General features: G+C 36.0%; 1 protein-coding gene and 1 pseudogene across 2 annotated transcripts; both read left to right on the top strand.

The window, feature by feature from the left end:
• Positions 1–7,149: 7,149 nt before the first annotated feature.
• Positions 7,150–12,333, top strand: LOC139846784 (cation/H(+) antiporter 18-like). 2 transcript variants are annotated; one of them, XM_071836315.1, is made up of 5 exons: positions 7,150–7,320; positions 8,754–8,996; positions 9,482–10,483; positions 10,763–11,340; positions 11,429–12,333. In XM_071836315.1, the coding sequence occupies exons 2-5, from the start codon at positions 8,808–8,810 to the stop codon at positions 12,075–12,077; spliced, it is 2,418 nt and encodes an 805-aa protein (XP_071692416.1). In that variant the 5' UTR covers positions 7,150–7,320; positions 8,754–8,807; the 3' UTR covers positions 12,078–12,333. The 2 variants fall into 2 exon arrangements, with proteins under 2 accessions (XP_071692416.1, XP_071692417.1); XM_071836316.1 differs by lacking the exon at positions 8,754–8,996.
• Positions 12,334–23,076: 10,743 nt separating this feature from the next.
• On the top strand, positions 23,077–34,444 carry LOC139850141 (uncharacterized; annotated as a pseudogene).
• Positions 34,445–72,089: the final 37,645 nt, after the last annotated feature.

Here is a 72,089-nt window from a genome sequence, read left to right on the forward strand (position 1 = left end):
CGGATTTTTGGCAATAAAAATTGTTGTCCTGTTTTAAGCGTTTGATCTCACGATCCATAAATTTCTACAGGTTATTCTATGAAGTGCATTTTATTATCAATGTGGAGGTAATTCAAAGGGATAACATGAGTGTCATCAGACTAGGTTTCCTTAAAAGGGATTGTGATATTTTAGTCGTACAAGCATTTCGGTAAGTTGGACACCTGAAATGTGCAACGAACATTACTAAGTTTATTTGAAACCTTGAGCGTTTATGTCGCCATTAGGGCAGACAATCAGAGAGAAGTACTTGGAGGTCACAACCATGTAGTTTGATGCATGGCTTGTGTTTGTTAGAGATGGTACCGACTTCAAATTCCGAAAGATAACCATAGACATGATACCTTTGGTTTTCCAAGAAATATCTAATGTGAATAGACGAAACGACATTCCAACTGAGGAGTCACTAATCAGGCTTACATGCAAAGCATGCCATAATTACTAAAATGCCCTCAGAATGGTATGAAAGATTAACGAAAGATCATAATACATGCGAACTTACCCTTGAAAATAGTTTTTGAAAGCACATCTGCTATATGTTGAAACAGAGGTCGAAACTTGACTAGGATAACATCTATTTGTAACTAGTGAGGAAAAAATGTTTAGTGTAAACACATAAACACCATAATTGTTTAAGGTAACTCCTTTAGAGAGGATAGCAAGAATCATAAATTATATTTCTAATAGGAAATCGCAAGAAAGGTGTGATCTCTTAATGAGATAGACGTTCTCGCACAGATAGCGGGTCGATCTATCATTCACTTATGATTTTAAGTGCGGATGAAAAGAAATATAATCATTGGCTACAAAGAATAGTTTACACCGGGTGAGGAAATATCTGAAAAATGCTTTCTTGTGCCAAAAAGATATTAAATCATAGAATTGACGTTTTACGAGGTTGTTGTGGTTTAGCCGTGAGATATCAGAAGTAAAATCTTCTCAACGGTCAACCTTACAAAAGGGAAAAGTTACTGAGAACATAGAGTTTTGAATGATGAACTCAATGGTAAGTTTCAAAGAGCTAGAGGAATTGTGATTGCAAATAATACGAAAATTTTTATATAATCGAGTAATGAAAATTTTATAGAAGTTCGAGTCGTTTAAGGTGACAATTTAAAAAGGAAAACGAAGTTCTTAGTAAAACTAGAGTTACGTACAACATGTACTATTTTAAGTAAAATATCTTTTGAATAAAAGAATTGATTTGAAAAAGTGAAAGTATAATTTTATATGTACTAGTCAAAAATAAGTAAAGGTAAATTTTATTTATATAAACATATACGATTTATAAAATTTGCACGAATGGTAGTAAATAAATTTATAAAATTTCGAGAGGATCGCACGGTAAAATAGTGTATGTAAAATTTTGGTAACAGAATTTTCATATTTTGGAGGTTACTAGTTGAAAACAGATCAATGAAGATCGGGTGAAGGTATTTTGAAAATTTCAAGTTATTTTTAAGCAAAAATGTTGCGAGGTAATGAAATCTATTGCATTTAAATACGGTTGATGACTATTATTAGGACATATGTTCTTGGAATTCAAAATGTTCATGTGTGAAGCTGTTGCTGGCAAGTGATATATGAATGGTGGAGTATGAGAATGGGACAGTGAATGTGGTGTTTATAATATCTTCGTTTGAATATTCAAATGAAAATCTTGCGAGTGGTTGTCGCTTATCCTCGACGGGTTTCCTAATGGGTTTATGAAAATCTACACTAGGAGCGTAATTGCAGATAACAGGAGGCATGTTTTGAAGAAATTTCGGGGGTGTCGCCAGCGGGAATGTGATAATTAAGCGTCAAAGATAAAGAGATAAGTTGTTTAAGAAAGAAGGAATGCAAAGCTTTACAACTTTTATGTCATAGGAGAATTTGTTAATCTACTCATGGATATGAGATAGACAGTTTGGTTGAAAAACGAGCTCTTAGTATCTCTACAAATCAGATGATGATTACCCTTCATGTAATAACATTGAGATGTTTGAATGAATGGCTTGGAAATTTTTCTTTGATTCACTTTCTATTCCATATGTCATGATATTGGAATTTCTATATGAATTACTGTAATATAATCACGTCGGCCAAGCGTCATTATATTTCACTAATTCATACTTCCACTTCAATATCACCTCACGTGGTCAGGACATGTGATTAAAGTTGACGTTGGAATGTTGAGTCATGAGTGACATCCCTTCGCGTGAGTCAAAGAATACTTTGAATCACAATGGCGAAGTCAGGTCATAGGATATGTTTGGATATGATAGCAATCACATATTAGCTGATCCTTCAGAGTCGGGATCATGCAAGATGATAGGGATTTGGCTTGACATCCTTCGGAAGGGATACATAATTTCAGAAGAGGTAAAAGCATGTAGTAAGATGGATTGGCAGTATAAAGATTAAAGGAAAGCACTTAAAACTAAGGCAGGAAAGGTTATAGACCTAAAGATTGCTAAGGCACCCACATAAGGCACACATAGAATGCAATCCTGGTTCTCTATAACAAGCCTTGGCTCTCCTAAATTACATAATGAGATAGGTATGGTGGCATTCTATTGTTGGAATACAAGTAAGTTATGACCCTTGTTCTAAGAGTCAGACGTATATTTCCTATAGCAAAGTGTTTTCTAAAGATTTGAAGGGTATATAAATTCTAGGCATAACAAATATAAGTGAAGTTAATGCACGTAATCTAGAATGTAATGCAAATAATCAATGCAAATAAACAACTCGGTTATAGACTAGACTCACTAATGCATCCTAACTATTCATGTTAGTCACACTAATGTAACCTAGTTCCCTATAACCAGAGCTCTGATACCAACTGTAACACCCCGCCAAAATCGCCATTGACGCGGATGTTAACTCTGGTCCCAGGTCAGACTCGAATTTCGAGGCTACAACAGCTGTATAATATTATTTTATATATAAAATTTATATAAACTTCAATAATTCATAATTTGAGTTCTATACGTCCGTTTAATGCAAATCTTATATGTAAATTGCACTACTCTTTATAAGGATCACGTTGAGCAACTTAGTTTCATCACTGTTTCCGAAAATATTAAATATAGATCTGACCCAATTAATATTTATTAAAAGTTAAGTTTTTAACATGTTTTAATTATTCGAACACCATAAAATTTATCCACAAGCACTACAACTAATCATACAACTAAAATAACATTATAATAAGTAATAATTGAAAAAGATGAAGTTTAGGTCTACCTCAAATCAAGAAAAGAGACGGATAGAAACGTAGAACGGATCGAGAGGAACACAAGTATGCAATCTGTCTTGAGAGATGATGAAGAAATATGATGAAATTTCTAGTCGATAGTTTTTGGGGCATGTGAGTGTTATGTGGACAGCAAAAAGGAGTAGAGAACAATCGACGTATATTTTTTTTTCTAAATGATAAGTAATTAGATTATAGTAATTAAGGGATAATATCAAGTTGCAAAATTTACAAGATTTGGTGGGATTTTCCCTATTTCCTTGGCCGAGATTCACATACGGAGTATACATATATATATTTTTTATTTGATAAATGCATAAATAACTCTTAATAACATAAATAATTTAAAGAAAAATTTGAACCATTATTTGTACCCGATTGAGAATGGGGAGTGTTGACTATCATACTTTTTTTTTTTTGCCAACTAAAACATACGGAATAATATATTTTATATATGTATATATTTTTTTTCATAAATGCTAAATAGGATAATATCAAACTTAAAAAAGAAAAATGATTTGGTTGGGCTAAATTGTGGGGATGGCCGTTTGACTTAGGAGCATTATTTATTTAATAAATTTTTTTTTTAAACCTTAAACCTTATCCAATTTGACACATATAATTTAAATAAAAAGAAAAAGGAATAAACTAGTAAAACAACTTTAAAAAAATATATATAGATATGGTTAAATGGGAAAAAGCTACGGCCGACGAGAATATGGGTATGCAACTTTTAAATTTTTTTTTTTTCAATCTAGTCCATAATTATATTTACCTAATTAGTTAAATTAAGTTGTGGGCTAGAAAAATACGATTAAAAGAAAATGGATAACTCATGATCACCACATATGGGTCGACCAAATTGGGCTAGGAGAATGGGCCCAACATTAAAATTAAATTTCATGTATGGGTCCGAACGCTTAAACGAACGTGATCCGATAAATAAAACGTTACGCGATTTATAATACGCGAGATGAATAATAATTTATGAAATAAAATATAAGAATATTTTATTATTATGAATGACATAGGAATATCATATAAAAGAATTTAGATTTGGAAATCACGAATATATATAATCGTTGGTTTGGAAACCGAGGCGATTAATCGAAATATAACCGTTATTCGTAGAAATGTATTCACTCATTAATTTTAATACTTGTAATATTAACTAAGGTATATTATAAAAATAATATAAACTTTAATTAACAAAATGTGTCGACTAAAATTTAATGTTTTGTCAGCGTTGTATTAAAGTAGAGTAATTACTTATTAATTTCAATATTAATAAGCATGCAGAAACCCTAGGGGTAAAATAGTCATTTAAAGTATGAAAATTTGAGGGTTGTTATATTAATATTTTTATTAATACGATTAATTAGTTTAATGACATCATCATGGGGGTTTAGATTTTTTCTATTTATATTTGATTTTTTTTAAGCTTGAATAATCCTTATTTATAACATCGCCGTTTTAGAGATTTATATGATATAGATTTGAAGCATTATGTATGATTTTATGGTAAAACACTTCATAACCATATGTACAATATTTATAGCATTATGTACAATCTTATAATAAAACATTCCAATGACCATATGTACAAACTTAAAAAAAAATTGTACAATATTTTTTACAAAACACCGCATGAACACATCTAAAAACTTTAAATCATATTGTACAACCTTCATATAATAATAGTATTTTAATTTTTGAAAAAATTTCAAGAGGCATATGTTATTTCAAAAAAATATTACTAAATATATAAATAATCATTTTAAAGAAATTTTTATTATTATAATTATAATTATTATATTATTATTATTATTATTCAAATATGGGTTCTTTTATCGGGTCATTTTATTAGTTTAAATAATAAAATTATAATCACATTCTCTTTATTAACACGTGTTACAACACTAATTTTTTTATTAAGAAGTAAAAAAGGACACCATGACTAGAGATTCTTTTTATTACTCTACTAACTACTCCGTATTACTTTTCAAAGCTAGCTTGTATTATTAAAGCTAAACAATTTAGACTTGATCCCGTAATTAATTTAACGGGGAATTTTAATAACCAATATACGGAGTATTTTTTATCCTCTATCTACGCTGACCCAACATTTGTAATTATTATAAAATTATTGTAATCAAATTAAATCACATATTAAATAAATAAATATAATTGATGGGAGGTGATCCATCTATTTTATCCTCTATTTATTATTATCCTTACACACCAATTTTTGATTCATTTACACCTAATTTACCATTATATTATATCTATAATTATATTTAGAATAATAATACAAGTTAACTCCTTAAGAGTATAACTGTGAATTTATGAGACAAAAATATATATTAATAAAAAATGGTGTGTGAGAATATAATTAATATTAATACTACTAAATAATATAATAATAATAATAATAATAATAATAATAATAATAATAATAATTAATGCAAATGTACGGGAGTTTCTAAACTCTACTTTACCTTGCGTACTTGTCCTCCTAGTATATTTGAGGCGGCTCAACGCGCTTTCGATGGAGCCCTTCGATCTTCCTTGGAGCGTATTGTTACTGCTTCAGGGCCTGGGTTTGGTGATTGGCAGTGGCGGCTTGCCACCTTGCCATTTGCATTTGGAGGTCTTGGTGTTTATTCTGCGGGAGATGTTCGTCATTATGCTTTTCTGGCTTCTCGATTACAGTCTGCTGGGTTGCAGACCAAGCTCCTACGTCATGCGGGTATTGTTGGTCTTGGTCGTGCTTTTGAAGATGCATTGGGTCTGTTAAATAAAACGGTTGGGTTTGATATTTTAGGTAATCAGAGTGAGGTCGCTGCCCCCATACTCATGAAGAAATTGACAGATGTTTATTTCACAAAGGTTACCGCTTCTGCAGAATCCACTTTTTCATTATCTCCCCGACAATCGGCCTTATGGAAATCGCACCAGGGTGATCACACCTCTGCTTGGCTAAGGGCAGTCCCTATTTTGGGGTTGGGTCAGACGATGAACGCAAAGACTTACCGATGTGTGTTGTGCTACCGGTTGGGTGTTCCATTGTTCTCTATCTCGACGGCATGCTCTGCCTGTTCAAGGGTTTTTACTGGGGATATTTTCGGGGATCACGCGGTGTCTTGTGCTGGTATGGTGGGTATTAAGCATCGACATAATGTTGTTCGGGATTCCCTTGTTGATGTTTGTTATCGATCTGGGATTTCAGCGAGAAAGGAGGTTGACATTGGGTTGTCTGGAGGGAACGACAGGGCCCTCAGACCTGCAGATGTGTTACTTTATTCATGGGATTGTGGTCGCGATGTTTGTGTTGACTTGACAGGGTCTTCTCCTTTGACACAGTCTGGGCTTTCTGACTTTGTCCCTGGACGTGCTGTGGTTGATGCGGCTCGTCGGAAGCGGGTCAAGTACGAATCTAGCTGTCAGGCGATTGGTTATGGTTTCATTCCTTTCTCATTTTCTTCCCTTGGGGAATTAGAAAAGGATGCTGTTTCTTTGCTAAAGCGGGTTCAGAAGAGTTCGATGGCGCAAGATATTGGTGCCGGTGCTGCTGTTCATATTTTTACTAGAATAGGTTTTGCTATTGCTAGAGGTGTGGGGCCCAGATTGTCTCTAGGCTTCCCACTAATTTTTTGTAAGTTTTAATACTTTTAAGTTTATTATAATAATAATAATAATAATAATAATAATAATAATAATAATAATAATAATAATAATAATAATAATTAAAAAGGCACAAGTGTAGAGATGGATTAGATATTGATTAGAAAACAGATAAATTGATTTTGGTTTTATCTATAAATAGAGAAACCCAATGCCTATTTTTTCTTAAATCAAAACACACAGCCCAGCCACAAGGCACTTGTTTCTCATCACTCTCCACATTCTCTGGAACCCCAATTTATTTGCTTCGACTCTAAAATAAAAGTAAAAATTAACACACTAATTCAATAAAATTATTATGGTCCTTATGGAGTAAGTATCCCCTCTACAATATCTTCATCTTTCGTCGGTTTCAGGTAACTATTTACATTTTCTGTTCAAAATTCATTAAATTCAATGTGGGTGTACATCTACATGATGTTTTTCAACTTGAAAAAAATCACCTACAAAAAAAGTTCGAAGCTTGATCTTGATTTCATAGTCATCTGCGTGTTTATTTTCAAGATTCTTGAATCAATGTGTGTTTTGTGCGTATATATGTGCATGATTAGTGATCATATTGTAACTGATACCCAGATCAAAAGTTTGAATTTTGACCTTGATTTCATCTTAATGGAGGAGTTTAGCGTGGGTGGAAAATTTCTTAGGGTCGGTGTATGTGGAAATTTGGGGGTAGGGGTATAAAGGTAATTTCAGAATAGGAACCCTCAAATAGACTAATACGGAGTACATGCAAATTCAGTATTGGCTTTCACAACTGGGTTTTGCCGAATAATCGAGACACGTATCTTATTTTGGGTTGTTTCCAGATTGAAGATATTTTTGGGGTTTAAAAAACAGTGAATGCCAAAGAAAAAAATTTAATATTTTTCATTAAATTATCAAGAAACTATGTATACAGAATCTTGATCAAAGTTAGTCCAGAACAAATATTAAAAATTTATCTAAAATCAAGACTGCATGCGGCTTATCATCAATCTAAATGGATCAAATCTCAGTGGTTTATTTATTTGTTAAATTATTTTTTCTGTTATCAAGCATGTCTTGTTGTTGATCTTACTTGCATCAGCAAGTAACTGTGGTAGAATACTAGAATCACATGGGTTATTTCAATATTATACTATATTATTATAATTAATAATAAAATATAGATATAAATATAAATTAATAACATGAATGGAAATCTAAAGTTTTGTTTTTTTCTAGTTACCAAGAAATACCACCTGAAGAAAGTTATTTGTCCTTTTGTATCTGAATTAGTATTGCTTTGTTGTTGTTTGGTCTTTTTGGAGCATACCCAAGTTCAGTTTACAACCTAATTACCATCAAGTCTGATTCTTGCACAAGATCCAAGTTTGGTGACCTGTGTCAAGGGATATGAAACTGGTGGGCCCATGTTAGCTAGTAGTCGTGCAACTAGGCAACCATTACTATGAACAAGGGCCAATATTGGGGCGTGTAATATTTGTAGTCGTACAGGGTCCAATATCTGTAAGGGTCTAAAAAATCTAACCCGAGATTACAAATTTAGGTCCATTAATTTGATATTACGTTTTCTACAACCGTTAGTCCGAAACTCATGCATCATAATCTAATATTTGGATATAAAATCGGTTGAGTATCGTTCAAAATTACACCAAAACAAATACTTACTTGATCGAGTTCAACTGACCCATTGGAATTGGAACTGTATCTGGAGCTTCAAAATAACATATGTTCCCATAATTAATTTGTTTGTTTGGAATATGAATTTTATGTTTGATCAAGATCCTAAACTTTCTTGTTGCAGGTGAAGGTGGTGTGACTTAAAGTTTTCGATTTAAACCAATTATCGCATCCCAATATGGCCACCAATGTTACGTGTCCACCCCCTATGAAGGCTACTTCAGAAGGGGTGTTTCAAGGAAACAACCCACTCGATTACGCTCTCCCTCTCGTAATCGTACAAATATGTCTTGTTCTCGTTCTCACTCGCGTTCTTGCATACCTTTTGAAACCATTAAGGCAGCCCCGAGTCATTGCTGAAATCATTGTAAGTTTCTTTCCTAAAATGTATTCCAATTCCAACTAATAATCATTTTTGAATCCTTTGCTCTTCAATCATCACTACTTTTAATTAGTTCGTGCACACCTATTGGTTTTGACTTAGTATACTTTAATTAATCACATTCACAATTATTATGGCAAAATGTTATTTTAAAACAGAAACTTTTTGCTGACTTTTAACACGATCCCTTGATTAAAATAGATCAATAATGCAAGACAAATATAAATAAAATAAACAGACATTGACAGTGTTGTGTTTATTTTATTCCTAGTTAAATTATCAACACATGATCTATTGATACAATTATACTTCTTGAAAACGTAATTAGTACTGTACTTGAAAGGGACTTGTTTAAGAGTACTTTTTTTTTCTTCTTTTTTTTTTGTTTTGTGTGTAGTTGGTTTACAATACATTGATTAGTAGTATATTATATCTGATTCTAATCGAACCGGGTTTTATTTGTTTCGCAGGGAGGAGTTTTACTCGGGCCATCTGCTCTAGGCCGTAACACAAAGTACCTTCATGCTGTGTTCCCTAAAAGGAGTATGCCGGTGTTGGACACGTTGGCTAACCTCGGACTTTTGTTCTTTCTGTTCCTCGTTGGACTCGAGCTCGACTTAAAGTCGCTTCGCAGGACCGGGAAGAAAGCGTTGTCTATAGCCATGGCCGGAATCTCACTACCGTTCATTTTAGGAACCGGTGTTTCGTTTATCCTTCGTGGGACCGTCTCCAAAGGTGTCAACCAAGGCCCATTTATTGTCTTCATGGGTGTAGCGATGTCCATCACCGCTTTCCCTGTACTAGCGCGTATACTAGCGGAGCTCAAACTGTTGACTACCGATGTTGGTAAAATGGCCATGTCAGCAGCGGCTGTTAATGACGTGGCGGCGTGGGTTTTACTCGCTTTGGCTGTCGCACTCTCGGGTACTGGCCGGTCCCCACTTGTTGCGTTATGGGTTTTTTTGTGTGGTTCGGCTTTTATCATTTTGTGCTCGTTTGTTATTCCGCCGATTTTCAAATGGATGTCGAAACGGTGCCCCGAAGGTGAGCCGGTTGACGAGGTTTACGTTTGTGCGACTTTAGGTGTCGTGTTGGCGGCGGGTTTCGTGACGGATAGTATCGGGATTCACGCGCTTTTCGGGGCGTTTGTGGTCGGTGTTCTTATTCCTAAAGAAGGAGCGTTCGCAGGGGCGTTAGTGGAAAAAGTTGAAGATCTCGTCTCGGGACTATTTCTACCGCTTTATTTTGTATCGAGTGGTTTAAAGACCAACGTGGCATCGATCCAAGGGCTTCAATCATGGGGGTTGCTTGTTTTGGTCATTTGTACCGCGTGTTTAGGGAAGATCGCTGGTACCGTTGGTGTTTCGTTGTGGTGCAAAGTACCGTTTTCGGAGGCCCTTGCTCTCGGGCTATTAATGAACACTAAAGGGTTAGTCGAACTTATCGTCCTTAACATCGGAAAAGACCGTGGGGTATGTTCGTCTTTTTCATTACCGTTTTACAATTATGATATTATTATTTGGATTTTGCTGATGACAGCTTAAGGGCCGTCACTAACACGCATTAAATCATTGTACATCTTGATAAATTTTTTTGTTAAAAAGTATTGTAATTGATAACAGCTATGTACAATGATTTCATGCAAAGTTAATGAGTGTCCTTTGCAAAATCCTTATCATTATCTATGGTTGTTATTGAATTTAATGTTTTTTTTTCCTAATTTGTTATTGTAATTGTAATTGTAATTTCAGGTGTTGAATGATCAAACATTCGCGATATTGATTCTGATGGCACTTGTGACAACCTTCATCACGACGCCTTCGGTTATTGCAGTTTATAAACCAGCTAAAGCACCAACGAAATCAGAATACAAACATCGAACGATTTATAGGAAGGGATTCTCATCGAGTTCGTTCCGTATGTTCTTCACGTTCCATGGAATAAGAAACCTACCAACAATGATTAACCTAATTGAAATTTCACGTGGGACCGGAAAAAAGGAGACTCTTACAGTCCATGCTATGCACCTCATGGAGCTCACCGAACGGTCCTCTGCTATCCTTATGGTTCACAAGGCTCGAAAAAACGGGTCCCCGTTTTGGAAGAAAACTTCAAATACCGAATCTGACCAGATTGTTGTTGCGTTTGAGGCGTTTCAGCAGCTTAGTAAGGTGTCGATTCGACCCACGACTGCCATATCTGCGATATCTAGTATGCACGAAGATATTTGTAACGGGGCCGAGAGTAAAAAGGCGTCCATGATCGTTCTCCCGTTTCATAAGCATTTGCGTATCGACGGTCACCTCGAGACAACCCGAGCCGAATACAGGTATTAGAGAATATTCTAGAAAATATATATTATTTAGATCAGATTTATTATGTTTAGTATTTATCTATGATTTTTTATTTTCTATCAGGCACGTTAATCGCAAGGTTTTGGAGCATGCGCCATGTTCTGTTAGTATATTGGTGGACCGTGGTCTTGGCGGGAACTCGCACGTGTCAGCGAGTAACGTCGACTCACTCGTGGCGGTTCTGTTTTTTGGCGGTCACGATGACCACGAGGCGTTAGCATACGGTGCCCGAATGGCAGAGCACCCCGGGATCAACCTAGTTGTTGTTCGGTTCATTCTAGACCGTGACTTAACCAACTCGGGTTCAATTGGTGTTGACATCGATGAACCCAACACCATCGAAGCTCGATCAATGGACGATGAGGTGATTGATGAATTTAAGGAGAAGCTTTTGAAAGAGACGTCGAATAAGTACGACGAGAGAGTGGTTAAGAACACGCGTGAAGCAATCGAGGTGATTCGTGAACATAGTCGGTGCCACTTGATTTTGGTCGGGCGGATGCCCGAAGGTGAGCTGGCGGCGGCAATGAGACAAAGAAGCGAGTGCCCGGAGATGGGGCCCGTAGGGAACTTATTGATCTCGCCCGAGTTTTCGACCAATGCCTCAGTATTGGTGGTCCAACAGTACCATACACAGCTATCAATGCATTCATTAGCCTCTTTGAAAGAGGATGAAGTCACTACTGACCAAGGGGATTATGAGTCTAACTAATTGTGCTTTTCCCCTTAATCGGGCTGAGTTGGCCCGTTTCTGTTAAATTTGAGTTGGGACCGGCCCGGTCTGGTCTTTTACAGCAAGTGCGCGAATTGGGTTGGGTGTTGACTAGGATAGTTTAAATGAAAACGCGAATAAATTGTGACGAAAATGGATTACGGGTTACATATGTTGGGTTAACGTTTATGTAAATCTTTCAAATATACTGTAAATTAGCTTATAAAGTTAGATATCACTCATTTGTTCATCATAAATGTTCAACTGTTATCTTTAGAGATCTCATTATAAGTTTTATAACGTTATTATATCAACCAATTATAATTAAACGTTAACGAAAAATTAAATATTAGTTATCTCATTGTTCGATGATCTAGTTCGTAATGGTTGTATCTGTTTGTGTATGTTTGTATCAGTTAGTGTATGGATAATTGGATATATTGGTCAATGGTCACAGTCAATGGTTGTAGTTCAAGTACATAGTTGGATCTACTGTCAATGGTTATAGTTCAAGTAGATCTCTACTCAAACAGATAACTCGCATTTGTATCATTTGTATTTCTAGATCATCAAATCTGTTTTAATATAAACAATGTTTCCGTCAAAAAAAAAGGGGTAGTCTAGTGGATTGATAAATGAGACTCGGGTTCTATCCCCATTATACACTTTGAGGTCTTGCCATTCATTTAAAAAAAAAAGAAAAAAAAAGAAATTCACATTCAAGTTATATTTAGCGTAATAACTTATGATAGTCTAATCTTATTTTTTCATAAATCTTAAGCTAATAGTTTTATTTGGATAACAAAAATTCTAGAGCGTATGAAAAAAAATTGAGTTATTGAAAAAGAAGCTAGTCAAATTTGCTTATAAATAAACTCATAACTTATGAAGTTAAAAATTACATAATTACCCTTCATATATAATTATATATCATAAATTTTATATTCTTTTAGATACAGGTATAAGCTTCAAACTTGAGTTACTTTGTCAGATACTTGTAAAAAATTATTTTAACTTTCAAATTCAAAAATAAGTTTCAAATGAGTTAATTGCATCAAACACACTCATAACCAATCTTTTCATGATGAACGTCATTCGAAGACTTTTATCAAAAATTTAGTTTCATAATATAATATGCTTAACTATTTTAATGACATACTTGCAAACATTGGCATATTCCTCAAATTTAGGTGAATTATATATGGTCAATGAAAATAACATTAAAATGTGAATTATTTGATGAAAAGGGGAATATGCCAGTCATAGATTGGTTGAACGTTTGAAATATAAAACTTAAAAATATTATGATTAAAAACACGTTTGAAATATAAAACTTAAAAATATTATGATTAAAAACTAACTGTCGGTTGTAAAATAGATAATTTAACTTAGATATAGACACTAAAATTTAATTATTCTATAAGCATTGAAAAACATTTGTTTGACCACTCTATAGTTTTTTTTTTTTTTTTTTGGGACGGCGAATAGGATCACCCGATGGGGACTAAACCACCCGTTGCGATCACCTCCCGTTTCGACTATGCCGATGTAGCGATAATAACCCTCCCGCCATCGCTGCCCGGGAGGAAACTTGAAACCGATCCAAGGGCCATGATTTGCGGCTTTTATTTTACGCCATGATTTTCTACATTAAATGAGGATGTTAAAAAGGAAGGTTTTTTTTTTTTTTTTCTTTTTTTTTTTCCACTTTTTAGTTAACTATGTATTATTAATTTCAAATGGACTGTTCTACCCTTGTAAGTTATACATGCCATAAAATTACAATTACAATTTAATATTTACAATAATGACACGAAATTTTACCCCATTAATGTACAACGTCTGACTAAAAATGGTTCAATTGCAAGAATATATAATATTATATATAACGATATATTATATATAACGTATCCTTAAATCACAGGCTACTAAAATGATTATTATTATATTTGATTACTCTTTTCGTCCCAAAATAAAAACCATAATGTACATTTTAAGAGAAAGTGATGGTACATGTACTTATTGTTTATTTTCCAAATTTACCTCTTATTTTTTTTATCTATCTTTTCGTTTTTCATATTTAAACTAACAACACAAAAAAACTTTATCACATTATTCTTGTTGAGTCCCCAAAATAATTAAGGATTTAATTATGACAAAACAGAATTTATTTACACTAAAATGTAATGTGCAACCAGCACAAGTTTGTTCATGTATACAGCAGATTTTGCTATGTCGAGTGTTTAAGTGTGCTGCCTAGTCTACCAGCACAAGGTAGACAGTATTCTTCAATTAACACATGATGTGTACTCAGCAACTAGAGAATATCAAGTGACTCAGCAATGAAGAACCAGCATGGCAGGAATGCAGCTCATTACACAAGACAGCTATGCTCCATTACAAACATAGTGGTTTCCTGAGTGGTCTTCATCAAGTGTACTATTCAACAGAAGTCAAAGACAAAGTTGAACAGAAAAGGACACGCGTCGGTGGCTGACAAGTGACCTTACAAGACCATGTGGGAATGCAGAAGTTTAACGCATGTGCATACATATGTTATACTTTGTCAATGCCTAGGGAACACAACATTCTATTTGTTTAAACAAATAGTGGTGCTAAACCGAATTGGGGTGTTCCTGTAAATAGCTACCAAAGAGGAAAGAGGAGAGCACGCTCTCTAATGCAATTGTCCCCACAAGTACAGACATCCTATGTACCAATAGACAATAGAACAATTACACGAATAATAGGACTAGTATAAATTGATGTATCCACTATTGTAACAACTATTGGTGTGAGTTTTATTATTTAGAGTCCAAAACGTGTAATAGCTTTAAGTTTATCCTCATAGCTATAATCTAGGTAAATCTGTATCAACCAACTATCATTCCGCCAAGGATAGTTGTAATTCTTTGTGATTCAATCAATAAAGAATAAACCGTTAAAAATTACCTTTGACTCTATTTAATTTACTTATTTGAATACTGAACCGTGTTTAACTGTTAGGTTAATTAAAAGAATTGTATTCACCCCCCTCTACAATACTCCTGTTGTTTATCAAGGGACCAACAACTGGTATCAGAGTTTCAGTCTTGATAATTTAATATCTTGGATCTGAATTCTCTCATGACTGCATATTCAAATACAACTTACCTTGAAAATGACTCATCCAATAGACCACCCAAATTCGATGAAGATGAGTATGAAACTTGGAAGGCAAGGTTCATGCTTCACCTTGAGTCTATTGACCCACTCATGCCTCGTATTGCCACAGATGGTCCATTTGTCCCAACTGAGACTCTTGATAGTGTTCCAGCTACAACTGACACTCCTGCCATTCCTGGCAGAGAAGTTGTCCTCACTCCATCAAGATGGTATGCTCAGGATAAACGTCGTGTTGGACTTGACCCTAAGATCAGAACCTTGTTAGCTATAACATTACCTAACCACTTGTTTAAATTGATAAAGGGAAAGCTAAATGCTAAGCTTATGTTAGACTATCTAGATGTTACCTATGAGGGCATGGATGAGGTTAGGTAGAACAAGATCATTGCTTTGAAATGAGAATATGAAATGTTCTTTGCCTATAAGAGTGAGACCCTTAAGCAAACCTTCATTAGGTTTAACTCCTTAGTTGCTGACCTGATTACTTTAAAAATCACATATACTGATTTTGAACAAGTAAATAAATTCATTGACTCACTGCCTGCTAAATGAAAACTTGTTACTGACCCTTTGAGAACCACTCAGACTTTAAAAAACTTTAACATGTCTTCTCTCTATGGTACACTTTGAAATCATGAGAAGGCAGAAGCTAAACTTGAACTAAATTTAAAGGAAAATTTTAAGTCTGCCCCCCACCACTTCAAAATCCTCCAAAACAGATGATACTGTGTAACGACCCGACCAAAACCGTTATTGACGGCGCCGTTAACTTAGGTCCCGTTGCGTGGTCGTAGTCCCTATATGAGACTCGTTTGACCAAAATTATGTCGCGTTCATTTGAAAGGTACAAAGTTTAGTTTAACAAACGGATCGACAATAAGTTTAAGTTTACAAAGTTATAAAGTATGAATGAAATAACTTGCGACATAATTAGTTTGAAACCACAGTTGCTATAAATAGCGTAAGTAAGTAGACAAAAGTTTGAATCCAAAAATGCTATCCCTAGCGTATGCATGCATGGTAGACTCCAATCAAGTAATCAAAGAGTGCGGAAGCGTGTAACAAATAGCCATGTGAAAACCTGAGAAAACATAGAAGAATCTGTCAATGCAAAAACGTTGGTGAAATCATAGGTTTGAGTAAGTGAGTAAAAGTAAAGTAAGTCGAACCACAAGATTTGCAAAGTTGAAATAATAGTAGTACATTCTAAAAGTTAATATTCACGAGCACCCAATTATCAAAGCTTAACGTTCCGTCCGTTGAATACCCCATCAATTAGTGCTAGAACAACACTGTTTCCGAAAATATATTTCATTCGTAAACGGTAGCGAACCGTTTGAATGAGGGTTTGTCAAACCCATATGGCCATATAACATAAGTTCTCGCTTACACCATCTGATGTAACTAATGATAATCGGATTGAGGATTTTCGTTCTAAACTCGTATGTAGAATGTTTGTTTTCCCGTTCTTGTGTTCACTTAGTTCAAAAGAATCGTTTATGTTTTCTCATCCCAAAAGTAAGTTCAAAAGAGTAAAAGTGGGACTATGATCTCACCTCGAGTGCACGAGTATAAAGGTACTTCAACAAGTAAACGTGTGCATGAAAGTTGCTTAGCCTTGACCTAAACAAGTAAGTTATATCAATTAACCGGTTACGACACAAAGTCGGGTGAAATGTGTTCAATTAGTCCTATGGCTCGTTACGACTCGATTAAATATAGCATGTGAATCACGTTGTCAAGTTTCATACAAGAAACAAGTATAAAAGCATGTTAGAATGATTGTATAAAAGTTTGGTTAAGTTTGACTAAAAGTCAAACTTGGTCAAAGTCAACGAAAAGTCAACGCGTTCGGGTCGGGTCCCGAACTATTTTTCTATGCTAAATATTCATATACAAGTATATTAAAACAAGTTTCATGTGAATCGGAGGTCGGTAGCTAGTCAAACATTTCGCGTGAAATGCGCCAAACAAGGCAGAATCTGGCCAGGCCAATCCGCGCGCCGCGCGGGGATGGGGCGCGCCGCGCCACCATCTGGGCAGAGATTTCTGGTCAGTTTTTCAAAGTATGCACGAACCAAACATCAAACATTCACCATTTATGATCCGCAAACAACCAAAACATGTATCTTATATCGTCGAAAGGTATTTTGACGAGGAATACAACTAACCACATATCATCAATCAAAAACATCATTTACAATAACCGAAAACTCGTCAATTGATCAAGAAAGGTTTATTTTCAAAGTTTCAAGTTCGTAAAACGTATTTTATGATTCGGGAATCCAATTTACACATACGATATGCCGTTTTGAAGGTAATGAAGCATACATTACAACTAAACACTTACTAACAACATTAACAAGCATTCAACGCATCAAAAGTTCATTTCAAAGTCTATCAAACCCTAACCAAAATCCGCAAAAATCAATATTCATGTTTTTGAAGTTTCCTTAATCAACCTACGCATCAAAACGAAGCTAGTGATACTAGTAACACAATTAAAACATGAACTTTAACAATTTAACAACATTTACTCTTTCAAAATCAAGAATTAAGCACACCCATTTCAAAGTTCATATTAGTTACTCCAAATCGACAAATCGAGCAAACAAAACATATATTCATGTTATACACAAGCCATAGACACTAACTAACACAATTTCAAGTCAAGAACACGAATTTAAAGAAAATTAGTGATTTTAGAAAGTTACCCAAAATTGATGAAATCGGTACCAAATCGAAGAGGATGATGAGAGGATCACGAATATGTAATTTGTTTTGAAGTTTGCTTCCCGATCCGGATTTAGATGATGATTTATGTTTGTGTTCTTGAGAGAAAAAAAGAAAGAAAGAAAAAGAAATGGATGAATGAGTGGGTGGAGGTGGTGAGTGGTTGACTAGTCAACTACTAGCCACCTCTTTGGTCAAGTGGCGGAATTAGTCCCTCAAGTTTCAGAGCGGGTGCGGGAATTAACCAAACGAATATTTTTGAAACGCTCGAGTAAACGGGTGATGTCAAAATTGAATAGCGGAAATATTATGAACGTTAGTCAACGGAAACTGGGAATTTAAATAGCGAAAGATATTATTAAAAAAAAAAGACGGTGTTAAAAATAAATTTAACGGAAAAACGCGGGATGTTACATTATCCACACCTCAAAAGAAATTTCGTCCCGAAATTTAGTTGGAAGTAGTAGTTGTTGAATCTTACTCGAGATCTTGCGTTGTAAATTCTACGAATAAGTGGAGGTACGTCCTTGGATATTTCAACGAACTTTGACAGTCGGGATTTCACGTTGTCTTAGAGTTTGGGTTCACGATTCATGGTTTCGACCGGCCCTCCTAGGAATGAAGTTTATCGTCGATAGTGAGTTCATCAAAGAAGATAACAAGTTCTCGTTTCGCAAAACACGTCTTTGAGTTGATACATCGAATGTAGGATAAACGGAGACCCAAAATGAGTCGGAAAATCTAAACGGCTAGCAACGGGTCCAAAACTCCCCAAGATTTCAAAAGGATTAAAATATCACGGATTTTGTTTTCTATGTTTCCCGAAACGGATTGCACCTTTCCAAGGTGCGACTCTTAACGTGACGCGGTTTCCCACGTGGAATTTGAAATGTTTACGTCTAAATCGGCGTAGCTCATTTGGCGACAACGAGTCGTGTTGAGTCTTTCTTGGATATGGATAAGTTTTCTCGGTCGCTCATGCATAATCCCGGTCCCGGTGAATTGGTCATCGTTTACTTGGTTCGACAAAAGGAGAATGACGTTTCCGGTCACATGTGGTTTCAAAAGGAGTGACGTTAAAACTCGAATGAAAATCATTGTAGTACGAGGATTCGGTTAAAGGAAAATACTTTTCTCAAGTAAATTTGAAGTTGGTAATACAAACTTGTATTATGGTTTCCAAGGTTTAAATCGCATGTTTGTTCGGTCCGTCGGGTTGTGGATGGTACGCGGTACTCATGTCTAAACGCGGTCCCGAGGCTTTTTGTAAGGTACTCCAAAATCTAGAAGTGAAACGAGGATCTCGATCCGAAACGGGGTACATTTCCCTAAGGCATATTGAACAAGTTTGCTAGGAATTGAAAACGTTAGCTAGGACAAGTTTCTCAAGAAAATTCGCGTCGCGGAAGATTTATCGGTTTCCAAAAACGTTCGTCGGGGCAAGTTCTTATCGGGTTTTGAAAACGATTGTTAGGACTATCCACCCTCGCGGCGAATACTTGTATGACATGAAGAGTCGCTCTCCATTGAGAATTTAGAATAAGGACCTCCTGAACCGGAAGTACTAGGGTGATGCAAAAGAAGTTCCCGCCCCGATGTGAGCATAACGAGTAAATTGTAGTTAGTCAATAAGACTGCGCGAGGACGAGCTAGTATACCCGTGTGACATACGGTTGAAGTCGAATGGAATCGGTAATTCATTCGGAAGCATAAATATAATTTGACAATAATTGAAGGTGTGTCCCCGGTATGGTTGTTATAAATATTCCCGGAGTTTTCGGATGTCCAAATCTGAAAAGATGAAGTCATGTACATGGCACATGGTGGTGTTTAGGTTGATCGAGTCTAACCACCATCACGCGTCACTAGAACTTTGGTATGTCTTACCGTAATATAACCACGTTGATCGAGTGTCGTTATATTACGCTAACTCATACCTCCATTCCCACATCACTCTATGGATTCAAGTTCGTGTAATCATGAAGTTTAAAATAAACAAAGTGTAACAACGTCTCTAACGTGACTCGTATTGAATCGAAAGAATTAGTGCAACTATAAAGAAGCGTTCCCCGAGGGAAGTGTATAAATGATTGTTCATGTCAATGTGGTTCGAGTCAGACAATAAGGTATTCAGGTATGAAAAGAGTAACGAGTCATGATAACGAGTAGCACGCAACCGTAGTGATAAATGTTGATGACGATACTCACCTAGAGTAGTGATGGTAGTAACACCAAAAAGTAGATAGTAAGAAACACCAGTGGGAAACCGATAGTAAGTTGAAACGGTGGCAAATAACAATCCGGGAGACAGAGTTCCCGAACGAGTGCGACTAATGAAGTCGTCGTCATCCATACGTGTATGAATCATGAATTTACGTGTGTTACCAAAAAGTGGCGGAATACGAGTTCGTATGATGAAGGTTGGGTACCATTAAAAAGTTTGCCTAAGAATGATTCAAGTATAATGCACAAGTAGTCAAGTAAGTGCTATCTATAGCAAATGTATGTCAGAATGCAAATGCTAACTATCCGGTTGTAGTCTAGACTCACTAATGCGTCCTAACGACTCTGTTAGACACACTAATGCACATCCTAGTTCCCTACAACCAACGCTCTGATACCACTTGTAACGACCCGACCAAAACCGTTATTGACGGCGCCGTTAACTTAGGTCCCGTTGCGTGGTCGTAGTCCCTATATGAGACTCGTTTGACCAAAATTATGTCGCGTTCATTTGAAAGGTACAAAGTTTAGTTTAACAAACGGATCGACAATAAGTTTAAGTTTACAAAGTTATAAAGTATGAATGAAATAACTTGCGACATAATTAGTTTGAAACCACAGTTGCTATAAATAGCGTAAGTAAGTAGACAAAAGTTTGAATCCAAAAATGCTATCCCTAGCGTATGCATGCATGGTAGACTCCAATCAAGTAATCAAAGAGTGCGGAAGCGTGTAACAAATAGCCATGTGAAAACCTGAGAAAACATAGAAGAATCTGTCAATGCAAAAACGTTGGTGAAATCATAGGTTTGAGTAAGTGAGTAAAAGTAAAGTAAGTCGAACCACAAGATTTGCAAAGTTGAAATAATAGTAGTACATTCTAAAAGTTAATATTCACGAGCACCCAATTATCAAAGCTTAACGTTCCGTCCGTTGAATACCCCATCAATTAGTGCTAGAACAACACTGTTCCCGAAAATATATTTCATTCGTAAACGGTAGCGAACCGTTTGAATGAGGGTTTGTCAAACCCATATGGCCATATAACATAAGTTCTCGCTTACACCATCTGATGTAACTAATGATAATCGGATTGAGGATTTTCGTTCTAAACTCGTATGTAGAATGTTTGTTTTCCCGTTCTTGTGTTCACTTAGTTCAAAAGAATCGTTTATGTTTTCTCATCCCAAAAGTAAGTTCAAAAGAGTAAAAGTGGGACTATGATCTCACCTCGAGTGCACGAGTATAAAGGTACTTCAACAAGTAAACGTGTGCATGAAAGTTGCTTAGCCTTGACCTAAACAAGTAAGTTATATCAATTAACCGGTTACGACACAAAGTCGGGTGAAATGTGTTCAATTAGTCCTATGGCTCGTTACGACTCGATTAAATATAGCATGTGAATCACGTTGTCAAGTTTCATACAAGAAACAAGTATAAAAGCATGTTAGAATGATTGTATAAAAGTTTGGTTAAGTTTGACTAAAAGTCAAACTTGGTCAAAGTCAACGAAAAGTCAACGCGTTCGGGTCGGGTCCCGAACTATTTTTCTATGCTAAATATTCATATACAAGTATATTAAAACAAGTTTCATGTGAATCGGAGGTCGGTAGCTAGTCAAACATTTCGCGTGAAATGCGCCAAACAAGGCAGAATCTGGCCAGGCCAATCCGCGCGCCGCGCGGGGATGGGGCGCGCCGCGCCACCATCTGGGCAGAGATTTCTGGTCAGTTTTTCAAAGTATGCACGAACCAAACATCAAACATTCACCATTTATGATCCGCAAACAACCAAAACATGTATCTTATATCGTCGAAAGGTATTTTGACGAGGAATACAACTAACCACATATCATCAATCAAAAACATCATTTACAATAACCGAAAACTCGTCAATTGATCAAGAAAGGTTTATTTTCAAAGTTTCAAGTTCGTAAAACGTATTTTATGATTCGGGAATCCAATTTACACATACGATATGCCGTTTTGAAGGTAATGAAGCATACATTACAACTAAACACTTACTAACAACATTAACAAGCATTCAACGCATCAAAAGTTCATTTCAAAGTCTATCAAACCCTAACCAAAATCCGCAAAAATCAATATTCATGTTTTTGAAGTTTCCTTAATCAACCTACGCATCAAAACGAAGCTAGTGATACTAGTAACACAATTAAAACATGAACTTTAACAATTTAACAACATTTACTCTTTCAAAATCAAGAATTAAGCACACCCATTTCAAAGTTCATATTAGTTACTCCAAATCGACAAATCGAGCAAACAAAACATATATTCATGTTATACACAAGCCATAGACACTAACTAACACAATTTCAAGTCAAGAACACGAATTTAAAGAAAATTAGTGATTTTAGAAAGTTACCCAAAATTGATGAAATCGGTACCAAATCGAAGAGGATGATGAGAGGATCACGAATATGTAATTTGTTTTGAAGTTTGCTTCCCGATCCGGATTTAGATGATGATTTATGTTTGTGTTCTTGAGAGAAAAAAAGAAAGAAAGAAAAAGAAATGGATGAATGAGTGGGTGGAGGTGGTGAGTGGTTGACTAGTCAACTACTAGCCACCTCTTTGGTCAAGTGGCGGAATTAGTCCCTCAAGTTTCAGAGCGGGTGCGGGAATTAACCAAACGAATATTTTTGAAACGCTCGAGTAAACGGGTGATGTCAAAATTGAATAGCGGAAATATTATGAACGTTAGTCAACGGAAACTGGGAATTTAAATAGCGAAAGATATTATTAAAAAAAAAGACGGTGTTAAAAATAAATTTAACGGAAAAACGCGGGATGTTACATACTGCTCTTATTGTTGCTGCTAAAAAGAAAGTTCAAAAAGCTTTACTAGTCAAAAGATGATAGCAGAAGAAGAGTCAACCGAGGATGATGTGGATAGTGGTACTGGGTCTGAAGAAAGCAGTGATGATGAAGATGATGTGGAAGGGTTTGCTGAAGGTATGGTGTGACGACCCGGAAATTTCCGATCAAATTTAGACTTTATCTTTATATGATTCCGACATGATAAGCAAAGACTGTATTGTTAAGTCTTAAAATCTTGGAACTATGTTAATACATACATTTAATCTTTGAATTGTTTACATGGATACGATTAAACCTTTGACCATTTCTGACGATTCAAGAACAAATTGTTTGTAACTAAATATGTAATTAATATAAATTTATATATAAAGGAAAGTGGGAATGATAATTAAAAATAACAAAATATAAGTTAATCATTTAAAATAAAAAAAAATGTAAAGTAATAATAATGCAGAGTCATTGGATTGTACTGAATTCGATTAAAGAATTATACATGTTTCATATTTTCTTCATCCCTGTTTCATTTGATACAAAGTGTCGACCACCATTAAGCTACAAAACAAACTCAATTGATTCGACCTAGCAGTCATAAAATACTTTAACCTTTATATAATTATCAACTAGTGCAGTGTGAAGGAATTATTAAAGTCAAGGAATTATTAAAATCAGTGTTTCTTTTCTTCACTATCTATTACCTAATTCTATATAATATACATATCCATACATGAATGGCACACAACACTCTTTCTTCTTCCTTCCTTCTATATTTTCTATCGACATAATAGCAACTACATCACCAAACATCTTCCTGGTTGTCTCTATATTCGGTTTAACCCAAGAAATCACAACCCGCCACCTTTTACACCTTGAACCCACCAATGATTGCCACCACTTGGATTCTGTTTCTAATTCTTTCGGACCAAAACTGTATAAACCTTACTTTTGATGTACTTGTGAGTAACGCAGCCCATCGAATCATCACCATATTCGATCACCATCATGGCTCACCAAAACATCGTTCAAACCCACTAGTCGATGAGGTACTCTACTATTGCTACTACATACTTACCGTTTTCTAATTGCAGTCCAACCCACCATCAAACTACTATCATTATCACCACAACCTCCACGACTACCACCATAAATTACCACCACCTTGCACCATAAGGAACCACCACCCAAAACAAACACACAACCATCTCCAAATGCTTTACTCTTTACGTATCTGCTTCCCATAGTCACCACGATCACCATTAAAGTTTGTATTACTGCTGAAACTAAATTCTGTTTAACTTTTAACTATGAACCACATAAAAACTTTGTTGCCATTCGGTCTAATCATATTACAACTGGATCGAGTATTTAAAGTGGCAAAGAGAAAGTGATTTACATCATAAAAGTGTTGCTACTTTCCTTCTTTTGTCGACTTATATCAATCAATAATCCCACTTGAATATAAAAAGAAAAAGGAAGTTGATTTGAATAGTTTTGTGGACCTCAGATTCCTATTGTTTTCATTCTTTTCTTGGCCGACATGTATGGTAGATGATTACGTTTTCATTCTTCTTTGGTCGATTTATAATGGGGTACCAGGAAACTGAATTGCTTTTGTTTTCTATTTGGGCTTTATTTAAAGTTTAGTGGATTTACAAGCTTGGAGTTAATTATTATCTCTTGGGCCTTATTGTCATACTGTACGAACGAGATTAACCTCCAAAAACTGCAAACCAGCCGCTGTTTTTTTATTTCCTTATTGTTCTCGAATTCTGCAGCTTTTGCTGTGTGAAATAATTTTATTTCATAAAGAACGTCATGTTAATGATGTTGTTTGATGAGGAGAATATAACAAGGATGTTGTAATGATTAGTGACAGAGATTAGCGAATTATTTATGAGGTTAAGGGTGAGGGTCGAAAAAAAAAAGAGAGGACGTTATCAGCATATAACAATTATGATCATAAGGTAGAAAAATATATTGGTGTTGATGTCTGTGAAACGAATTACAAATAAATGATAATAAATTTGATAACACAATTTAAGGATGATGGTGAATATTGTTCCTGACAATTCGAGAATTAGGAGAAGAAGAAAAGAAAACAGACGACGAGTTATATAGTTATTTAAGGGGGTTATATGAGGAATGAATAATTTGGAAGAATTGTTAAGGAGTGCTATGGGTGAGCGAGAGGTCTTAAGTTCGAACCCCGTCTTGGACAATTCTTTTTAGAGGAAGTTTTAAGGGGTATATTCTTTTATTTTTATTTCCATTATCATTATTATTATTATATTATTATTGATTATTAATTATTGTTATTATTACTAAGTATACTAATTATCACTAGTATCATAATTAGTATTATTATTATTATTACTAATATAAGTGTATTTATAAGAGTTATCATATATTATCATTATCATGATATTAGATACAATATTGAATATTATTATTATTATTATTATTATTATTATTATTATTATTATTATTATTATTATTATTATTATTATTATTATTATTATTATTATTATTATTGAAATAATTTTTATATAAAAACATTATTATTTTTAATATTATTATTATTTATTTACATTATTATTAAAAACTATCATTATTATTATCATTACTATTTTAATTATTATTATTATTTTAATTATCATTTTTATTATTATTTTTATAACAAATAAATATTATACTTATATTACCTATAATTATATACTAAACATATTAACATTATTTTATAAATATTACAAATAACAAATTATTGGTAAAATACTAATATACATATTAAGATATCTACATGTATAAATATTAATCATTTTAAATATATACAAATTAAATACATATAACATATAAACTAAGATATAATATGTATAAATTTGTTCGATTACAAATATATGTGTTAATATACATTAATGATATAGGTTCGTGAATCTGAGGCCAACCCTATACTTGTTCAATGTCGTCATATGTATTTTTACTACAAAATACAGTCGGTGAGTTCATCTGCTCCCTTTTTACTCATTACATTTTTGGGCTGAGAATACATGCAAATGCTTTATTAACCGTTTTACAATATTTATATGCGTGAGTTCATTTGATTCCCTTTTACTCTTTATATTTTTGGGACTTAGAATACATGCGCTGTTTTTATAACTGCTTTATTAAATGCTTTTGAAATATATTTTGAACTGCGAATACATGAAATGCTTTTATAAATGTTTGACGAGATAGACACAAGCAAAACATTCCTCGAATGAATTATTATGCAGACAGAAGTTATGCGGATTATTATTGAATTATGTGGACATGATAATTGCCACCATTGAATTATGTGGACATGATAATTGCCACCATTGAATTAGGTGGACATGATAATTGCCACCATTGAATTATGTGGACATGATAATTGCCACAAATTGAAGTGAATGTTATGTATCGAGAGAATGATTTTATACACAGGTTATGTGTATGTTATTTTTGTGCACAAGATATGTGTACGGTTACTAAGATTTATGAAAGATGATTTCGTACACGAGAAAGGTGTACTGTATTTAAAAGATATCGCATGTACATTACAGGTGGGTATAGGATTCGGGCCCATTTGTACCATGCAGGATTTAAATCTTGTGGTCTATCAAAATGATGAATTTTATTGTTTTATGATAAACCTATGAACTCACCAACCTTTTGGTTGACACTTTAAAGCATGTTTATTCTCAGGTATGAAAGAAATCTTCCGCTGTGCATTTGCTCATATTACATGGAGTCGTTCATGGCATATTTAGGTCAATACCTCGCTATGGTACCAGATGTTATTGTATTCGTTCAGGAAGATTTTGGACGGGGTATGACATATGGATTGCTGGCTAGGCAGTTCAAAAGGTTCAATCGTAATAGAACCAGCAAGTCATATAAAGGCAGTAAGAAACCGAGTGCTAGGTATAGCAGCAAATCAGTAAAGGGTCCTAAATCTGAGTGTTACAATTATGAGAAGGTTGGACATTTTGCAGCTGAATGCATGTCCAGGAAACCTTCTATCTCACATGCTAACTCTTTCTCAAAAGCTGACAAGTACAAGAACAAGTACAATGCTATGAAAGCTCAGATGAAGGAAAGTGCAAATGCTGATAAGAAGGGATAGAAGCCAGAAAATGTTCTACTTGCTGAGCATCATGACTGGGATGAAACCAGCTCCTCTTCATCGTCTAACAGTGATACTGATAATGATGGTGCTGGCTATGCTTCTGGTAGAAAGTTGTGTTTGATGGCCAAAGAGGTCGAGGAGTCTGATGAGGATGATAATGGTAGTACATTTGTGGCTGATATGAGGGAAGCTGACCTAAAGAAGGATTCACCTCAATGGAAATTTGAAATACTGTATAAGGTTGATAATTTTTGAACTTATACTGATGATGAAAAAGCTGAAATGTTTGACTACCTAAGAGTTAAAATATCTTCATGAAATATCTTCTGAAATATCTTCTGCTGACAGTACAACCAGCAGAGAACATAACTGACCCCCAAAGCAGACTTGAGCTGGCTCCTCATCGTGTTGAATCAGCTCAGGCTACTGCAAAACCCAAATGTTACTTGGATCATGCTAAGAGTCACACTCCTAAATCAGTACCAGCCAGAACTCTTACACAATCTGGGTCAACATGTGTTGCCAATGAGTCAGTAGAGTCATAGTTGCACTTACAGACACCTTACTCTGTATCAATCAAAAGGTTGACTAAATCACTAGTCTGTCCCCAGAGACCAACAACAGATGCAATTGTTGAGTCAAATTTATTTGGTTCTACAGTTGTTAACATAAAATGTTCTTTTGTTTCAGTTCTTAGCAGGGTAGATGAACAGGCAGAGGGGGAGTAAGAAAAGATTGTTAATGTTTCTACTGATGAGCTCTCTATTTCTGCTACTGGTGTTGGTGCTACTAATTTGTCTACTGGTGGTGCTGATGCTAGTACTGTTGCATATGCTGCTGCTGGTAATACTGGAGATGTTGTGGCTACTGATTCCACTAAACTTACTGTTGATGAGGAGTCAACTATTGCTGATATATCTGCTACTCCTCCTATTGTCTCCGGTGTTGCTCCTTCAACCACTGATTCTGAAGTGGTTGATGAGATGATAATGGAACCTCCTCCTGTACTTGAAAAAGTTAATGATAATATTGTTAAAGAGGTTCTTGATCTGGATGTTGCTGGCTCTACCACTGTTACTCCTCCAGCTACTGCTACTACGGAGGTGGTTACTGATAGTGGCTTGAATGCTGATGATGATTCATCCTGGCCTCATTTCTTCAAGATGTCGGCTATGTTCTAACGGAACCACAAATGGATACTGGTGCCTCTACACCTATTATTCCATCTACTGAGTAGCTATCAGCTGCTGCTACTAGTTCTATGGAACCCACTATGGATGCTGGTACCTCCACTGCTACTACAACTGATTCTACTCAGGTTTTTGCTTCTGCTGAGAAGAAACCATATGTGTGCCAGGTACCAGATCCTGATGAAGTTGTGCCTAACTTCATCTATAGGGGAGCTTCTATCACTCCCAAAATTGCCTTGCTGGTGGATCAGCTAACTATTGATCCTCAAAGTGCCTTAGTTTCAGCCAGCAAGTTACCCAGAAAGGAGCTGACTGAACTATTATCTCATATTGATCGCCCAGTAAGAAAAGAAGTATATGAGAGGCTGGCCACTCTTCAACAGGTTAATGAACAGCCATACTACCATTACTTTGGTATGGCTCCAGCTACTTCTCCATGGCCTGATACATGGAGGCCTCTCAAGTTCATTCGAGATCCTGCTACTGGTAAGTACATCGTACAGAAACTTCCTGATTCGCCAGTACCTTCTGATTCATCAGCTTCTTCCTCATCATCTTTTTCATCTGATGGTGATGCTGATAAAGGTACTGGTAAGGAAGAGCCAGTCATTCATTATAATGTGACTGGCTCCAAAGAACAACCAGTGGATCTCAATGATGATGCTGATAATGATGATGCTGCTAAGGATACCAGTAGTTCTAAACCTTCGGGTGAAGGTAAAAATGATGGTGATCATGTTGATGAGTCAGATTCGGACCTTCCACCTCCACTACCCCACGGAGGTACTCCAAATGTAGCTGTTAGTGATCACCCCTCAACCAGTAGTTTTGATCCTTCTAAGGTGGCTGCTATCTCCACTCTGGCTGTCTATCGTACTGTCGCCAGAATCACACCAGACATCCAACGATTCATCCGCCAAACTATTACTGATCGCATGACTGAAGCAATTCGCCGAGCTGGGGATGTTACAACATCTATCATTGAAAACCAGCTCAAACAGGTGTGTGCTTTTGTTGATTTAGCGGTGGAAGACTGTAGTGACCCAAACTTTTCCATATTTATATATATTAAATGAAATTGATATTTACATGATTAAGTGTTTCCAACATATTAAGCAATCAAACTTGTTAAGACTTGATTAATTGAAATAGGTTTCATATAGACAATTGACCACCCAAGTTGACCGGTGATTCACGAACGTTAAAACTTGTAAAAACTATATGATGACATATATATGGATATATATATATAGTTAACATGATATTATGATAAGTAAGTATCTCATAAGGTATTTTAACAATGAGTTATATACAAATGAGACTATTGAATTAAGAAACTTGAAAACGATATATATAACGATTATCGTTATAACAACGTTTTACTAATTACATATGAATCATTTTAAGATATTGTTACACTATATATAAACATGATAAATGATAAGTAAACATATCATTAAGTATATTAACAATGAACTACATATGTAAAAACAAGACTACTAACTTAAGGATTTCGAAACGAGACATATATGTAACTATTATCGTTGTAACGACATTTAAATGTATATATATCATATTAAGATATATTAATATATCATAATATCATGATAATATAATAATTTAACATCTCATTAGATATAATAAACATTGGGTTAACAACATTTAACAAGAGCGTTAACTTAAAGATTTCAAATCAACATTTACATGTAACGACTAACGATGACTTAACGACTCAGTTAAAATGTATATACATGTAGTGTTTTAATATGTATTCATACACTTTTGAAGGACTTCAAGGAACTTATCCAAGTACTTCTACTTAACAAAAATTCTTACGCTTACATCCTCATTCATTTTCATCAAAAATTCTACTCGTATGCACTCGTATTTGTACTTGTACAATACACAGCTTCTAAATGTATTTAATATTGGTATATACACTCCAATGATCAGCTCTTAGTAGCCCATGTGAGTCACCTAACCATGTGGAAACCATCATTTAATATCTAGCATGACTTATGAGCAAGGAAACAAAAACAAGAACTCCTTTTAACCCCACTCACCACCTACTCCATTTCACTTCCAATTTTCTTCCCAATTCTCTCTCAAAACACACACACACTCTTCCATGAACGTCTAAGTTACTATTTTTCCAGAAAAAATCATCAAATACAAGCTTTGATTATTACCTATAATCATCATAAAAACAATTACTCAAGAACACATCAAGAACACTTCCAAGTTTACAAGTTTACTTCCAAGTTTCCTAATCCATTCCAAGCAATCATCTAAGATCAAGAAACCTTTGTTATTTACAGTAGGTTATCTTTCTAAATCAAGGTAATATTCATATTCAAGCTTTGATTCAATTTCTATAACTATAACTATCTTAATTCGAGTAATAATCTTACTTGAACTTGTTTTTGTGTCATGAATCTATTTCAAGAACTTCCAAGCCATCAAATATCCTTTGAAGCTTAAGTTATTTTTTCATCATTTCCAGTAGGTTTACCTACTAAACTTGAGGTAGTAATGATGTTCATAACATCATTCGATTCATATATGTATAACTATCTTATTCGAAGATTTGAACATGTAATCACTAGAACATAGTTTAGTTAATTCTAAACTTGTTCACAAACAAAAGTTAATCCTTCTAACTTGACTTTTAAAATCAACTAAACACATGTTCTATATCTATATGATATACTAACTTAATGATTTAACACCGGAAAACACGAAAAATACCGTAAAATCGGATATACGCCGTCGTAGTAACACCGCGGGCTGTTTTGGGTTAGTTAATTAAAAACTATGATAAAATTTGATTTAAAAGTTGTTCTTCTGGGAAAATGATTTTTCTTATGAACATTAAACTATATCCAAAAATCATGGTTAAACTCAAAGTGGAAGTATGTTTTCCAAAATGGTCATCTAGACGTCGTTCTTTCGACTGAAATGACTACCTTTACAAAAACGACTTGTAATTAGGGGCGGTACCAAGCATGGGGCATGTGGGGTCATATGCCTTCTATGGGCTACAAAAGAGCAGTGCAAATTTTTTTTTTTTTTTTTAACTTTTGCCCCCAGCCCACAAAAAAAGCCTAGCCCAATATAAAGATTATTACTAGCCAAATTTTTTTACAGCTACCATTCCTACCAATTTCATTACCCGCCCTTATTTCTTTTACCCGCTCTTATTGCGTCGAGTCTTTTCTTTGTTACTTCATCTTTTCAATTCCAAATCAAACAACGATGTGTGGAAGGAACTGAAATTGTAAATTGCTCAAGACTCTGGCTATTACATCATCCGATTTCTTTAAGTATTGACAACTTTTCAAGGTATTAAAGCATGTAATTTATTCAATTATTAATTTAGGGTTTACAAAATTTGTGCTAAAAATATGAAATATGATGTTAAAATTTTGTACTTTTGAGTTATGACTTAATGTTAATGAGTTGTTTTCTGTCCTATTTGTTTGTAACAACAATCGTTATTTATCTTTAATTTATTAACTGTTTAGGTTTTTGAGGCAAAATGGGTTACAAATTCGATGGTCAATTTGCATAAAAAAATTGAACATTACCAATTAATAATGATATTTAAAGGTAAATGCTTATTTAGACCTGGTATTAAGTTTTTATGTTGACTACTTGTAACCACAATGTTAACTGATGATTTTTCCTTACCTGTTACTCATTTTTAAGAAACTGGACACTCTGTTTGATGTTATGATTATAGTGTTAATAATTAGAAACTCTCTTTAATAGGCATGGACAAGTATTTAAAAAGAAAAGAACCATCTTCATCGACGCCAATTAATCATATTGAAATCGATGATCTTCCATGGGACCCGTGTGATAGACCAAGAATTTTGCAATATCACCCTAATCAAAGAGATGAGATAAGGAGACAGCACTGGATTAGGGTACCTACTCAACCACGTGGTCATGATATTCCAAAAAAGTACGGTAGACATTTTGTTAAAGCTTGGTTCGATAAATATAGTAATTGGATTGAGTATAGTGCTAAGTCGGATAGAGCATTTTGCTTGTGTTGTTACTTATTTAGAGATCATATTGGGCTCCAAGGCGGTAATGAGGCATTTGTGACAGAAGGGTTTAATGGATGGAACAAGACAGAGAGACTTAAAGATCACGTTGGTCATGTTAATAGCTTTCATAATAAAGCATTACAAAAGTGTGAATTTTTAGTGAAACCAAATCAATCTATTTTTACAGCCTTTTATAAACAAGATGACAATGTGAAAATAGAGAATCGAATTAGATTGAGTGCTACAGTTTATGCTTGTAGGTATTGTTTAAAATGTGCTTTACCCTTTCGAGGCCATGATGAGACGGAATCATCTCTTTATAAAGGAAATTATTTGGAACTGATGGACTTAATTTTAAGTCAAAATTAGGAACTTCGTAAACTATCGAAAGCTCCAGGGAATAATAAATTGGTGTCTCCTTATATTCAGAAAGATGTGGTTAAGTGCTTTAAGCAAGAAGTACTTGAACGTATTTTTCAGGAAATCGGTGATGATGTGTTTGCTTTGTTAGTTGATGAGTCTAGCGACATATCCAAAAAAGAGCAAATGGCTATTGTTTTACGATATGTTGATGCTAATGGACTTGTTAAGGAGAGATTTGTGGGGCTTGTTCATGTAAAAGAGACATCTTCTTTGTCTCTTAAATCTTCCATTGACTCTTTTTTTGCTAAACATAAATTGAGTTTGAAACAATTAAGTGGCCAAGGTTATGATGGAGCGAGCAACATGCGTGGTGAGTTCAATGGTTTAAAAGCAAAAATCTTGGAGGAAAATAACTAGGCATATTATGTACATTGTTTTGCTCATCAACTTCAATTAGTAGTTGTAGCGGTTGCAAGAAAGCATTTGGCTATAGTGAATTTCTTTGACAAGTTAGCCATTTTGATGAATGTTGTTTGTGCTTCTTGTAAACGAAAAGATATATTGCTAGATACGGAGAAAGAGAGGGTACAAAGAGAAATTAGCAATGGTTTAATTGAAACGGGAAGAGGATTGAATCAAGAGCTTTCTCTTATACGACCGGAGATACACGGTGGAATTTTCACTATAAAAACTTTTGCGCTTGGTTGAAATGTATCCATCAATTATTAAAGTCCTTGAATATGTTAAAGAGGAGGGAGTCAATGGTTCTAGCCAAAATCAAGCGCATGGTCTTTTAAAGTATTTAAAATCATTTGATTTTGTATTTTATTTGCATCTAATGTTGCGCATTTTGGGCTTCACAAATATATTGTCGCAAGCTCTTCAAAGAAAAGATCAAGACATATTAGAAGCGGTTTTATTGGTTGGGTCAACAAAAGAAAAATTACAAGAGTTAAGAACAATTGGGTTTGAACAAGTCTTGAAAAAAATATCTTCTTTTTGTGAAAAGCATGATATCCCGATGTTGAAAATGAATATGGTTTGTGTTAATTCAAGAAGACAAAGGGACAAGATCACAAATCAACATTAATATGAAGTTGAGTGTTTTAACACCGTTGTGGATATGCAAATTCAAGAGTTCGGTGATCATTTTAGTGAAGCTAGTACTGAGTTACTCAATAGTATGGCGGCGTTGAATCCACGTGATTCATTTTCAATGTTTGATGTATCGAAATTACTAAGGTTGAGTCAGTTTTATCCAAAAGATTTTAGTAGTTTGGAGATGATTGAGCCTGAAGAACAACTTGACATGTACCATCATAGTGTCCGACACGATGAAAGATTTGATAATTTGGTTGGCATTGCCGACCTTGCTAGAATGATGGTGGAAACAAGAAAATATCTATCTTATCCGTTGGTTTATTGGTTATTGAAGCTAGCATTGGTTTTGCCCGTTGCAACCGCAACCGCAACCGTTGAGAGATGCTTCTCGGCGATGAAAATTGTAAAATCAAATTTACGCAATCGCATTGGGGAGGAGTTTTTGAATGCTTGTGTAATATGTGCGGTAGAAAGAGAAGCTCTCGCCAAAGTTAAAGATGAAGATGTAATTCAACGTTTTCAAAAGATGCGTGACCGCAAAGGAAAGGTGTAGCTTTTAGGCATATTTTGTGCAGTTTTTTTGGTAGCTGTTATGCAGTTTTTTTGGGTTGTTTTAGTGCAGTATTTTTGCTATTTTTTAGTCCTTATATGCTGCTGTTTTTAGACAGTTTTAATTATGTAATGCGGCTGTTTTTGAGCAGTTTTAGGGCTGCAATGTTGCTGTTTTTGAGCGTTTAGAGCTGTAATATTGCTGTTATTGTGCAGTTCCAGTGCAGTTATTCTACTGCCTTTTTTGAGCAGTTTTGCTGCTGTATTGATGTTATATATTGTGCAGAAATTATAATAGTGAAGCTGGTTTTTTTTTTTTTTTTTTTTTTTTTAAGAATTATCGTTGGTGTTGCAGTTTTTTCGCCCCCATTATTATTGAATCCTGGTTCCGCCACTGCTTGTAATCTGTATTTCCAACTATAAACTTATACTTTTTCTGTTTAGATTCATAAACTTAAGTTCAATATGAAACCATAGCAACTTGAATCACTCAAAAGGGATTTAAAACGAAGAAGTTATGGGTAAAACAAGATTGGATAATTTTTTTTGTTGTAGCTACGTGAAAATTGGTAACAAATCTATATTAATCATATCATAGCTAACTCATATTGTATTATACATGTATTCTAATATATTATGTAATCTTGGAATACCATAGACACGAATACAATGTTTTGACATATCACATCGACCCATCTATATATATATTTCGGAACAACCATAGACACTCTATATGCAGTAATGTTGGAGTTAGCTATACAGGGTTGAGGTTGATTCCAAAATATTATATATACTTTGAGTTGTGATCTAGCCTGAGGCTTGTATACACGAGGTCGTGGATTGATTCGAGATAATATATATTGCTTTATTTTCTGTACATCTAACTGTGGACAACTAGTTGTAGGTTATTAACGAGGACAGCTGACTTAATAAACTTAAAACAGCAAAACGTATTAAAAATGTTGTAAATATATTTTGAACATACTTTGATATATATGTACATATTTGTTATAGGTTCGTGAATCGACCAGTGGCCAAGTCTTACTTCCCGACGAAGTAAAAATCTGTGAAAGTGAGTTATAGTCCCACTTTTAAAATCTAATATTTTGGGATGAGAATACATGCAGTTTTATAAATGTTTTAGAAAATAGACACAAGTAAATGAAACTACATTCTATGGCTGAATTATTAAACCGAATATGCCCCTTTTTAGTCTGGTAATCTAAGAATTAGGGAACAGACACCCTAATTGACGCGAATCCTAAAGATAGATCAATTGGGCCCAACGAGCCCCATCCAAAGTACCGGATGCTTTAGTACTTCGAATTCATCATGTCCGAAGGGAGACCCGGATTGATAGGGGATATTCTATATGCATCTTGTTAAGGTCGTTTACCAGGTGTTCACCATATGAATGATTTTATCTCTATGTATGGGATGTATATTGAAATATGAAATCTTGTGGTCTATTATTACGATTTGATAAATATATATATTAAACCTATAACTCACCAACATTTTTGTTGACGTTTAAAGCATGTTTATTCTCAGGTGATTATTAAGAGCTTCCGCTATTGCATGCTAAAATATGGACAAGATTTGGTGTCAGCATGCTTGTATAATATTGTTTAAAACTGCATTCGAGATTTACTTTGTTGTAACATATTAATATTGTAAACCAATATGTATTGGTAGTGTGTAAGTGTGATATTTTTAGATTATCATTTCAGATAATCTAGGTGGTGTCCTTTTAACCTTGTCGATAAAATAAAGGTTATGGTTTGTTTTAAAAACGAATGCAGTCTTTTAAAAACGTCTCATATAGAGGTCAAAACCTCGCAACGAAATCAATTAATATGGAACGTTTATAATCAATATGAATGAGACATTTCAGTTGGTATCCGAGCGTTGGTCTTAGAGAACCAGAATTTTTGCATTAGTGTGACTTACCGAGTTTGTTAGGATACCGTGTTTTTCTTCAAAAATGATTGCTTAACCTTTTTTTTTTTGGAAACTATATATTATTAACATGTAAATATATTAATCTCTTAATGTGTTTGATATTGTGTGATAGATGTCTACCTCTAGTACAAATCCCATCGACTCACCTAATAATAATGAAGAGTCGAATATATATTAGGAAGATTCACAAATTCCCGAAGAGGAACCGGAAGAGGAGGAACCAGAAGAAGAGGAACCAAAAGAGGAGGAACTGGAAGAAGAGGAACCGGAAGAAGAAGAGGTTCCGGAGGAAGAAATATTGATACCTACAGTAAATCGATTAAATAAAAGAAAATCCTCAACCAACGGACCAAAGTCAATAATGGTCAATGGTGTTTCCGCCGAGGAAGCAAAATATTGGGAAGATTACCAATTTTCCGATGAATCGGATCCCGATGAGGATTCCGATGATGTTATAGAAATTACCTCGACCTAATTTAATATAGCAAAAGAAAATAATAAGGGAAAAGGTATAAAAATAGAGAGACCTAATTCCAACCCCGATGAACTTTTTATGTATCGGCAACGTCCGTATTTCCTAAAATGTAACAATAACCCGGGAACCTCTAAACCACCAGGTTTTTCTAAACCATTGTGGAAAATGACGGCTCGTATTAGAGGAACACCATATATCCCTAGAAAATTAGGAAAGCGAACCAAGTCCAAAGAAGAAGAAACCATTGATTCAGATTAGGGAGTTGTAATCATGTTGTGTATTATATGTATTGTAGTGTGCTTGTACTTTTATGTTCTATGTAAAAATTTCTTGTATTGTTTATTAATTATCTTTTACGAATCTAATCCTTGTCTATTTTACAGTATAAAAACAAAATGGACGTTAAGGGTAGACAACCGAATATTTTAGAAGACCTACCAGAGGATATGATTGAGGAAATCTTGTCTAGAGTCGGTCAGAATTCATCAGCAAATTTAGTTATGGCGAAATTAACTTGTCAAATATTTGAAAGACTTTCCAGAAATGCCTTAGTTTATAATAGGCTTTCCTTGGATAGGTGGGGTATATCACATTGGGGAGACTGTAAGTTACGCCGTGTTTTCTTTAAAGCGTTAAATGCGGGGAACCCAAATGCAATTTTACGCTACGGGTTAAGAACCTATTTTGACTCAACATATCCCAACATAGGATTTCGTGAATTAGAAAGAGCTTCTAGCATGCAACATAAAGAAGCATGTTATGCTTACGGGTTAGTGATGTTCGCTTCTCACCAAAGTGAGAAAAAGAAGATCGGGTTACAACTATTAAATGAAACATTCCCACAAGTGACGGATTCAGTAGTTGGGGTGAGAAACAAGGTTTTTAGATTATTACGGTGCTGTTGGGCATTACGAAACCCTCGTCCTTTTGACGACATTACAACATGCTGCCTAGCCAATGGTCATAACGGTTACTTTCCACAAGACCAAGGATGGGAAGTCGTCTTAGTAAAATCAGAATGCATGACTTGTTTCTGGACTTATGAATTACGTGTCTTTATTTCTTTTGCTGAACAACTTGCGTATTAACTAGAATTGCCTTTATAGCTGCTGAGTAGCAAAGTTATTATATGCTATATTTCATCCTATATGTATAATAGTGGTATTGTACGTTTGTAAAATATTGTATAAAAGTTTGAACGCGAAATATTATTGTAATAAGTTTTTCATATAGAATCGTAGTAGTTGAATTTTATAATAACTACTAAGTATGAACTTAACGGGTAGGTACTGCCCGAATTAAAACTATAAAATGCTAATATGAAAAAAAAGCTTTTATAAATAAGTTCATATTATGCTACGAAATACTATTGACTACTCTTAAATTCTATATGATTAACTCAAATCTTTTGGCTATTTTTGAAGGAAATGGCACCGACAACTCGTCAGAACTTGAACATGAGTGAGGAAGACTTCCGTGTTTTCCTTGCTGCGAACATAGCTGCAGTGCAGGCCACAATGCAAAATAACAACAATAACTCTGGTTCTAGCAGTGGAACAAATTCCACAAGAAACCGTGTAGGATGTTCCTACAAAGAATTCACTGCCTGCAAACCTTTGGAATTTGATGGAACCGAGGGTCCAATTGGATTGAAACAGTGGACCGAGAAGGTCGAATCGGTGTTTGCCATAAGTAAGTGTACTGAAGAGGACAAAGTTAAGTACGCTACGCATAACTTCACAGGTACTGCGTTAACGTGATGAAACACCTATCTTGAACATGTAGGACAAAATGCTGCTTACGCACTACCGTGGTCGGCATTCAAGCAATTGATGAACGAGCAGTACCGTCCTAGAAACGAAGTCAATAAGCTCAAGGTAGAACTTAGAGAGTTACGAACACAAGGATTCGACATTACCACATATGAACGACGATTCACAGAGTTATGCCTATTGTGTCCGGGAGCATTCGAAGATGAAGAAGAGAAGATCGACGCGTTTGTAAAAGGGTTACTAGTAAGGATTCAAGAAGATGTGAGTTCACATGAGCCCACTTCCATACAGAAGTCAAGTCGAATGGCTCATAAACTCATAAATCAGATTGAGGGAAGAATTAAAGAATAGGCGGCCGAAGAAGCCAACACGAAACAACTCAAGAGGAAGTGGGAGGAAAACGGTGACAAGAGTCACCAGTACAACAACAATAACAATTATAACCACAACCGCAACAACAATCGCAACAATAACCACAATCCTAACAATAACTACAACAAACGTCCCAACAACAACAACTACAACAACCGTTTCAACAACAATAACAATCCCAACAACAAGCTTAATAACAACAAACAACAGAAACAACCATGCTTCAGGTGTGCAGAGTACCATCCGAATGCGTTTTGCACAACAGTTTGAACCAAGTGTAAGAGAAGTGGTCATGGCGCGGCAAAATGTGAGGTTTACGGACCAAAGAACAACAAAAATAAAGAAACAAATAAGGTCGGAACAAATAATGCCGACGTAGTTTGTTATAAATGTGGAAAACCGGGCCACATTATTAGAAATTGCCCAAACCAAAAGAATACTAATGGGCAAGGCCGCGGAAGAGTTTTCAATATTAATGCGGCAGAAGCGCAGGAAGACCCGGAGCTTGTTACGGGTACGTTTCTTATTGACAATACATCTGCTTATGTTTTATTTGATTCGGGTGCGGATAGAAGTTATATGAGTAGAAATTTTTGTGCTAAATTAAGTTGTCCATTGACGCCTTTGGATAATAAATTTTTACTCGAATTAGCAAACGGTAAATTAATTACAGCAGGTAATATATGTCGGAATCGAGAAATTAAGCTGGTTAGTGAAACATTTAAGATTGATTTGATACAAGTAGAGTTAGGAAGTTTTGATGTGATAATCGACATGGACTGGTTGAAAAAGGTGAGAGCAGAGATCGTATGTTACAAAAATGAAATTCGCATTGTACGGGAAAAAGGAAAACCCTTAATGGTGTACGGAGAAAAGAATAACGCGAAATTAAATCTTATTAGTAGTATGAAGGCGCAAAAACTAATAAGAAAAGGTTGTTAGGTCATTCTAGCAAACATCGAGGAAGTTAAACCTGAGGAAAAGAACATCAGTGATGTTTCCATCGCAAAAGAATTTCCCGATGTATTTCCGAAAGAATTACCGGGATTACCCCCACATCGATCCGTTGAATTTCAAATAGACCTTGTACCAGGAGCTGCACCAATAGCTCGTGCTCCATACAGACTTACACCCAGCGAAATGAAAGAATTACAAAGTCAGTTACAAGAACTTTTAGAGCGTGGTTTCATTCGACCAAGCACATCACCATGGGGAGCTCCTGTTTTGTTTGTCAAGTAGAAGGATGGTACATTTAGGTTGTGTATCGACTAGCGAGAGTTGAACAAACTTACCATCAAGAACCGCTACCTACTACCGAGAATCGACGACTTATTTGATCAACTACAAGGCTCATCGGTTTATTCGAAGATTGATTTACGTTCTGGGTATCGTCAAATGCGAGTGAAGGAGGATGATATTCCAAAGACTGCTTTTAGGACTCGCTACGGTCATTACGAGTTTATGGTTATGCCGTTTGGGTTGATTAACGCACCAGCTATGTTCATGGACCTCATGAACCGAGTGTGTGGACCCTACCTTGACAAGTTTGTCATTGTTTTCATCGATGACATACTTATTTACTCAAAGAATGACCAGGAGCACGAAGAACATTTGAGAAAAGTGCTAGAGTTGTTAAGGAAAGAAAAACTGTACGCTAAATTTTCAAAGTGTGCATTTTGGTTGGAAGAAGTTCAATTCCTCGGACACATAGTGAACAAAGAAGGTATTTAGGTGGATCCAGCAAAGATTGAAACCGTTAAAAAGTGGAAAATCCCGAAAATCCGAAGCATATACGTCAATTTTTAGGACTGGCTGGTTACTACAGAAGGTTCATCTAAGATTTTTCCAAAATAGCAAAACCTTTGACTGCATTAACGCATAAAGGGAAGAAATTTGAATTGAATGGAAGGATGAGCAGGAGAAAGCGTTTCAATTGTTGAAGAAAAAGTTAACTACGGCACCTATATTGTCATTATCTGAAGGGAATGATGATTTTGTGATATATTGTGACGCCTCAAAGCAAGGTCTCGGTTGTGTATTAATGCAACGAATGAAGGTAATTGCTTATGTGTCTAGAAAATTGAAGATTCACGAGCAGAATTATACGACGCATGATTTGGAATTAGGCACGGTTGTTTTTGCATTAAAGACTTGGAGGCACTACTTATATGGGGTCAAAAGTATTATATATACCGACCACAAAAGTCTTCAACACATATTTAATCAGAAACAACTAAACATGAGGCAGCGCAAGTGGATTGAATTGTTGAATGATTACGACTTTGAGATTCGTTACCACCCGGGGAAGGTAAATGTGGTAGCCGACGCCTTGAGCAGAAAGGACAGAGAACCCATTCGAGTAAAAGCTATGAATATAATGATTCACAATAACCTTACTACTCAAATAAAGGAGGCGCAACAAGGAGTTTTAAAAGAAAGAAATTTAAAGGATGAAATACCGAAAGGATCGGAGAAGCATCTTAATATTCGGGAAGACGGAACCCGGTATAGGGCTGAAGGAATTTGGGTACCAAAATTTGGAGATATGAGAGAAATGGTACTTAGAGAAGCTCATAAAACCAGATACTCAATACATCCTGGAACGGGGAAGATGTACAAGGTTCTCAAGAAACATTTTTGGTGGCCGGGTATGAAAGCCGATGTTGCTTAATATGTAGGAGAATGTTTGACGTGTTCTAAGGTCAAAGCTGAGCATCAGAAACCATCAGGTATACTTCAACAACCCGAAATCCCGAAATGGAAATGGGAAAACATTACCATGGATTTCATCACTAAATTGCCAAGGACTGCAAGTGGTTTTGATACTATTTGGATAATAGTTGATCGTCTCACCAAATCAGCACACTTCCTGCCAATAAGAGAAGATGACAAGATGGAGAAGTTAGCACAACTGTATTTGAAGGAAGTCGTCTCCAGACATGGAATATCAATCTCTATTATCTCTGATAGGGATGGAAGATTAATTCCAAGATTCCGGCAGACATTACACTAAGCATTAGGAACTCGTCTAGACATGAGTACTGCCTATCATCCACAAACTGATGGGCAGAGTGAAAGGACGATACAAATGCTTGAAGACATGCTACGAGCATGTGTTATTGATTTCAGAAACAGTTGGGATCGACATCTACCGTTAGCAAAATTTTTCTACAACAACAGCTACCATTTCAGCATTGAGATTGCACCGTTTGAATCACTTTATGGTAGAAAGTGCAGGTCTCCGATTTGTTGGAGTGACGTGGGGGATAGACAGATTACGTGTCCGGAGATAATACAAGAAACTACCGAGAAGATCATCCAAATTCAACAACGGTTGAAAACTGCCCAAAGTCGACAAAAGAGCTACGCTGACATTAAAAGAAAAGATATAGAATTTGAAATTGGAGAGATGGTCATGCTTAAAGTTGCACCTTGGAAAGGCATTGTTCGATTTGGTAATCGAGGGAAATTAAATCCAAGGTATATTGGACCATTCAAGATTATTGATCGTGTCGGACCAGTAGCTTACCGACTTGAGTTACCTCAACAACTCGCGACTGTACATAATACTTTTCATGTCTCGAATTTGAAGAAATGTTTTGCTAAAGAAGATCTCACCATTCCATTAGACGAGATTACAATTAACGAAAAACTACAATTCATTGAAGAACCCGTTGAAATAATGGATCGTGAGGTTAAAAGACTTAAGCAAAACAAGATACCAATTGTTAAGGTTCGATGGAATGCTCGTAGAGGACCCGAATTCACCTGGGAGTGTGAAGATCAGATGAAGCTGAAATACCCTCACCTATTTCCAGAAGATGCGTCAACACCTTCAACAGCTTAAAATTTCGGGACGAAATTTATTTAACGGGTATGTACCGTAGTGACCCGAACTTTTCCATGTTTATATATATTAAATGAAATTTATATTTACATGATTAAGTGTTTCCAACATTTTAAGAAATCAAACTTGTTAAGAATTAATTAATTGAAATAGGTTTCATATAAACAATTGACCACCCAAGTTGACCGGTGATTCACGAACGTTAAAACTTGTAAAAACTATATGATGACATATATATATATATATATATATATATATATATATATATATATATATATATATATATATAGTTAACATGATATTATGATAAGTAAGTATCTCATTAGGTATTTTAACAATGAGTTATATACAAATGAGACTATTGAATTAAGAAACTTGAAAACGATATATATAACGATTATCGTTATAACAACGTTTTACTAATTACATATGAATCATTTTAAGATATTGTTACACTATATATAAACATGATAAATGATAAGTAAACATATCATTAAGTATATTAACAATGAACTACATATGTAAAAACAAGACTACTAACTTAAGGATTTCGAAACGAGACATATATGTAACGATTATCGTTGTAACGACATTTAAATGTATATATATATATATCATATTAAGATATATTAATATAACATAATATCATGATAATGTAATAATTTAACATCTCATTAGATATAATAAACATTGGGTTAACAACATTTAACAAGAGCGTTAACTTAAAGATTTCAATTCAACATTTACATGTAACGACTAACGATGACTTAACGACTCAGTTAAAATGTATATACATGTAATTTTTTAATATATATTCATACACTTTTGAAAGACTTCAAGACACTTATCTAAGTACTTCTACTTAAAAAAATGCTTACGATTACATCCTCATTCATTTTCATCAAAAATTCTACTCGTATGCACTCGTATTTGTACTTGTACAATACACAGCTTCTAAATGTATTTACTATTGATATATACATTCCAATGATCAGCTCTTAGCAGCCCATGTGAGTCACCTAACCATGTGGGAACCATAATTTAACATCTAGCATGACTTATGAGCAAGGAAACAAAAACAAGAACTCCTTTTAACCCTACTCACCTTCACCACTCACCACCTACTCCATTTCACTTCCAATTTTCTTCCCAATTCTCTCTCAAAACACACACACTCTTCCATGAACATCTAAGTTACTATTTTTCTAGCAAAAATCATTAAATACAAGCTTTGGTTATTAACTATAATCATCATAAAAACAATTACTCAAGAACACATCAAGAACACTTCCAAATTTACAAGTTTACTTCCAAGTTTCCTAATCCATTGCAAGCAATCATCTAAGATCAAGAAACCTTTGTTATTTACAGTAGGTTATCTTTCTAAATCAAGGTAATATTCATATTCAAGCTTTGATTCAATTTCTATAACTATAACTATCTTAATTCGAGTATTAATCTTACTTGAACTTGTTTTTGTGTCATGAATCTATTTCAAGAACTTCCAAGTCATCAAAGATCCTTTGAAGCTCAAGTTATTTTTTCATCATTTCCAGTAGGTTTAGCTACTAAACTTGAGGTAGTAATGATGTTCATAACATCATTCGATTCTTATATGTATAATATCTTATTCGAAGATTTGAACATGTAATCACTAGAACATAGTTTAGTTAATTCTAAACTTGTTCGCAAACAAAAGTTAATCCTTCTAACTTGACTTTTAAAATCAACTAAACACATGTTCTATATCTATATGATATACTAACTTAATGATTTAAAACCGGAAAACACGAAAAACACCGTAAAACCGGATATACGCCGTCGTAGTAACACCGCGGGCTGTTTTGGTTAGTTAATTAAAAACTATGATAAACTTTGATTTAAAAGTTGTTCTTCTGGGAAAATGATTTTTATTATGAACATGAAACTATTTCCAAAAATCATGGCTAAACTCAAAGTGGAAGTATGTTTTCCAAAATGGTCATCTAGACGTCGTTCTTTCGACTGAAATGACTACCTTTCCAAAAATGACTTTTAATCTATATTTCTGACTATAAACTTATACTTTTTCTCTTTAGATTCATAAAATTAAGTTCAATATGAAACCATAGCAACTTGAATCACTCAAAATGGATTTAAAACGAAGAAGTTATGGGTAAAACAAGATTGGATAATTTTTCTTGTTGTAGCTACGTGAAAATTGGTAACAAATCTATATTAATCATATCCTAGCTAACTCATATTGTATTATACATGTATTCTAATATATTATGTAATCTTGGGATACCATAGACACGAATACAATGTTTTGACATATCACATCGACCCATCTATATATATATATCGGAACAACCATAGACACTCTATATGCAGTAATGTTGGAGTTAGCTATACAGGGTTGAGGTTGATTCCAAAATATTATATATACTTTGAGTTGTGATCTAGCCTGAGGCTTGTATACACGAGGTCGTGGATTGATTCAAGATAATATATATTGCTTTATTTTCTGTACATCTAACTGTGGACAACTAGTTGTAGGTTACTAACGAGGACAGCTGACTTAATAAACTTAAAACAGCAAAACGTATTAAAAATGTTGTAAATATATTTTGAACATACTTTGATATATATGTACATATTTTTTATAGGTTCGTGAATCGACCAGTGGCCAAGTCTTACTTCCCGACGAAGTAAAAATCTGTGAAAGTGAGTTTATAGTCCCACTTTTAAAATCTAATATTTTGGGATGAGAATACATGCAGTTTTATAAATGTTTTACAAAATAGACACAAGTAAATGAAACTACATTCTATGGCTGAATTATTAAACCGAATATGCCCCTTTTTAGTCTGGTAATCTAAGAATTAGGGAACAGACACCCTAATTGACGCGAATCCTAAAGATAGATCTATTGGGCCCAACGAGCCCCATCCAAAGTACCGGATGATTTAGTATTTCGAATTCATCATGTCCGAAGGGAGTCCCGGAATGATAGGGGATATTCTATATGCATTTTGTTAAGGTCGGTTAACAGGTGTTCACCATATGAATGATTTTTATCTCTATGTATGGGATGTATATTGAAATATGAAATCTTGTGGTCTATTATTATGATTTGATAAATATATAGGTTAAACCTATAACTCACCAACATTTTTGTTGACGTTTAAAGCATGTTTATTCTCAGGTGGTTATTAAGAGCTTCCGCTGTTGCATGCTAAAATATGGACAAGATTTGGTGTCAGCATGCTTGTATAATATTGTTTAAAACTGCATTCGAGATTTACTTTATTGTAACATATTAATATTGTAAACCAATATGTATTGGTAGTGTGTAAGTGTGATATTTTTAGATTATCATTTCTGATAATCTAGGTGGTGTCCTTCTAACCTTGTCGATAAAATAAAGGTTATGGTTTGTTTTAAAAACGAATGTAGTCTTTTAAAAACGTATAGAGGTCAAAACCTCGCAACGAATTAATTAATATGGAATGTTTATAATCAATATGAACGGGACATTTCAAAGCCATTGTCAAACATCATGAAGAAGAAGAGGAACTTAAACATCGAATCATCTCTGATAATGAGTATGCTGATCACATTGCCCATCTTCAAGCTGATCTAGATGCTACGCAAGATTCTTTATCTTAATGAGGAGAATAGGGTATTGGAAGAGAGATTGGATTCACAGAAACATCAAATGGCTAATATGGTTCTTGCCTCTACTTATGTTCAAATGGTGGAGGTAATGCAACGAATGGCTACTCTTCAAGCTGATGTTAGGACTGATGTCCAGCAAATGGCCATGGGTGTTGCAAGGAATGAAGTTAGATCTTCAAACCTATGCCTCAGATAATATGGTGTGGATCCCGGTGCCCATCTATCTCCTGCTGATGCTAACTGGAACAGATTTGCTTATTCTGTTCCTGAGTCTGATAGTGACCTTGATGCACAAGTGTCCCCAGCTCATATTTCTGCCCCTGCTGATGACAAAAAGGGGGAGAAGAAATCTAAAAAGCATAAAAAGAGAAAACAAACTGAGGGGGAGCATGAGCATGAGAAGGCTCCAAAGCAGCAAAAGAGAGATGGTGATGATGGTGGTGATGGTACTGGTCAAGGCTCTGGCACTAAGCCCAGCAACGCTCATACTGAAGTAGGTGTTAAGACTGCTGGTGAATCTCAACCCAGTATGTCTGCCACATCTGTGGATGATATTGGTTCTGGCAGTAAGCCCAGTGATGTTTTTGAACTGGCTGTTACTGAATCTTTTGTTGTTTCTCAAACTATTGAAAGAAAAATGAAAATAAAAATGGAGAGACATCAGAAGAGACAGCAGGAACTAGATGCTGCTTTCAACGCTAAGTTTAAGGCCTATGCTGCTCAGAAAAGGCTTAAAATTGAGCGTAGACAAACCCTCACTCCTGAAAAGCGTGAAATTGATGATGAACTAATCAGCATTGATGAACACAGAAGGGCTGATTTGAAAAGAAATGCTAAGTTCATGATCAAATATGATAAAAAGAAAGCTAAGTTGTATGCTGAGCGAGCAGATAGAATTAAGAAGATGAATCCTGAAGAGATGAAAGATTACTTAGCTTCTACTGAGTCAGGAGGAGTTAGAGCTGAAGTATTCATGAAGTGGCTTGATGCTATATTAGAAACCATCCATTCCTCTCGATATGCATCTACTGCTCAGCCAGCTACACAGACACAGCCATCAGATATCATCAACCTTGATGATAATGATGAACTAGCAGGGACTGATGTGCCTACTACTGAGGGGGAGTACTTAGCAATTGTTCCTTATCTGCCTCCACAAGAACCAGTATCAACACAAGAACCATCAGCTGAACCCATGCCTATTGATAAACAAAGGGTGAAATCTGCTCCTAGGAACAACCAGCCCTTAAGGAAAGGACCCATATTTGAGGCAGCTGATGAAGATACTGTGGCAGTTGTGCCAGCTGATACTAATCAGTTAGCTGGTACTGAAGACACAGCAAGGAGTACTGTGAGTGAAGACCCAGCCAAAAGTGTACGGCTGGGTGTAACAATTGTTGAAATACCAGCTAAGGTGGTTGAGCTGAGTGCTAATGTATATTCTGACACCGTTGATCCTGCTGATTTCACAGTCTGGGGCAGAGGGGATCACTTATTTTTTCAATCACCTATCTCTGCCCGGACTCTTGTTTATTTTGACAGAACAGTAGATGAACGTACTGATTTTTATGCAGTAGGTTCTTCTGGCATAGCAGAATCACATATGTATCCTACATCTTCCCCAAAATGTCATGATAAACATACTACTTGGAAAGATGAACCAGCTGCACAGGGTGAGTCAGACATAAGAAAGATGAATCCAGACGAAAAAGAGGCTTACAGGCTGGAGATCACTGTTCCCGAACTACTTGAACAAAGGGCAGCAGCTATGCCTGAAAGAATACGCCAAATCAGAATGCTGTACCATCTACTTGATCAGCAATTCTACATCAATGCTTTGGAATTCGACATTGAAGTTGGTGTGTATTTATACAACAGTGGTCAAAGGCTATATACTGATGAAGAGAATGCTCTCTTTCATGAGGCTCTGCAGCTGGATATGGACCTAAGGCAATACTGTGATGCCATTACTACAGATGAAGGCAGACAGATGATTGCCATAGCAAAATCTCTCAACATTACTGCCAGTGAATATCTCTTAAGTTTTCAAATTGATAAGTAAAGGAGGGAGGATGCTGATGCTGAATATGCTGAGAGGCTGAGGCTTAAAGAAATAGAAGACAAATTGGCTGTTGACAGAAAAGAAGAAGCTGAATCTCTAAAGTTAGTAAAAGCCATTGTCAAAGCTCAGGATAAGGAATTTGATGAACAAGAATCTGCTGAGAAGGTACCTACTGTTGCTCCTATAGAAACTGAATGAGTAATAGAACTATCTGATCATTATTATAGGAGCAAGTATGGTAATGTAATGACCAGAAGATCCAATCCCAGCAAGATCATCAAGGTGCACAAAGGCACAAAAAGAGCTTTCAGTTTCAGCAGGGAAAATAACATTCAAGAGAGAATAGACTACACTGAACTGAGAACCTTAGGATTCAGTGAATGGATGGAGATACTGGAGTACTTTATTGGTAAGGGTAAAAGTGGTATTAAAGATACATTGAAACCTGAACTTCAAGAGCTCTTCAACAAAGCAGCAAAATATGGGAATGCACCAGTAGTGAATGTAGAAGAAGTTCTTTCTCAAAAGCTTAAAGGAAAGAAATCTACTGGTGAAGGCCCACACAGAAGAGATCCCATCATTCTACCTCCTTATGTTCCAGTATATGATCCTGCTGAGCTACCTATTCTTTTTCCTGAAGCCTGGGCAGCTCTCAAAGTTAAAGAAGAAGAGCTATCTGAAGATGAACAAGAGAAAGACAAGGACAAAGATAGATAGCCTTCTGGTGCTCAAATTTTATCTTTTGTTTATTTCATTCTTCATTATAATATTTTGTAATTATTGTATATACTCTGTTGTAATGAAACTGAAATGAGTTTATCTTCAAAATCATATCAAGTTATAAGATATAGATAACTCACCAAAAGATCCCAAAATAAACTTCAAAGGGACAAATTTACTGCCTATTTTTCTCTAAGTCCCTTGGTGCTGGCTTTAGTGTTTTCACGTTATGTCATAGGTTTTGTCATCATCAAATAGGGGGAGATTGTTGAGTCCTCAAAATAATTAAGGATTTAATTATGACACAACAGAATTTATTTACACTAAAATGTAATATGCAGCCAGCACAAGTTTGTTCATGTATAGACAGCAGATGTTGCTGTGTCGAGTGTTTAAGTGTGCTGCCTAGTCTACCAGTACAAGGTAGACAGTATTCTTCAATTAACACAGGATGTGTACTCAGCAACTAGAGAATATCAAGTGACTCAGCAATGAAGAACCAGCATGGCAGGAATGCAGCTTATTACACAAGACATCTATGCTCCATTACAAGCATAGTGGTTTCCAGAGTGGTCTTCATCAAGTGTACTATTCAACAGAAGTCAAAGACAAAGTTGAACAGAAAAGGACACGCATCCGCGGCTGACAAGTGACCTTACAAGACCATGTGGGAATGCAGAAGTTTAAGGCATGTGCAAACATGTGTTATACTTTTTCAATGCCTAGGGAAGACAACATTCTATTTGTTTAAATAAATAGTGGTGCCAAACCGAATTGGGGTGTTCCTGCAAATAGCTACCAAAGAGGAAAGAGGAGAGCACGCTCTCTGATGCAATTATCCCCACAAGTACAGACATCCTATGTATCAGTAGACAATAGAACAATTACACGGATAATAGGACTAGTATAAATTGATGTATCCACTATTGTAACAATTAGTGGTGTGAGTTTTATTATTTAGAGTCCAAAATGTGTAATAGCTTTAAGTTTATGCTCATAGCTATAATCTAGGTAAATCTGTATCAACCAACTATCATTCCGCCAAGGATAGTTGTAATTCTTTGTGATTCAATCAATAAAGAATAAACTATTGAAAATTACATTTGACTCTACTTAATTTACTTACTTGAATACTGAATCGTGTTTAATTGATAGGTTAATTAAAAGAATTGTATTCACCCCCCCTCTACAATACTCCCGTTGTTTATCAAGGGACCAACAATCCTTTGGCGTATTCTTTTAATTAACTTAACAGTTAAACATGATTCAGTATTCAAGTAAGTAAATTAAGTAGAATCAAAGTAATTTTCAACGGTTTATTCTTTATTGATTGAATCATAAAGAATTACAACTATCCTTGGCGAAATGATAGTTGGTTGATACAGATTTACCTAGATTATAGCTATGAGGATAAACTTAAAGATATTACACGTTTTGGACTCTAAATAATAAAACCCACACCACTTCTTGTTACAATAGTGGATACATCAATTTATACAAGTCCTATTTTCCGTGTAATTGTTCTATTGACCACTGGTACATAGGATGTATGTACTTGTGGAGACAATTGCATCAGAGAGCGTGCTCTCCTCTTTCCTCGTTGGTAGCTATTTGCAGAAATACCCCAATTCGGTTTGGCACCACTATTTGTTTAAACAAATAGAATGTTGTATTCCCTAGGCACTGACAAAGTATAACACATGTCTGCACATGCGTTAAACTTCTGCATTCTCACGTGGTCTTGTAAGGTCACTTGTCAGCCGCCAACGCGTGTCCTTTTCTGTTCAACTTTGTCTTTAACTTCTGTTGAATATTACACTTGATGTAGACCACTCAGGAAACCACTATGCCTATAATGGAGCATAGCTGTCTTGTGTAGTAATCTGCATTCCAGCTGTGCTGGTTCTTCATTGCTGAGTCACTTGATATTCTTGAATTGCTGAGTACACATCCTGTGCTAACTGAAGAATACTGTCTACCTTGTGCTAATAGACTAGGCAGTATACTTAATCACTCGATACAGCAATATCTGCTGTCTATACATGAACAAACTTGTGCTGGCTGCACATTACATTTTAGTGTAAATAAATTCTGTTTTGTCATAATTAAATCCATAATTATTTTGGGGACTCAACAATCTCCCCCTATTTGATAATGACAAAACCTATGACATAACGTGAAAACACTAAAGCCAACACTAAGGGACTTAGAAAAATATAGTGAAAGGACCCGTCCTAATCCACCTGGACGAAGTCATCAACATTTGGTCCCATTACGATGATCGGCTCCAAGTAATGTCCTTATATTGAGCAAATGCACAGCGAAAGACTTAATTCGTACCTAAGAATAAACATGCTTTAAAGTGTCAACCAAAAGGTTGGTGAGTTCATAGGTTTATCATAACAATCATTTCAATATGTTAATAGACCACAAGATTTCATATTCATAAACGTTTTAATAAAAATATTCTAAGTGGTTGAGCACTTGGTAACCATACTTAACATTTAATCAACGTCGCATATTCCCTTTATTATGAAATCTTACTACACCGTACCAAGTGTAGTCACCGAAACGAAGTACTGTGCAACCGTTGAATACTGGTCGTCCAGTCCGGTTGGGGTTGTCAGGCCCGATAGATCTATCAACAGGATTCGCGTTTACAATACCACATGTAAATAGTAGTTACCAAGCTATTAGGGAAGATATGCAGGGTGGTACAACTCAACGTAGAATATATTTTAAGTACTTGTGTCTATTTCGTAAACATTTATAAAAGCAGCGCATGTATTCTTAGCCCAAAAATATATATTGCAAAAGCAATTAAAAAAGGGAGTAAATGAAACTCACTTTTGCCTTGAAGGTATTTAATTCGACTTGGTCTCCGATAGATATCACGAACCTAACCATATATATAATATATCAACATATTTTCTTTTTAAGTAATCGTTACATATATATATATATACTTTTAATACTTTTAATATTTTCTTAGTCCGTAGTTAGCATTCCGATGTTAGTGGTCCACAATTAGTTGCTTAAATAAAATAAATAAAGACCCCATCGTATTCGTATTGATCAGAATTAATCTCGACCCATGGTACCATGTTGTCAAATGACGTGTTGCGTACATAAAGTACCGTGTTGTCAAATGACGTGTTGCGTACAATCATGAGGTCTTATGATTAATCTTCTCGTGTTGTTTACGGGTGGTCCTGAAATATATAAAATCAAATCATAAGTAATTATATATAAAATATCATATTAATTAGAAAAGATATGATTAATTTACTTTTTCTCCAAATATTTTCGTAGCTAAACTAGCTTCGGATACCCAATCTTGTTTTAGTCGTAGTTTCTTCATTACAACTCCGTTTTTGTTGGTTCAACTTGCCACTTCCTTGGATCGAGTCAAATTTTAAGAATATGAACTTAAAATACCTTAGTTTGTATTCGAAATCATAGTTTATAGGTCAAACTTTGATGAAACTTATGAAAGTGATCATTTTCCATCATAAAAACAACATTTAATGATCATTTTTCTAAAAATACTTACACTTTGAGTTAAACCATGAAATTTTTATGTGTTAACATATTCATAAGAAATATCATTTTTCCAGAACATGAACTTCCAATTCAAAGTTCAAGATGGTTTTTAATTATCCAACCCAAAACAGCCCCCGGTTGCACTCCGACGACGTAGATTCAGTTTTTAAGGTGTTCTTTGTAAAAACAAGTTATATCTTGTTAGGTTAGCATATCATTATGATATATTACAGGTCTTGAAGTGTTTTAAAAGTCAAGTTAGAAGGATCTATTTAGTTTGCGAACAAGTTTGAAATCATTCAAACTATGTTCTTGTTGTTAAAATTTTATACCACAAAATAAGATAGCTATATGAATATGAATTGAATAAGATTATGAACAAGGTTACTACCTCAAGTTACTTGGACAAAGTTACTGCAAAAGATAAGAAATAATCTTGGAATTAAAGAGTGGTGGAGTTAGATCAAAAGGTTGGAAGTAAACTTCTTCAAATGGGTGGTTATTTTGATATGTTCTTGAAAGAGTTTTCTTATGGTGTTTAAGGCTTGTAATTGAAGCTAAATGATGGGGAAAATGCTTGGAGATGATCAAGTATGAAGTTAGGAGTATTTTGAGAGAGAAATGAGGGTGTAGGTATGAGAAAATGGAGTGAAGAAATGGTGTTCATTTATAAAAATGTTTTTAGTTTATAAAGAAAGAAAAGGATTTCTAATTTTGTTTTCTTACTAATAATTCATACTACTTGACAAATTCTAGTTACCTCATATCTAGGGCAGTAATAATGTTGATTAGTATGTTGATTTGATGTGTATATACCAATAGTAAATACGTATAGAAGCTGGGTATGATACGGGTACATATACCTTAGATATACGTATAGAAATCTTGAGGAAACGGAACGAGAATTAAAATATAGCTATCTTTTGTGAATATACTTATATTGTTTTATGTATTTAAGTCCTTAAAAAGTGATTAAATACATTATATATACGATACATGTATAAGCATTATAGATTATAAGTATATATATAAAAGAATGTTACGTATAGTTATCGTTTTGAAAACTTAAGTTAGTAGTTTCAAAATATACTTATAACTCATTGTCATTAGTACACAATGAGATGTTAAACCATCCTTAGCTCATGTTAAATATATATAAATACATTTATATGCACAAACGTATAATTATCGTATGTTATATAGTTCGTGATATCATCGGTCATATTGGACGGTCAAACGTTGTGTAAAACTCTTTTCAAAAACATAAGTCTTAACAATTTGGATTGCTTATCATGTTGGTATGGTTTAATTTATGAAAATATTAATCTCATAAGTATAATTTGGTCGGAAAATTCCGGGTCATTACATATAGGCAGTAAATTTGTCCCTTTGAAGTTTGTTTTGGGATCTTTTGCTGAGTTATCTATATCTTATAACTTAATATGATTTTAAAGATAAACTCATTTCATTTTCATTACAACAGAGTATATATAATAATTACAAAACATTATAATGAAGAATGAAATAAACAAAAGATACAATTTGAGCACTAGAAGGCTATCTGTCTTTATCCTTGTCTTTCTCTTGTTCATCTTCAGATAGCTCTTCTTCTTTAACTTTGAGAGCTGCCCATGCTTCAGGAAATAGAATAGGTAGCTCAGCAGGTTCATATACTGGAACATAAGGAGGTAGAATGATGAGATCTCTTCTGTGTGGGCCTTCACCAGTAGATTTCTTTCCTTTAAGCTTTTGAGGAAGAACTTCTTCTACATTCACTACTGGTGCATTCCCATATTTTGCTGCTTTATTGAAGAGCTCTTGAAGTTCAGGTTTCAGTGTATCTTTAATACCACTTTTACCCTTACCAATAAAGTACTCCAGTATCTCCATCCATTCACTGAATCCTAAGGTTCTCAGATCAGTGTAGTCTATTCTCTCTTGAATGTTATTTTCCCTGCTGATACTGAAAGCTCTTTTTGTGCCTTTGTACACCTTGATGATCTTGCTGGGATTGGATCTTCTGGTCATTACATTACCATACTTGCTCCTATAATAATGATCAGATAGTTCTATTGTTTGTTCAGTTTCTATAGGAGCAACAGTAGGTACCTTCTCAGCAGATTCTTGTTCATCAAATTCCTTATCCTGAGCTTTGACAATGGTTTTCACTAACTTTAGAGATTCAGCTTCTTCTTTTCTGTCAGCAGCCAATTTGTCTTCTATTTCTTTAAGCCTCAGCCTCTCAGCATATTCAGCATCAACATCCTCCCTCCTTTGCTTATCAAGTTGAACACTTAAAAGATATTCATTGGCAGTAATGTTGAGGGATTTTGCTATGGAAATCATCTGTCTGCCTTCATCTGTAGTCATGGCATCACAATAATGCTTTAAGTCCATATCTAGTCGCAGAGCCTCATAAAAGAGAGCTTTCTCTTCATCAGTATGTAGCCTTTGATTACTGTTGTGTAGATACACACCAACCTCAACACCGAATTCAAGAGCATTGATATAGAATTGCTGATCAAGTGGATGATGCGGCATTCTTATTTGGCGTATCCTTTCACGTATAGCTGCTGCTCTTTGTTCAAGTAGTTCAGGAACAGTAATCTCCAGCATGTAAGCTTCTCTTTCGTTTGGATTCATCTTTCTTACGTCTGGCTCACCCTTTACAGCTGAATTATCTCCCCAATTTGTGTGTTTATCATGACGTTTGGGGAAGATGGAGGATACATGCGTGATTCTGCTGTGCCAGAAGAACCTACTGAATAAAAATCAATACGTTCATCCTGTGTCCTGTCAAAATAAGCAAGAGTCCAGGAAGAGATAGGTGATTGAACAAATAGATGATCCCCTCTTCCCCAGACTGTGAAATCAACAGGATCAACAGTATCAGCATCTTGATTAGCACCCAGCTCAACCACCTTAGCTGGGTCTTCAACACTTGTTACACCCATCCACACACTTCTGGCTGGGTCTTCATTCACAGCACTCCTTTCTATGTCTTCAGTACCAGCTCACTGATTAGTATCAGCTGGCATAACTGCCACAGTATCTTCATCAGCTACCTCAAATAGGGGTCCTTTCCTTAAGGGCTAATTGTCCCTAGGAGCAGATTTCACCCTTTGTTTATCGATAGGCATGGGTTCAGCTGATGGTTCTTGTATTGATACTGGTTCTTGTGGAGGCAGATAAGGAACAATTGCTAAGTGCTCCCCCTCAGCAGTAGGCACATCAGTCTCTGCTGGTTCATCATTATCATCAAGGTTAATGATATCTGCTGGCTGTATCTGTGTAGCTGGCTGAGCAGTAGATGCAGATCGAGAGGATTGGTTGGTTTCTAATATAGCATCAAGCTACTTCATGAATACGTTATCTCTAACTCCTACTGACTCAGTAGAAGCTAAGTAATATTTTATCTCTTCAGGAGTCATCTTCTTAATTCTATCTGTTCGCTCAGCATACAACTTAGCTTTCTTTTTATCATATTTGATCATGAACTTAACATTTCTTTTCAAAGCAGCCCTTATGTGTTCATCAATGCTGATTAATTCATCATCAATTTCACGCTTTTCAGGAGTGAGTGTTCGTCTACGCTCAATTTTAAGTCTTTTCTGAGCAGCATAGACCTCAAACTTAGTGTTGAAAGTAGCATCTAGTTCCTGCTGTTTCTTCTGATGTCTCTCCATTTTTCTTTTCATTTTTCTTTCAATAGTTTGAGAAACAATAAAAGATTCAACAACAGCCAGTTCAAAAACATCACTGGGCTTACTGCTAGAACCAATATCATTCACAGATGTGGCAGACACACTGGGTTGAGATTCACCAGCAGTCTTGACACCTGCTTCAGTATGAGCACTTATGGTCTTAGTGCCAGAGCCTTGACCAATACCATCACCATCACCATCATCATCACCATCTCTCCTTTGCTGCTTTGGAGCCTTCTCATGCTCATACTCCCCCTCAATTTGTTTTCTCTTTTTATGTTTTTTAGATTTCTTCTCCCCCTTTTTGTCAACAGCAGGGGCAGAAATATGAGCTGGGGAGACTTGTGAATCAAGGTCACTATCTGACTCAGGAACAGAATAAGCAAATCTGTTCCAGTCAGCATCAGTAGGAGATATATGTGCACCAGGATCCACGCCATATTGTCTGAGGCATAGGTTTGAAGATCGGACTTCATTCCTTGCAACACTCATGGCCATTTGTTGAACATCAGTTCTAACATCAGCTTGATGAGCAGCCATTCGTTGCATTACCTCCACCATTTGAACATAAGCAGAGGCAGGAACCATGTTAGCCATTTGCTATTCCTGTGAATCCAATCTCTCTTCCAATACCCTATTCTCCTCATTAAGATAAAGAATCCTGCGTTTAGCAGCATCTAAATCAGCTTGAAGATGGGTAATGTGATCAGCATACTCATTATGAGAGATGATTCGCTGTTTAAATTCCTCCTCTTCTTCATGGTGTTTGACAACGACTTCCACCGCTAAATCAGCAAAAGCACACACCTGTTTGAGCTGGTTTTCAATGGTAGATGTTGTAACATCCCCAGCTCAGCGAATTGCTTCAGTCATGCGATCAGTAATAGTTTGATAGATGGATCACCGGATGTCTGGTGTGATTCTAGCGATAGTACGATAGACAGACAGAGTGGAGATAGCAGCTACCTCAGTAGGATCAAAACTACTAGTTGAGGGGCGATCACTAAAAGCAATAATTAGAGTACCTCCGTGGGGTGGTGGAGGTGGAAGGTCAGAATCTGACTCATCACCATGATCACCTTCATTTTTACCTTCACCCGAAGGTTTATAACCACTGGTATCCTTAGCAGCATCATCATTATCAGCATCATCATTGAGATCCACTGGTTGTTCTTTGGAGCCAGTCACATTATCATGAATGACTGGCTCTTCCTTACCAGTACCTTTATCAGCATCACCATCAGATGAAGAAGATGATGAGGAAGAAGCTGATGAATCAGAAGGTAATGGCAAATCAGGAATTTTCTGCATGATGTACTTACCAGTAGAAGGATCTCGGATGAACTTGAGAGGCCTCCATGTACTAGGCCATGGAGAAGCATTAGGAGCCATACCAAAGTAATGGTAGTATGGCTGCTCATTAACTTGTTGAAGAGTAGCCAGCCTCTCATATACTTCTTCTCTTGCTGGGCGATCAAGCTGAGATAATAGTTCAGTCAGCTCCTCTCTGGGTAATTTGCTGGCTGACACCAAAGCACTTTGAGGATCAATAGTCAGCAGATCCACCAGCAAGGTAATTCTGGGAGTGATAGAAGCTCCCCTATAAATGAAGTTGGGCACAACTTCATCTGGATCTGGTACCTGGCACACATATAGTTTCTTCTCAGTAGAAGCAGAAGCCTGAGTAGAATCAGTTGTAGTAGCAGTAGAGGTACCAACATCCAAAGTAGGTTCAATAGAACCAGTGACTGTTACAGAATAGGCAGCATTTGCTGCAATAAGCTCATCAGTGAGCACCACATCATCCTAGTCACTACCTGTAGTAATTTCCTCAGTAGCAACAGCTGGAGGAGTAACAGTGGTAGAACCAATAACATCCAGATAAAGAGCCTCTTTAACCATATTATCAATGACCTTTTCAAGTGTAGGAGGAGGTTCCATTATCATCTCATCAACCACCTCAGAATCAGTGGTTGAAGGAGCAATACCAGAGATAGCAGGAGGAGTAGCAGATATATCAGCAGAAGCTAACTCCTCATTAACAGTAAGTGTAGTGGACTCAGTAGCCACAACATCTCCAGTATTACCAACAGCAGTAGAGGCAACAGTACTAGCATCAGCACCACCAGTAGACAAATCAGTAGCATCAACACCAGTAGCAGAAACAGAGAGCTCATCAGTAGAAACATTAACAATCTTTTCTTGCTCCCCCTCTGCCTGTTCATCTACCCTGTTAAGAACTGAAACAAAAGAACATTTTATGTTAACAACTATAGAACCAAATAAATTTGACTCAACAATTGCATCTGTTGTTGGTCTCTGGGGACAGGCTGGTGATTTAGTCAACCCTTTGATTGAGACAGAGTAAGGTGTCTGTAAGTGCAGCTGTGACTCTGCTGACTCATTGGCAACACATGTTGACCCAGATTGTGTAAGAGTTCTGGCTGGTAATGATTTATGAGTGTGACTCTTACATGATCCAAGTAACATTTGGGTTTTACAGTAGCCTGAGCTGGTTCAACACGATGAGGAGCTAGTCAAGTTTTATTTGGGGGTCAGTTATGTTCTCTGCTGGTTGTACTGTCAGCAGAAGATATTTCATGAAGTATAATTTTGAAAAATGTGGAAGTGTCTGGTTAGAAGAGTATGGGTTGTTACTCTTCTTAACACTAGTTTTAAAACCAGGCAGCTTGGGAGCCAAGGTTGTACCTTTAACTCCACTTTCATTTTTCAAGTCAGCAGATAAAATAATTTTAATTAAGTTAGAAATTTCTGCTATTTGGTCTAGAGACGCACCATGTTCCATAGCAGCCTTCTTTTCAGAAGCAGCAGCTGAGACTGGGGCAATCTTCCCCGTGGCGTGCGTGGAGCCAGCTTTAGCTCATTTGAATTTTCCTGTTACCAAGAAATAGATAAGCAACGAATTCCAATACCAGAATTGGATAGTCAGTATATAAGACTAGGGCTGTTCTTTATTATTAGAGAGCACTAGATTCTAATACAACTACTACTTTACCAGTATGTGAGACGGTGGCTGTACTAGTTGAGGTAGCTGGCTTCTTCCTCTTAACAGCTGGCTTACGCTGAGGTTCCTCCCCCTCAGCTGGTGCAACACCAGAGGCAGTCATTTGGTGAAATCCACCCCGAGCAGCAAAATACTCGAGCATGCCTGGTGTTAAACCAGTATATAGAGCAGCAGGAGCATCTTTTGGCATTCGCCCTTGTTTTAGTGGCAGGTCAAACGATTCATCAGCAATTTGCTGATAAGCATCACCCAGCTCATTTTTGAAAACTAGGCTCAAGAACCTTGGAAAGGGGATTAAATGTGTTCTTTTGGGTGCAATCACCATTTCCCTTAGCCTCAAGTAAATTTCACCGGCATAATCAATATTATGGTTGAACAGTAACCTGTGATCAATCTTTAGCTCAAAATCTGAGCACTGGTCAAAACTTCCAGACTTCTGGCTGATGCACTGAGTCAGCAATCCAAAGAAGTAATACCATAGAGGTGGCATATGCTTCCTTAAAGGCGTATGAGCCACTGGTCGATTAATCCCAATAGTTTCCAGTACTTCCCTACTAAACTCTTCACTTGTAGGAGAAGGAACAAATAGTCCATTTTGCAGATGAAGGGCTTGTCGAATGGCATCAACGGTGATAGAGCAGATTAGGGTTTCAGTGACCATGTCACGAATACATGAAACGTTCTATGGAGTGGTGGCTATGGTGGCAGTATACCAGAATCTGGCTAAGCAAGCTGGATATAAACGAGAAGGTACACCTATAATTGCTCGAGCCAGAGGTGATTGCCTTATGTAATCGATTAGCGTGTCATAGCCCATATTGGCTTTGGATTTGGGAATGGAAAGAGCATGAGCAGCATTGCCTCTCGATAGGCGAATGGTTGTGTGTTCTGGTGCATTAGCAGCCCTAACCAGATTTGGGTGAAGATTGAACAGTGGACCCTGTATAACTTGTTCCTCTATGACCGGTGGAGGTTGCTGTTGTTGTGGTTGTTCTGGTTGTTGTTGCTGTTGTTGTTGTTCCTCTCGTTGGTTCTCAATGGGTGGTGATTGTTGTTGTTGTTGTTCTTCCATTGATGAATTGTTGAAGATGAATGTATGAAAGATTGGAAGATTTGGGGATTTTAGAGAGAAGAGTGTGTTTTTAAAAGGTAAATCAAAGAGTTAATAACCGAAGGTTATTATGTGGAATGGATCGCCTTATTTAACCTTTTGGATTGGTGGAAAAAGTGAAGGAGAGAGAAAAATGGCAACTGTCACCTGCAGGTGCGTGGGCAGAAGTGATAGACTGGTACGTTTTCGTGGGGACACAGATTGTTGACATGACGTATAATCGGCTTAAACACTCATACCTCCCATTAAGCATTAAATGCAGCAGGTTTTAATTCAAAACTGAAGTTAAAGACCAGAAAATAAAATTTATATTAAATACAAAAAATTCTTTGTCACATTTAATATGTCATGAATTTAATTTTAAATCATTGGGAGTAAATGAGTTGCTGTTTTAAGGTATCATTAAATGTTGTGAGCTATTTATTATTTCATTTTGGACATTGAATAACCATGATATAAAAGACCTTGTTGTGCTGATTGTTTGACATGTAGGCAGTAAGTAAAGAATTTGTGACTTACTAGTTTGCCCTACATGTTGTAGAACCAGCACACCAATAAAAGTTGTCTTTTATTTTAGAGTTTAAGCATACCCAGCTCAGAGATGAGATAGTTAAAACGTTTCTCATCTAAGGGCTTTGTGAAGAGATCTGCTAACTGCTGGTCTGTTGAAATAAAATGTAGCTCCACATCTCCTTTTTGAACATGATCCCTTATGAAATAATATCGAACGTCAATGTGCTTAATTCTTGAGTGCATCACATGATTGTTGGTAATAGCAATTGCACTGGTGTTGTCACAGTAGATTGGAGTTTTTGTAACATGAACACCATAGTCCTTCATGTGATGGCCCCGTCAAAACACTTAACGGCTCCGTCACTTAGTCCCACAGCTTGATCGAACTTAAATGAATTTAACAAACGACATTGCATTCTTTTATTTCAAAAATTTCCCAAAAAGGAAAGCATACCAAAATATGTAGTTTAAAAGTAACCCAACATATTAATAATCCAAAGTTGACACAAAACATTGTCAACAACCCACAAGTATTAATTATTCAAAAATCGAATGCAAGCCAAAGTTTCATAATTGTTTCATAAAAATCTGCCCAAATGCATACAGACTCTTCTAAACACAGGGGAAGCATCACATAAACTCAAGTACCTGTGAAAACATGCGAGTAAACTGTCAACACAAAGGTTGAGTGAATTAAAGTTTAAATAATTGAATAAACTTTAGACCACAAGATTTAAAAATGTTAGAAAACATTAAACATTATTCCATTATCAATGAGCCACCTGGTAACCACTTAACCATTTATTTACCCTTGCCAAACACAATAAAAATATACACTGGATAATGTATCTACAACAAAATACGAAGTACTAAACATTCCGATTATAAATCGCTAGCGCGACTAGCTCGAAATAGGGTTGTCAAACCCGATAGATCTATCCGTAGGATTCGCGTTCACCTGTAGAAACCAATGATTACCGTTACCAGACTAGGGAATATTTTTGTCCAACTCACAATGAATAATTTAAATTTAATTGTCACTTGTGTCTAAACGTGAAATAAAATGCATGTAATCATATCCCAAAAATATACTTTGAAAAGTATGTAAAAACGGGACTATAACTCACCTTAATAGTAATGAAGTAACCAACACAATTTAGCAAACAGCAAATGAGTACAAGGATCAGGAATGATCACAACGCCGACCTATAAATAAAGCAGGTCGATATAAATAACGAACTTATGTCAAGTCTTAGTATGGTAGCTATTGTACATGTTGCAAATAGTCATAGAACATTACTCAATATGCATCGGTTTGATCGGAACAGCTTACGGACACACACTTTCTATTTTTAGAAAGTTTCTATTTTTAGCAGGTTTCCATTTTTGGAAAGTTTCTATTTTTGGAAAGTTTCTATTTTTGGAAAGTTTCTATTTTTGGAAAGTTTCGATTTTTGGAAAGCTTCTATTTTTGGAAAGTTTCCAAATTTAGAAAGTTGCTATTTTAGGAAAGTTTATAAGTTAGGAAAGTTTTCTTAATCAGAAAGTCAACAAAAGTCAACTGAAAGTCAAAGTCAACCGAAAGTCAACTCAAAAGTCAACCTTGGTCAAACATGGTCAACGTAAATTTTGAAAGTGTAAGTTATAATAATAATGTAAGTTATAACGTTTATTAAAGTTAAATATGTCCAATTATGTCATAACATAAGTTTAATTAAATTAAAATGAATTATTAAAGTTAATATAAGTTTAAATGATATAATTAATATAACATAAGTATTTAATTAATTAATTAAATATTAGTTATAATATAAGTATTATTAAATAATAATAAATTTTAAATCATATCATAAGTATTATTAATTAATAATGAATTATTAATCATATCATAAGTTTCTAATTATAATTATTAAATCATAAGTATTTAATAATTAAATTATAATTAAATAATAACTAAGCCTTATAATAATTAAATAATTAATTAATCCTTATTATAAGTCTTATTATAATAATCTCATAATATAAGTTTAATTCTTATCATAAGTATTTTCCATTAATAATAAAAGTATTATTAATCATAAGTTTAATTAAAATGTTAATTAAATCATAAATATTAATTAAATGATATAATAAATATATATCATAAGTCTTAAATAATAATAATTACTTTTTTATCATAAGTAATTAAATGATAATGAAATCAATTAATTATATCATAAGTTTAATAATTAATCATAAGTTTTAAATCAAAAGTTCATCGGGTCGTATCTTGAGCCCCGGGTGTCGGTTTTCGACGAGCCTTACATATATCTCCGCCTAATCAAACCACCCGAAACTTTGGTACATGCAAGAACACACCAAGAACAGTCCACAAGTCGTAATGTACAGCCAATACACTACTTGGAACTTCAATTCAATCAAAAACGTGTTTTAGACGTAACGGGTGATTCGTGGCTCGGATTGAGATGACCCGAACATGAAAGTTTGCCCCACCATCAGTCCTAACACACTAACACACCCTAAAGTCACCAAATATGTTCACAAAGTCGGACCAAACCTGGTTCATACCAAAATCACATTTCAATCTTAACAAAATACCATTTTGATCATAATTCGGGTTCCGGGAATCGAAACGACTTGAATCCGGAGTCTAAAATTAATATCTTGATGAGAGGAACTCATCTAGATACTTTATTTTAACTTTTATAACAGTCACCAAGTCAGAAACACACGAAAAAGCTGCTGTCCCAATTATATCAAACCGAAAACATATGTTTACGAGTAATTCTATGCATACAAACACCATTACAATAACAATTAATCATCATACTATTAATATGTAATCAAAATACAGAAATATAAAGAAAAATCAAAAGTTCTAGGGTTAGGGTTTATACCCTAATCAAGAAACAATTTGTGATGCCCCGTACAAAACCATCGTGTACGAATCATCAACAACAGGATCATTACAAGGTTAAGTACTATATGCGTTTTCGAAAAGAGTTTGCATTCATAAATAAAGTGATGTCTAATCCAACATCGAATGTTTTACAATCCCAAAAGCATGCTTCACTAAGTAGAAGCAAATAATAATTGTATGTGACCACAATGGTCGTTACAAGTCATAGTTCAAATGTACGAATGTTTGAATGCAAAGTAAAGTAGTTCATGCGTGGACAACTCTAAGCAGCGGGTCTCTACAGCACAACAAGTAAGACAGCGGAAGCAACCTCAAGCACCTGAGAAATACATGCTTAAAAACATCAACACAAAGGTTGGTGAGCTATAGTTTAAGTATAACAGTATGTAAGGTAGGCCACGAGATTTCAGTGCTACAAAGAGCATTTCAAAACAGTATGATAAAGTATATGTTAACCGTTGGCACTTGGTAACTAACTTAACGTTTATACCCCCTGAAAGTACACTTGGCAAGTGCGTATGTTTACGAAGTATTAAACACTCGTTAAATGCTAGCGCTACTAGCCCGAATGGGGATGTCAAACCCTATGGATCCATATCTAAGATTCGCGTTCACGGTTCAAAAACCAATGATTAAACGTTACCGAGCTAAAGGGAATGTTTATACCGTTGTATAACCCACACATATATAAGTTTAAGTACTCGTGCCTAGTATGTAAAACGTAAAATCCGCATGTATTCTCAGTTCCCAAAATAAGTTAAAGTAAAAAGGGAATGATATAACTCACAATGATAATGTAGTCGTAAAGTCGGTTCGGAAAAGGTGTGCAATTAATCGGTCCGAAGGTCCTCAACCTAAGGCAAATAGTACTAAGTCAGTAAATCGTCTTAGTAGGTTTAAAAGTATGTAATTAAGGTCTTAAGGGTCATCATCATTCATCATTAAACAAAAGGCGTAAAGTAGGTTTCGTTTATGAAACTAGTTTAAAACAAAGTCTGATTCAGTCAGTCACCACGGCCTCTACCCTTACTGAATTAAGGTGAGACCAGTGGCCATGGATCCGTCTATGAGTCCCTTAAGTGTGGTAAAAATTCCAGAAGCAGACTCATCTTCGTTTAACCGTGGTGACGGTTTAAGTGCGAGTAGGTCAGAAATTTCTGCACAACATTAAAGGACATAGTGACGATCAGAGGGCCATAAATCCTAAACCGTAACTCGGATTAAGACGATTCCTATATGAAAAGTTATCTACACGAACTGAGCTATCTGAAAATCAAGGTTAAAGTAGCCCAGGTATATTGGTCTGTTACAGAAACCAGAAGAACAGAAACTATAAACAGAAAGCAGAAAAATAAATGGACATAGTGACGCTCGGAGGGCCATAGATTCTAAACCGTAACTCGGATTAAGGCGAGTCTTATATGAAAAGTTATCTACTCGAAAAGATCTATTTGAAAATAACAATCAAAACAGCCCAGGTCTACTGGTATGATACAGAGACAGTAGGTCAGTAGGGTTTGGACAGAAACAGTAAGATAATGGGTTCCGGTGCTCGATGCTTATCACGGTTCTCATCCTTGATGCATATAGCTTCAAGTGTACAACTCATTGATGTGTTTGCATCATCTTGACCAAGATTTGACCATCATAACCCAAGTACAAGTCTAAGACATGAAGCACAACTCACTTAAGAGTTGTATGAAGTTTGATGCACCAAAGTTACATCAAGGTCTTAGATCTAACACATACATGAACTTTAAAGCTAATAACAAGTTACAAACCTGAAAGTAAACTAACTAATCAAGATCTTAAGATGTAGAACATAGTTCTTTAGTTAGATCTTGAAGATCCAAGACCCAAAAGTCTAGATCAAGCATAAGTATACAAAGTTATTTTTAAAGAAAACTTATTTGTGTGTTCTTGAACTTTCAAGGTTAACTTTTAGTTCAAGATTAATGAGATCAAGACTAACTTGTAGTACTTGACCAGTTAAACTAATTACATGAAAGTAAAGTGCAAGAAGAAGTAAACTAAGTAAACAAGTAAATTATTCATGGTTGTTCATACTTTAAAGATTCAAACCAAAGTTTGATCTTTAGAAAGTAAACTTTAAAGTTTACTTCATGAACTTCAAGTATGAATTTAATCAACACATGAACTTGCAATCTTTTAAGAAAGTATATGTAGAATCATAACTAGTAAGTTATGTTCTTGAGTGTTCTTGATAAATACAAGAAATAAGAAGAATCAAACTAGAAAGTTTATTCTTGTAACAAGTAAAGAACAACTAACAATTACATGTAACAAACTAACAACAACAAGTAACAAAAGATGATGATGATTATGTGATGTTTGAATTCAGTTTTGGTTAAAGAAGAAGAAGAGAAATTAAAGCTTTTTACTTACTACAACTAGAGAGAAAAGAGAGAAAACTTGGAAGTATTTTTGTGTGTGTGTTTGAGAGAGTAACAAGTGAAGTAGTAATAAGAGAAATGAAACAAAAAAAGGCACTCCCCATGGCCCTAACATTCGGCCAGCTGCAGCAAAAGAGGAGGGGAGGGTTTAGTTTGGTGGTCACTTGCAAGTAAAGCTTCAAAAGTTGGATATTTGGTGTGTTTACATGGGAATGGCAAGTTAACTAGATTCCTAAACAAGTTAACTAACTAGTTACACTTGTAAGTACTACTTACATGTAATATTGGGCTAGTTAAGTCCACTAATAATGTAGGGTGGGCTTGGAAGCCCAAAGTCATAAGTCCATTTCACTACTAAAGCCCAAGTTCACTTAATTAACAAATTAATCCATTTAAAGCCCAAGTAATTAACCAACAACCTTAGTTAATTAAAATGATTAATAAAACTAATCATGAATGTAAATAATACTTGAAAATATTATTCGTGCAAGTTCCGGGTGTCACAAAGATGTTTCGGGCAATTAAAGTCAAGTTCGGGCAATCATGGCAACATGTAAATGTAATAACGTACATTAGTTTTATCACACGTATTAATAATAATAATTATTAATAAATAAACATTGGAAAATCTAGGGGCGTTACATTACCCACCTGTTAAAGAAAATTTCGTCCCAAAATTTAAGCTGAGGTAGATGGAGGAGTCGGGAAAAGGTGAGGATACTTTTGCATCATTTGATCCTCTCGTTCCCAAGTAAACTCAGGTCCTCGTTTGGCATTCCATCATACTCGTACAATCGGAATCTTGTTGCGTTTCAAAGTTTTGATCTCACGATCCATGATCTCAACAGGTTCTTCCACAAAGTGAAGTTTGTCGTCAATCGTAAGTTCCTCAAGCGGTATGATAAGTTCCGGTGCAGCAAGACACTTCTTCAAGTTTGACACATGGAAGGTAGGATGAACTGAGCTCAATTGCGCTGGTAGATCCAAACGGTAAGCAACGGGTCCAACACGTTCCAAGATTTCAAAAGGACCAATGTATCGTGGGTTTAACTTTCCACGTTTTCCAAAACGGATCACACCTTTCCAAGGTGCAACCTTTAACATTACATGATCACCAACGTTGAATTCAAAGTCCTTACGTTTAAGATCGGCATAACTCTTCTAACGATCGCGGGCAGTCTTAAGTCTAGCTTGGATTTGAGCAATCTTCTCCGTGGTTTGGTGGACTACCTTAGGTCCGGTGATTTGCTTTTCGCCTACTTCGGCCCAACAAATAGGAGATCGGCACTTACGGCCATACAATGCTTCAAAAGGTGCAGCATTAATGCTCGAGTGATAACTGTTGTTGTACGAGAATTCGGCGAGTGGAAAATGCCTTTCCCAGGCCTTTCCAAAATCAATGACACATGCACGCAGCATGTCCTCCAAGGTCTGAATCGTTCGTTCACTTTGCCCGTCAGTCTGAGGATGATAAGCAGTACTCATGTCCAGACGAGTTCCCATGGCTTCTTGCAAAGAACGCCAAAATCTAGAAGCAAAACGGGGATCTCGATCGGAGATGATTGATAAAGGTACACCATGACGAGATACAACCTCCTTGATGTAAAGTTGAGCAAGTCTTTCCGTTGTATCAGTTTCCTTCATTGCTAGGAAGTGTGCAGATTTGGTGAGGTGGTCAACAATAACCCAAATGGTATCGTATCCGCCCACCGTCTTTGGCAGCTTGGTGATAAAATCCATTGTGATCCTTTCCCACTTCCATTGTGGGATCTCCGGTTGCTGAAGTAATCCAGAAGGTCTCTGATGCTCGACTTTAACCTTTGAGCAAGTCAAACACTTACCAACATAAGTCGCAACGTCCTTCTTAAGATTCGGCCACCAATACTGTTCTTTAAGGTCGTGGTACATCTTGCCCGCACCGGGGTGAATCGAATATCTCGATTTGTGTGCTTCATCAAGTATCAGGTTTCGTAGATCTCCATAATAAGGTACCCAAATTCTTCCGGCATAACATCGGAGTCCAGACTCCCTAACCTCGAATCGAGAGACAAGTATGTTCAAATGTTCATGAGATATGTTCTCCTCTTTGAGAGCCTCATCTTGGGCTACTCTGATCTGGCTGTTGAGGTTCGAATGGATGGTGATGTTCAGAGCCCTAACACGAAGAGGTGCCATCCTCTCCTTTCGGCTTAAAGCGTCAGCTACAACATTGGCCTTGCCAGGGTGATAACGGAGTTCACAATCGTAGTCGTTGAGCGTCTCGATCCATCGACGCTGTCTCATATTCAGTTGCTTCTGATCAAAGATGTGCTGGAGACTCTTGTGATCGGTGAAAATAGTGCTCTTAGTTCCATACAAATAATGTCTCCACAATTTGAGCGCAAAGACAACGGCTCCAAGTTCAAGATCATGCGTAGTGTAGTTCCGCTCGTGAATCTTCAATTGGTGGGAGGCATAAGCAATAACCTTTGATCGTTGCATCAGTACATAACCAAAACCACTCTTCGATGCATCACAATAAACAACGAAATCATCACTGCCTTCGGAAAGTGATAGGATAGGTGCGGTGGTTAACTTCTTCTTCAAAGTTTGAAATGCTGATTCGTGTGCGGGTTCCCAAATGAACTTCTTGCCCTTGTGAGTCAGTGCGGTCAAAGGACGCGCAATCAGAGAAAATCCTTCGATGAATCTTCAGTAATAACCGGCGAGACCTAAGAATTGGCGAATATGCGTTAGAGTAGTGGGGGTCTCCTACTTGCTGATGGCTTCAATCTTGGCGGGATCAACTTTGATACCCTGGTCGCTTACAACATGACCCAAAAATTGTACTTCCTTCAACCAAAATTCACACTTGGAGAATTTGGCGTAACGTTGCTCTTGTCTTAAGAGTTCAAGCACTAATCGGAGGTGTTGCTCATGTTCTTCTTCGCTCTTAGAGTAGATGAGGATATCATCTATGAAGACGATAACAAACTTGTCCAAGTAAGGCTTGCAGACACGATTCATGAGATCCATGAACACGGCAGGTGCATTTGTCAAACCAAATGGCATCACGAGGAACTCATAATGACCATAACGGGTTCTGAATGCAGTCTTCATCATGTCACTTTCCTTCACCCTCAACTGGTGATAGCCAGATCGCAAATCGATCTTTGAATAGACACTCGATCCTTGTAGTTGATCAAAAAGATCGTCAATTCGTGGAAGAGGATACCGATTCTTGATTGTCAATTTGTTGAGCTCACGGTAGTTGATACACATACGAAAGGATCCATCCTTCTTCTTCATAAACAACACAGGTGCGCCCCAAGGCGAGAAACTTGGTTGGATAAATCCACGGTCTAACAGCTCTTGTAGTTGACTCTGTAATTCTTGCATCTCGGAAGGTGCGAGTCTATAAGGTGCGCGAGCTACAGGTGCAGCTCCTGGCACTAAATCAATCTGAAACTCTACAGCTCTCTGCTGCGGCAATCCAGGCAATTCCTCTGGGAAGACATCGGGAAATTCGTTCACAATTCGAACGTCATTCACGCTCTTCACCTCAGTTTCTACCGCTTTCACATGTGCTAGGACAGCAAAACGACCCTTCTTCATAATCTTTTGCGCTTTCATGCAACTAATGAGGTTCATCTTCGAGGTACATCTCTCTCCATAGATAACCAGTTGTTCGCCATCTCCTTGTGGTATGCGAAGTGCTTTATCTCCACAGATAATATCGGCCTTTATCTTGCTCAACCAATCCATACCGACGATCACGTCAAAACTTCCCAGTTTGATAGGTATCAAGTCAATTTCGAAATCTGCACCAGCTATGTTGATAACAGCTCCTCGACTAATGTGGTCAACCTTTTCAAGTTTTCCATTGGCGACCTCGACAAGCATACTCTCTTTTAACGGGACTAATGACCAATTAATCTTATCGCAAAAATGTCTACATACATAACTTCTATCCGCACCAGTATCAAACAAGACAGAAGCTAAAAGATTGTTGATTTTGAATATACCTGTCACCAAGTCGGGGTTATCGCGTGCATCCCTTGCATTAACATTGAAGGCTCTACCTCGGGGTGGTCCTCCGTCTTTTCTCTTGTTTGGGCATGCATTTCTAAAATGGCCCGTCTGCCCACATTCGTAGCACTTCTTCGGTCCATTGGTGTTTGGCTTCCCATTCAAAGTGGTGACCTTGCAGTCTTTTCCGAAATGCCCAGCCCGTTGGCATTTCTCACAAACAACATTGCAATACCCAGTGTGGTGCTTGTAACACCTCTTGCATTGTGGTAAGGTTCCTTTGTAGTTCAGGTTGGTGTTGGTGTTGTTGTTGGGATTAGGGTTTCCACCGTTGTTGTGCCTCTTGGCGGGGGTTTGATCGTAGTTTCTCTCCCTGTTGTTGTTGTTGTTGTTGTTGTGGTTGTTGTGGTTGTTGTGGTTGTTGTGGTTGTTGTCCCATTTCCTCTTTTCACTACTACCGACTTCAAACTTAGCCTTCTCCGGCTCGTCAAGGATGATTTGATTCAGGAGAGTATGTGCCATGCGCATTGCTTCGGGGACATTCGATGGCTTGGATGAGGTAACATTACCCTTGATGGACTTAGGAAGTCCCGAGAAGTATTTCTCCAAGCGCTTAAATTCGGGGGTGACCATGGTCGGACACATTAATGCTAACTCCAAAAACCTACGATTGTAACTGTTAAGATCGCTTCCTACGGCCTTCAACTGCATGAATTCAATTTCCATCTTCTAAATTTCGGTTCTCGGGCAACACTCATCAATCATAGCCGCCTTGAATTCCTCCCATGGCTAGCATACTCCTCATCGATACCTTTCGCTTGAGCTAACGTGTTCCACCACGTTAGCGCGCCGTCAGATAGCGTGCAAGATGCAAACTTGGTCTTATTATCCTCCGAACAGTTGCTAACTCGGAATACTGATTCAAGTTTCTCGAACCATCTGGTGAGACCAACCGGTCCCTCGGTGCCGCTGAAGTTATGCGGTTTGCAGCTATGGAATTCCTTGTATGTACACCCATTTCGAACGGGTGGAATAACCGATGGTGGCGGCAGTGGAGCTTCGAGATTTCTTTCTGCTAGGGCTGCAGCGACCCGTTCGTTGATCATGTCCTCAATCTGGGCGGCGGTAGGTGTGGATCTTCCGTTAGCCATGGTATTCTAAACAAAAATTTTGACTCAAGTCAAAATCCAGTATGCAAGTAGTAATAATACAGTATATAGTGACCAACATGGAATCAAAACATCACATGTTATTAAATAATGCATCTAGGTACAAATACCACAGAATCATCGTACAGCAATGTAAATAGAACATCGTGCAAGAATTAAATAACGCAAAGTTCCATTCATTAATAATAATAAGTTTCATACATCTGAATAAGTTCGTACAATACATATGAAATACATGAAACTATATCTAGATTACATCATGAAATCTAAATACAAAGTCCTACGGTGAAGGCGGGTGAACTGCTCCTCGAGCCAACTGCTCCTCGAGCTCAGTGACTCGAGCTCGGAGAGTCTCAATCTCCCTCATCAGTT

The sequence above is a fragment of the Rutidosis leptorrhynchoides genome, chromosome 5 (genome assembly GCF_046630445.1).
Source record: "Rutidosis leptorrhynchoides isolate AG116_Rl617_1_P2 chromosome 5, CSIRO_AGI_Rlap_v1, whole genome shotgun sequence".
In the NCBI taxonomy this organism is placed as follows: Eukaryota; Viridiplantae; Streptophyta; class Magnoliopsida; order Asterales; family Asteraceae; genus Rutidosis; species Rutidosis leptorrhynchoides.

Excerpts from the sequence above, each read along its gene's own strand:
- LOC139846784 (XM_071836315.1), top strand. The coding sequence starts at position 8,808 with ATGGCCACCAATGTTACGTGTCCACCCCCTATGAAGGCTACTTCAGAA. Across the intron at positions 8,997-9,481 it reads GAGTCATTGCTGAAATCATT|GGAGGAGTTTTACTCGGGCC; the intron begins GTAAGTTTCTTT and ends TTTGTTTCGCAG. Across the intron at positions 10,484-10,762 it reads ACATCGGAAAAGACCGTGGG|GTGTTGAATGATCAAACATT; the intron begins GTATGTTCGTCT and ends TTGTAATTTCAG.